Here is a 72,089-nt window from a genome sequence, read left to right as displayed (position 1 = left end):
AACCTCACTTGTCGCCACTAAAGGGCAAGTGGGAAGAGCCCGGGAAAGCACCAGAATTGGTGCATACAATTGATGTGCCATTTCTTGGGTGGCTGCGGGCTGTTATTTTTAGGTTGGGGGACAATATCCATGGCCCCTTACCAACGTGAGAATTCCAGCCTTCAGCTGTCTGCTTGAGTTTGGCTGGTTGTCAAAAATGGGGGGACCCCGCACCATTTATGTTAATTTTTTTATTTAAAAAATTGAAAAAACAGTGTGGGGACCCCTTTGTTCTTGACAACCAGCCATGGTAAAGCTGACAGATGAGGGTTGCAGCCTGCAGCTGTTAGTTTTGACTTGCTGGTTATCAAAAATAGAAGAGACCCCATGCCATTTTTTCACATATTCATTTATTTTTTTATTTATAGAGCAATCAACAGCTCATGAAAACTCCCATCAGCCAGCGCCTGCTCTTGCTGTTATCAGTGAAAGCAGGCGCTGGTTGATGGGAGTGGTACTCCCATCACCCGACCCCGTTACTGGAGGTAAAAATTTTTTATCACCAGTCACAGCTGCTGGCTCACACTGTCTTCGGACAGCATGGTAGCCACAGCGCTCTGACCAGTGGTAATAATCTTATCGCTGATCAGAGTTGCCAGTGTTTCTCATGCTGTCATGCAGAGTGGGAAACATTCAATGTTCAGGATGCCGAACCCGAACAGCGATACAAACTTCCTGGAGATGACTGTGTTCAGGGTCCGTGCCCGAACAGTAGATGTTCTGCAGGGGTTTGCCCATCTCTATAAGTGATACATCTTTAGATTCAAGGTCTCTTTCTCTACATTATGCTGCTCTTAGATGAGGTAGAAAAACCTGCTGACAGATTCCCTTTAAGTAATTTATCAAGGACAAGGTGGGGTCAAGAGCGATGCAAAAATACTTAGTTAAATTGATTTCCTTAAAGAAGCAATCCCACCAAAATAATTATTTGTTAGTCCCTTTACAATAGGGAAGTTCATACACTAACCATTGCCTGTCTTCTCTTGTTATATGCACAATTCCAGTCTTCTTTTCCATCACCTGACCACAATTCAGGCTACACAATATTTTCTGTATTTATTTGAAGTCACTCTCTGACTGAGAACCTCAGAGTGAGTCACATTCAGAAAGCAACTTCCTGTCCACATAGAAGATGCTTTACTGTATGAGCCGGCTGGTCTAAATTGTGGTCATGTGATGGAAGACAGGACTGGTACAGAGTGAATCACAGAAGACAGTGATCAATAAGTATATGAACAGATTTACTGTATACATCATACCAAATACAAAGGGACTAATTCATACAATTTTGAGTGAAAGTGCTACTTCAAGTAAAGGAAAGCTATAAGACGTCCAAATTTAGTCCTACATGCCCGCAATCTTCAGAGTGCCCATCATTAGGAAATTATAAAGAGAAAAAGAACAATTTCCTTTATTGTGAATCAGGAAATTGCAATAATATGCTACAATATTGCATCTGCTTTTCTATCAGATGAATTAATGAAACTCGAGCCGTTTAGAGCCAGAAACAAAGAGATTGTCTACTAACATGGTAAACATTACTATTAATATGCCTTTAATTTGCACCTCGGAAAGCAGAGTAGGTGAACATGTCCTAGGTAGATGTGGGTACATTATGCTTTTTATAAAGAAAGTAAGTTTCAAGCTGTGACTACAATTAGTGCACTTGTCAGATCTTCTTTTAAAACAAATACATATTAACAGGGAATCTAGGATTGTGCCCTCCTCTGGTGTGAAAATGAGACAATCAAAATCAAAATCTATTGTAATTACCTCAGTGATATCATAATTAGGAACAATTAAGTTATGCCATGCTGCTTTCTCCCTCTTGGCTACAATTAACAAAGTATATATCATTCTGCCGCATATTATAGCAGATAAGGGAGTTTGAAATCATAGTTTTGTTATAGTGTTTTCTTGCTATTAATCACTTTTGCTATGTATTTTTTCTGCAGTAAAGCATTTTTTAACTTGTTTGTGCTCGGTGGCTAGTCGAAATAATTTCTCAGCATGTCAAAAATTCCAGTCTTATCTATCCTAAATATTTAGTAAGAGAGTTCATATTTATTTCAGTTGTGTAGAAAAGTAATATACTCTGTATTTCAGTACATTATACCCAGGGCCAGTTCCAGGTTTATACTGGTCCTTGGACAATAGAGTACCATTAGACCCCCCTTCCCTTTAGATTATTCTTTCTCAAGTCCTAAGAGCTAAAATGTTGTTATTTTTCAGTTATCGTTGCATAAAGGCTTTAGGGTGGAGACTGGGAGAAGAGGCTTCCTGTGCAAGATCTGTATATGCAGTCCAATAGATCATCATAATGCGCTGCTTTAAAGGTGCAAGTGGAGCCCTTACCTCTTGGGCCACTTTGTCACTGCACAGATTGCACCAATTATATGCTCTCCCTCATATTTAGGCTGGTGTCACACTTAACGTATTTAAAATTGGTCAGATTCTATCAGCCGAGAGTCGCAGAAGTGTTCTCCGTATGGTCATCCGTGTGTAATCCGTTAGCAATGCAATGATGCGATCTATGTAACCGCATGACATCCGTATGCAATCCGTATGCAATGCGATTTTAACATGAGCTTTTACATACAGCAGTTCTCTGTCATTTACACATCATTTTAACCCCTTAATCCCATATGACGTACTATCCCGTCAAGGTGACCTGGGACTTAATTCCCAGTGACGGGATAGTACGTCATAGCCGATCGGCCGCGCTCACGGGGGGAGCGCGGCCGATCGTGGCCGGGTGTCAGCTGCCTATCGCAGCTGACATCCGGCACTATGTGCCAGGAGTGGTCACGGACCGCCCCCGGCACATTAACCCCCGGCACACCGCGATCAAACATGATCGCGGTGTACCGGAGGTACAGGGAAGCATCGCGCAGGCAGGGGGCTCCCTGCGTGCTTCCCTGAGACGATCGGTACAAGGGAATGTACTCACCTTGTACCGAGCATCTTCTCCCTGCAGGCCCCGGATCCAAAATGGCCGCGGGGATGCATCCGGGTCCTGCAGGGAGTACTTCCGGGTCCGGAGCAGGCTGCAGATGAAAGCTGCAGCCTGCAGCGATGTGAGTGAGAGCGCCGATCTGATAGAGTGCTATGCAAACTATCAGATCGGCGATCTGTGATGTCCCCCCCGGGACAAAGTAAAAAAGTTTAAAAAAAAATTTCCACATGTGTAAAAAAAAAAAAAAAAAAAATTCCTAAATAAAGAAGAAAAAATAAAAATATTATTCCCATAAATACATTTCTTTATCTAAAAAAACAAACAAAACAATAAAAGTACACATATTTAGTATCGCCGAGTCCGTAACGACCCAACCTATAAAAATGTCCCACTAGTTAACCCCTTCAGTGAACACCGTAAGAAAAAAAAAAACGAGGCAAAAAACAACGCTTTATTATCATACCGCCGAACAAAAAGTTAAATAACACGCGATCAAAAAGACGGATATAAATAACCATGGTACCGCTGAAAACGTCATCTTGTCCCACAAAAAACGAGCTGCCAGCATCATAAGCAAAAAAATAAAAAAGTTATAGTCCTCAGAATAAAGCGATGCCAAAATAATTATTTTTTCTATAAAATAGCTTTTATCGTATAAAAGCGCCAAAACATAAAAAAATGATATAAATGAGATATCGCTGTAATCGTACTGACTCGACGAATAAAACTGCTTTATCAATTTTACCAAACGTGGAACGGTATAAACGCCTCCCCAAAAAGAAATTCATGAATAGCTGTTTTTTGGTCATTCTGCCTCACAAAAATCGGAATAAAAAGTGATCAAAAACTGTCACATGTCCGAAAATGTTACCAATAAAAACGTCAACTCGTCCCCCAAAAAACAAGACCTCACATGACTCTGTGGACCAAAATACGGAAAAATTATAGGTCTCAAAATGTGGAGACGCAAAAACTTTTTTGCTATAAAAAGCGTCTTTTAGTGTGTGACAGCTGCCAATCATAAAAATCCGATATAAAAAACGCTATAAAAGTGAATCAAACCCCCCTTCATCACCCCCTTAGTTAGGGAAAAATAATAAAATTAAAAAAATGTATTTATTTCCATTTTCCCATTAGGGCAAGGGTTAGGGTTAGGGTTAGGGTTAGGGCTAGGGTTAGGGCTAGGGTTAGGGCTAGGGTTAAGGCTAGGGTTAGGGTTAGGGCTAGGGTTAGGGCTAGGGCTAGGGTTAGGGCTAGCGTTAGGGCTAGGGTTAGGGCTAGGGTTAGGGCTAGGGTTAGGGCTAGGGTTGGGGCTAGGGTTGGAGCGAAAGTTAGGGTGGGGCTAAAGTTAGGGATAGGGTTGGGGCTAAAGTTAGGGTTAGGGTTTGGATTACATTTACGGTTGGGATTAGGGTTGGGATTAGAATTAGGGGTGTGTCAGGGTTAGGGGTGTGGTTAGGGTTACAGTTGGGATTAGGGTTAGGGGTGTGTTTGGATTAGTTTCAGGTAGAATTGGGGAGTTTCCACTGTTCAGGCACATCAGGGGCTCTCCAAACGCGACATGGCGTCCGATCTCAATTCCAGACAATTCTGCATTGAAAAAGTAAAACAGTGCTGCTTCCCTTCCGAGCTCTCCCGTGCGCCCAAACAGGGGTTTACCCCAACATATGGGGCATCAGCGTACTCGAGACAAATTGACAACAACTTTTGGGGTCTAAGTTCTCTTGTTATCTCTGGGAAAATAAAAATTTGGGGGGCTAAAAATCATTTTTGTGGGAAAAAAAGGATTTTTTATTTTCATGGCACTACGTTGTAAACTGTAGTGAAACACTTAGGGGTTCAAAGCTCTCAAAACACATTTAGATAAGTTCCTCAGGAGGTCTAGTTTCCAATATGGGGTCACTTGTGGGGGGTTGTACTGTTTGGGTACATCAGGGGCTCTGCAAATGCAACGTGACGCCTGCAGACCAATCCATCTAAGTCTGCATTCCAAATGGCGCTCCTTCCCTTCCGAGCTCTGCCATGCGCCCAAACAGTAGTTCCCCCCCACATATGGGGTATCAGCGTACTCAGGACAAATTGGACAACAACTTTTGGAGTCCAGTTTATCCTGTTTCCCTTGTGAAAATACAACACTGGGGCTAAAATATCATTTTTCAGAAAAAAAAAATTTTTTATTTTCACGGCTCTGCGTTATAAACTGTAGTGAAACACTTGGGGGTTCAAAGCTCTCAAAACACATCAAGATAAGTTCCTTAGGGGGTCTAGTTTCCAAAATGGTGTCACTTGTGGGGGGTTTTAATGTTTAGGCACATCAGGGGCTCTCCAAACGCGACATGGTGTCCCATCTCAATTCCAGTCATTTTTGCATTGAAAAGTCAATTGGGGCTCCTTCCCTTCCGAGCTCTGCTATGCGCCCAAACAGTGGTTTACCCCCACATATGGGGTATCGTTGTACTCAGGACAAATTGAACAACTTTTGTGGTCTATTTTCTTCTCTTACCCTTGGGAAAATAAGAAATTGGGGGCGAAAGATCATTTTTGTGAAAAAATATGATTTTTTTATTTTTACGCCTCTGCATTATAAACTTCTGTGAAGCACTTGTTGGGTCAAAGTGCTCACCACACATCTAGATAAGTTCCTTAAGGGGTCTACTTTCCAAAATGTTGTCACTTGTGGGGGGTTTCAATGTTTAGGCACATCAGGGGCTCTCCAAACGCAACATGGCATCCCATCTCAATTCCAGTCAATTTTGCATTGAAAAGTCAAATGGCACTCCTTCCCTTCTGAGCTCTGCCTGCACCCAAACAATGGTTTACACCCACATATGGGGTATCAGCGTACTCAGGATAAATTGCACAACAATTTTTGTGGTCCAATTTCTTCTCTTACCCTTGGGAAAATAAAAAATTTGGGGCGAAAAGATCATTTTTGTGAAAAAATATGATTTTTTATTTTTACGGCTCTGCATTATAAACTTCTGTGAAGCACTTTGTGGGTCAAAGTGCTCACCACTAGTGTTGAGCGATACCGTCCGATACTTGAAAGTATCGGTATCGGAAAGTATCGGCCGATACCGGCAAAGTATCAGATCCAATCCGATACCGATACCCGATACCAATACAAGTCAATGGGACTCAGGTATCGGACGGTATTCCTGATGGTTCCCAGGGTCTGAAGGAGAGGAAACTCTCCTTCAGGCCCTGGGAACCATATTAATGTGTAAAAGAAAGAATTAAAATAAAAAATATCGCTATACTCACCTGTCCGACGCAGCCGGGACCTCAGCGAGGGAACCGGCAGCGTTGTTTGTTTAAAATTCGCGCTTTTACTTGGTTACGTGAGGTCCCGGCTTGTGATTGGTCAGGGCGGCCATGTTGCCGGGACGCGGACCAATCACAGCAAGCCGTGACGAAATTACGTCACGGCTTGCTGTGATTGGTCCGAGTCCCGGCAACATGGCCGCCATTAACCAATCACAAGCCGTGACGTCACGGGAGGCTGGACATGCGCGTATTTTGAAAAGCGCGCGTGTCCAGCCTCCAGTGACGTCCCGGCTTATGATTGGTCACGGCGCCATGTTGCCGGGACGCGGACCAATCACAGCAAGCCGTGACGAAATTACGTCACGGCTTGCTGTGATTGGTCCGCGTCCCGGCAACATGGCCGCCATTAACCAATCACAAGCCGTGACGTCACGGGAGGCTGGACACGCGCGCTTTTCAAAATACGCGCATGTCCAGCCTCCCGTGACGTCCCGGCTTGTGATTGGTTAATGGCGGCCATGTTGCCGGGACGTCACTGGAGGCTGGACACGCGCGCTTTTCAAAATACGCGCATGTCCAGCCTCCCGTGACGTCCCGGCTTGTGATTGGTTAATGGCGGCCATGTTGCCGGAACGTCACTGGAGGCTGGGACACGCGCGCTTTTCAAAATACGCGCATGTCCAGCCTCCCGTGACGTCCCGGCTTGTGATTGGTTAATGGCGGCCATGTTGCCGGGACGTCACTGGAGGCTGGACACGCGCGCTTTTCAAAATACGCGCATGTCCAGCCTCCCGTGACGTCACGGCTTGTGATTGGTTAATGGCGGCCATGTTGCCAGGACGCGGACCAATCACAGCAAGCCATGACGTAATTTCGTCACGGCTTGCTGTGATTGGTCCGCGTCCCGGCAACATGGCCGCCCTGACCAATCACAAGCCGGGACTTCACGTAACCAAGTAAAAGCGCGAAATTTAAACAAACAACGCTGCCGGTTCCCTCGCTGAGGTCCCGGCTGCGTCGGACAGGTGAGTATAGCGATATTTTTTATTTTAATTCTCTTTTTTACACATTATTACATTAATGTTGTTGCGATACCCGATACCCGATATCACAAAAATATCGGATCTCGGTATCGGAAATTCCGATACAGCAAGTATCGGCCGATACCCGATACTTGCAGTATCGGAATGCTCAACACTACTCACCACACATCTAGATAAGTTCCTTAAGGGGTCTACTTTCCAAAATGGTGTCACTTGTGGGGGGTTTCAATGTTTAGGCACATCAGGGGCTCTCGAAACGCAACATGGCGTCCCATCTCAATTCCAGTCAATTTTGCATTGAAAAGTCAAATGGCGCTCCTTCCCTTCCGAGCTCTGCCATGCACCCAAACAATGGTTTACACCCACATATGGGGTATCAGCGTACTTAGGACAAATTGCACAACAATTTTTGGGGTCCAATTTCTTCTCTTACCATTGGGAAAATAAAAAAATTGGGGGCAAAAGATCATTTTTGTGAAAAAATATGATTTTTTATTTTTACGGCTCTGCATTATAAACTTCTGTGAAGCACTTGGTGGGTCAAAGTGCTCACCACACATCTAGATAAGTTCCTTAAGGGGTCTACTTTCCAAAATGGTGTTACTTGTGGGGGGTTTCAATGTTTAGGCACATCAGGGGCTCTCCAAACGCAACATGGTGTCCCATCTCAATTCCAGTCAATTTTGCATTGAAAAGTCAAATGGCGCTACTTCGCTTCCGAGCTCTGTCATGTGCCCAAAAAGTTGTTTACCCCCACATATGGGGTATCGGCGTACTCAGGACAAATTGAACAACATCTTTTGGGGTCCATTTTCTCCTGTTACCCTTGGTAAAATAAAACAAATTGAAGCTGAAGTAAATTTTGTGTGAAAAAAAGTTAAATGTTCATTTTTATTTAAACATTCCAAAAATTCCTGTGAAACACCTGAAGGGTTAATAAACTTCTTGAATGTGGTTTTGAGCACCTTGAGGGGTGCAGCTTTTAGAATGGTGTCACACTTGGTTATTTTCTATCATATAGACCCCTCAAAATGACTTCAAATGAGATGTGGTCCCTAAAAAAAAATGGTGTTGTAAAAATGAGAAATTGCTGGTCAAATTTAACCCTTATAACTCCCTAACAAAAAAAATGTTGGTTCCAAAATTGTGCTGATGTAAAGTAGACATGTGGCAAATGTGACTTATTAAGTATTTTGCGTGACGTATCTCTGTGGTTTAAGGGCATAAAAATTCAAAGTTGGAAAATTGTGAAATTTTCAAAATTTTTGCCAAATTTCCATTTTTTTCCCAAATAAACACAAGTTATATCGAATAAATTTTACCACTAACATGAATTACAATATGTCACGAGAAAACAATGTCAGAATCGCCAAGATCCGTTGAAGCGTTCCAGAGTTATAACCTCATAAAGGGACAGTGGTCAGAATTGTAAAAATTGGCCCGGTCATTAACGTGCAAACCACCCTCGGGGCTTAAGGGGTTAAAAAGAAATATTCTTCAAAACACACACACACATATATATATACACTCACCGGCCACTTTATTAGGTACACCTGTCCAACTTCTTGTTAACACTTAATTTCTAATCAGCCAATCACATGGCGGCAACTCAGTGCATTTAGGCATGTAGACATGGTCAGGACAATCTCCTGCAGTTCAAACCGAGCATCAGTATGGGGACGAAAGGTGATTTGAGTGCCTTTGAACGTGGCATGGTTGTTGGTGCCAGAAGGGCTGGTCTGAGTATTTCAGAAACTGCTGATCTACTGGGATTTTCACACACAACCATCTCTAGGGTTTACAGAGAATGGTCCGAAAAAGAAAAAAAATCCAGTGAGCGGCAGTTCTGTGGGCGGAAATGCCTTGTTGATGCCAGAGGTCAGAGGAGAATGGGCAGACTGGTTCGAGCTGATAGAAAGGCAACAGTGACTCAAATCGCCACCCGTTACAACCAAGGTAGGCCTAAGAGCATCTCTGAACGCACAGTGCGTCGAACTTTGAGGCAGATGGGCTACAGCAGCAGAAGACCACACCGGGTACCACTCCTTTCAGCTAAGAACAGGAAACTGAGGCTACAATTTGTACAAGCTCATCGAAATTGGACAGTAGAAGATTGGAAAAACGTTGCTTGGTCTGATGAGTCTCGATTTCTGCTGCGACATTCGGATGGTAGGGTCAGAATTTGGCGTAAACAACATGAAAGCATGGATCCATCCTGCCTTGTATGGAGCATCTTTGGGATGTGCAGCCGACAAATCTGCGGCAACTGTGTGATGCCATCATGTCAATATGGACCAAAATCTCTGAGGAATGCTTCCAGCACCTTGTTGAATCTATGCCACGAAGAATTGAGGCAGTTCTGAAGGCAAAAGGGGGTCCAACCCGTTACTAGCATGGTGTACCTAATAAAGTGGCCGGTGAGTGTACATGCTACATACATACATACTACATACATGCTACATACATACTACATACATGCTACATACATACTACATACATACATACATACTACATACATGCTACATACATACTGCATACATACAACCATACATACTACCTACATGCTGCATACATACTACATGCATACATACTGCATACATTACATACAATACATACATATAGACATACAGTACATTAAACATAGATTACGTACTCACCATTACTTGTCATTTTGATCCCCGAAGCCAGTGTCATCTGTAAAAAATGTGAAAAAAACAAACAACCAATATACTCCCTGTCTGCAGATATCCACGAGTGTCCCACGACGATCTCGCATGGAGAGCAGCAGCAACAGCTGTTGCAACCGCTCTCCAGGGGCCCCAGGAACACAATGACGGGAGGAAGGTATCCTTCCACCACTGTATTCCTCCGCCGCAGAAGAATTGAGGCAGTTCTGAAGGCAAAAGGGGGTCCAACCCATTACTAGCATGGTGTACCTAATAAAGTGGCCAGTGAGTGTATATATATATTGCAAAAATTAAGAGACCACCACATCAAAACCCTGTCATGAGCAGCTCAATCTCCAGACCTGAACCCCATTGAAAACCTCTGGAATGTAATCAAGAGGATGATGGTTAGTAACAAGCCATCAAAAAAAAAGAACTTACATTTTTGCACCAAAAGCAGCGTGAGAGACTGGTGGAAAGCATGCCAAGATGCATGAAAGCTGTGATTAAAAATCATGGTTATTCCACAAAGTATTCATTTCTGAACTCTTCCTGTGTTAAAACATTAGTATTGTTGTTTCTAAATGATTATGAGCTTGTTTTCTTTGCATTATTTGAGGTCTGAAAGCACTGTATTTTTTTAATTTTGACAATTTCTCCTTTTCAGAAAAAAAGATACAAAATTTATTGCTTGGAAATTTGGAGATATGTTGTAGGAAGTTTATAGACTAAAAGAACAATTTATACTTTATGCAAGAATATACCTGTAAATTGAAAAATCTGAGAAACTGAAAACTTTGCAGTGGTCTCTTAATTTTTTCCAGAGCTGTATATATATATATGAATATATATTGTGATGCAGTGACCCATGTTACAGCCAGGGGGCACTGTATGTGCTCTGCAGGATACGCATGAAGGCATGAAGGCGTATCTGTAATGGTGATAATGAAACAGCGTCCAGCATGATTGTAAATGGCCGGTATGTGTTGCAGAGGGAGTCCGCTCTGTAAGCCTGTAGTATTGTTGTTCTGGGACCTGTAGTGCCACAAGTACTTGTATAGTTTGTAAGAAAAGTCTTGTAGGGTTAGTTAGACACCTCCCACCTATGGGAGTGGTTACAACTACATAATGTGACCAGAGTTTAGGTCACATGGCTCAGAGTGTATGGACGGAATGGTCAGAATGTGAGGTCCTGTGAATGGCCTGTATGTTGGAATGTCCTGGAGTGGACTGGATTCCTGGAAGCACCGGGTGTGGCTATGGACTGAGGGCCTGTGTGTTGGAAGTGCCTGGGACTGGACTTCCTGAATAGCGCACGGAGAGGCCGTATCTACAGAGCCTGTGATGTGTTGGGGAAGCTACAGTTCTGTTTGCGGGTCTGAACTATCTGAAATTACCTGGTCACAAGGATGGTGATCCCAGCTCGGAAGCTTCCCTGGGAACCAGGACTGACAGGAGTCAGTGTGTGGAGCAGGAGCTCCTGTAAGGTAACTCCAGATAAAGGGGGTTACGGGCAGAGAAGTATCTGCCATTGGAACAGAATGTCAGTGATATGATGTTCAGTTGATGTAAATAATGAACTGTTTGTAGTGCGTTTTATGATGTTTAAATAAACCAAATAGACTGTTTTTGTGGGAAACCGTGCCTGAGTGCTTTAATCCTGTTGCTAAGCAAGTGTCCCACAACCCACTCAGGGAACACTATCTCACAATATACAATACAGACCAAAAGTTTGGACACACCTTCTCATTTAAAGATTTTTCTTTATTTTCATGATTATGAAAATTGTACATTCACACTGAAGGCATCAAAACGATGAATTAACACATGTGGAATGATATACTTAACAAAAAAGTGTGAAACAACTGAAAATATGTCTTATATTCTAGGTTCTTCAAAGTAGCCACCTTTTGATTTGATGACTGCTTTGCACACTCTTGGCATTCTCTTGATGAGCTTCCAGAGGTAGTCACTGGGACAAACTTTTGGTCTGTACTGTATATATTTATATATATTAGGCATGCAGATAGATTAAAAGCCAGCAAATGATCTGCCGCATACGGTATAATCACAGAGTGACAGGTTAGAATAGAATAGATAGAATTTAAATATACACATAGAATACATATATATATATATATATATATATATATATATATATATATATATAGACATATATACATGTCAGTCACACACACATATATATGTATTTATTTTGCACAGAAATATGGATAGAAGAAAATCCGGTAATTCATCTGCCAGCTTCTGTAAAATCACTGCAAGAGCTGACAGGATAGAAAAGATGGATTACATACAGTAAATAAATGCAGGATAGGTAGATATATAGATGTCAGTGACCAATCCAGTTAGTAGTGTGTGTGCAAATTATGGGACATGTAATTAATAAAAGATTCTTTTTGAGGAAAAAAGGGAAAGAGGGAAGAGCAGAGGGAAAGCCAGCACCTGGGGCCTGATATTAGTAGTCTAGGAAGGGACCATGGTTATTGGCCACCCTGGCTAAAAACATCAGCTCCCAGCCACCCCAGAAACGGCGTGTCTCAAAGATGCGCCAATTCTGGCACTTAGCCTCACTCTTCCCACTTGCCCTGCAGCGGTGGCAAGAAGGGTAATAGTTGTGGGGTTGATGTTACCTTTGTATTGTAAGGTAACATCAAGCCCATGGCTTAGTAATGGAGAGGTGTAAATAAGACTGCTATCCATTACTAATCCTATAGTTGTTGCATGTTAAATACACAGCCAGAAAAAAGTATTTTAAAGGAAATAAAACACAACACCATTTTTCCATTTTATTATTACTCCTAATCCATGCAATGCCCTCGATCTCCTGTAGTAAAAAACAAACCAACAATATACCCATACCTGTCCATTGTTGTGCCCACGCAGCAATCCATGTCTGGGGAATATACAGTTTTCAACCTGGATGGTGCCAGGATGCGACCGTTCTGGCTGAAAGACACTGGTGAATGAGGAGATGCTGGGAGCGGAGCGGGGCGGTGACATTACTGAAGCTGCGCTCCCTCACAGTCTGACCTGCGCTGAACTCTGGAATGTGGGAAAATGCAAGTTCAATTGCGACTTGTGTGTGAATTATCAGCAATGTGGCTGTTTTATTTAAAGCAAACTCAGAGCTCTAAAATAGTCACATGAAACAAGCTGTACAAATGTTTTTGTTACCCAACTTTTCAGAGAATTGCTGTTGTGCGATACTGGACTGTCTTAATAGTACACTTTTGGGCTCAGTACGACTTTCTGATCTCCTTTTCCTTTTTTTTTTTTACTATATAAACCCCACCATCCTCACAGTAACACACCAGGCACAGACATACTGTGCTCCTTCGTCTTAAAGCAACATCACTCTTGCTTAAAGTCTACACTACAAATAAAGCTGCAGGAGTTAAAGGTCCACCCCTCCCAAAGTCATGTACTCTTTTGCTTAGTGCTCCAGTGGTTTCTTTATCACTGTAAAAACCTCTTCCTTTATATTTTCAGTGTTTATTATTTCTGTGCTGAGACATCACTTTGTTCATGCTGTACCGTTACATCAATGCATGCATTATTCTAGCATTATGGTTCTGTGCTTATTATCCTCTTTCATTGACCTTATTCTGACCCTTAGAACTCAAGCAGATGATCGTAGTCCAAGTGCGATCCCTTAAAACATCGGAATACACTCAGACCTATGTTATTCAATGTGGCAGTGCACATGTCCAATATTTTTATTATATTGAAGGAAAAAAATTGCAGCATTACAATTTACCCTGTAATTGAATGGTACTCGACTATTCATGTTTATGGGTCCGTGGAAAACATTGCACCTCACTCGGATGACATTCAGATTCCCGTAAATGAATTATTAGAGAGAGAGAACTTCAATGACGCTCGCTACTTGAGTCTAGCCCGTCCGAGCGACCGATCTGCTCGATTCGAATCCTGAGCACTAGAGCATTTCAGTGCACAATCAACACTAATCATGATCTATACAGAATATTGTGCACAAAGGTGTCACAAAATATGAGTAATAGATGCTGTCATTGTGATAGTAATGGAGAATTAGGCACACTAGTGTGCAAAACAAGATTTACAGTATGTCAAAGAAAAATCTTTATAAACTTGGACGTCACACCTAATGGCTATGGGCAGATGCATGTGACGGTGATGCATGATGCTGCCACCAAAATGTTTCACTGTTAAGATTGTATTGGGCAGGTGATGTTCAGTGAGTGGTTTTCTCCACACATACCGCATAAAAATATCACCTAAAAAGTCTATCTTCATCTCATCAGACCAGAGAATCTTATTTCTTATGGTCTGGGATTCCTTCATGTGTTTTTTAGCAAACTCTTTGCTGGCTTTCATATGTCTTGCACTGAGAAGATGCTTCTGGAGCGCCCCCACTGCCGCAGGGCCGAGGGGTACCCGGTACCGGGCCTCTGAGTCTCTGTTCTGGGGTTGTCACGGTGGCTAGACCCGGTCCGTGACCCTGCTGAGGGGCATCCAATGAAAGGTGTGAATGGTGATGATGTTGTGGTGGTGCGGTGCAGGTCACAGTAAATAACAAGGACACCAGGTTGCAGTCTCTTTACCTCTTTACTGAAGGCTGCAGGATCCTCAATCCGGAATACTGTTAACCGGGCTGCGTGAGTCCGGCCGGTCCGATGGCATCTCCAGAGTTCCCTTTGCAGGTGGAAATCTGTACCTACCTTCTAGCGCTTGTGTGTTGTGGTCCTCCCCTGCTGTGCTTACGGGATAGTCCCCACAACTGTTGTGTCTGTTTCTGAAGTTCCCTCACAACTCGATTATGATGTTCTGCTTCGTCCCCCAGATGATATGGCTAGGATGCACCCGTATGACGGGTAGGCTCGGAGGTCTTCCGGGACCCTAGAGTCGCCCCTCTCCAAATGTTGCCCCCTATGTCTTCTTAGGTGATTTGAGTGAGACAGCCCGCCTATAACTGACTGTCCTGCCGTAGGTTTGAAGTAAGGCCTGGAGCTCAATACTTCCTCGGCTTTCTGGCCACCAGCTGCGCGCCTCAGTAGGATGTTGCCTCGACTTACAGCACGACTCCTACTGGTGTTTCTCCTTGTGGCGTTGATCTTGTTTCTCACTCAGCACAATAAACCTCGCTTCTTGTCCCTTCTTGGGGTACCGCCGCAACGGAGTGCAGGCGCGGTCCCGTAACGTTCTTTCTGTTTGCTAGGCCTCTGTCAGGATCCCACCCCTGACAGGGACCCCCCTGAATCTTCCCCTGCAACACCCTCTGCCACAGGATGTTGCCTAGTTCCAACCCAGTCAGCTTTCTGACTATCTTCCTATCCAACCCCCAGTTTTACCAGATTGTGAGGAGTGGCCCAATACATAGCACCCTTAGCTCCCCCTGGAGGCCAGACTGTGAAGTGTATTGGTGTCTGTGATACCTGGTCAGGTGAACTCCTTCAGTGCCATCGGACGTACCATAGCCCCCCTTAGCGGCGGAGCATCAGTACTGCAACGACCAGGACTCTGGGGCGCTGCACTCCCCCCCGGTTAAATCCAGTACTCCTGGACTGGGAAGAAAACAACAATATATGTCAGCAAAAAGACATACAATTTTGAAATGCAATAACAATAAGCAAATTTGAACAGAGCTTCCCTTTATGGGAGGTGAGGACACTTGAACGTTACAAACATGGTTAAATACTTTAAATAACATACTATAAATAACTTTTCTTACCCAACCGGGTATTCTACTAAGTGCAATTTTTTGAACAATAATTTAACGTTGCCTTTAAGGACATACACGCTGAATCCACTAAAGACCTTCTTATACAATACTATAAGGCTAATCAACTTTTTCTTCACTTTCCATCCTTACATCTGCAGGACCGCTTGTCTATCTGCCCCAGGCCTACTGCCTCTCGCTCTGTTGCAGGACCGCCCCTTTCCGCCCGGGCCTACTGCCTTTCTGCTACTATACACAGTATAGAACTTATCAACCTTCCCTCAGTTCAGGATCACTGAGCCATCTCGGTATGGCTCTTAGGAGGACTCACCGACTAACCCCATATGGGTTCACTTCCTGTCCTCATTCTTCTAGCAACATCATTAAACATTTCTCACAATTAACTAGCTCACTACATATAACTTTTATATGTAAGCATTAATAGTACTTCCTTTTAAAGCATCATCATTCTTTAAGTGCTGTTGATGAACGTTCCCTTTAAGAGGGGACCAAGTCTCTATGAGGTAGTGCAACTTCTCAAGCTGCAAGTCCGTATGCAGCAAGGACTCCGATACTGCTTCCAGGAAAAGTTTCTTCGCAAAGAGTCATTTTCTTTGTAAAACCAGTAGAGGGCACCTTTAAGAGGGTGCAAACTATTTACAATAAGTTTGTAATCATGCAGTGTTCATGATCCAGCAGTTCTTTTCAACAATGATGAACAAGAAACAAAAACAAAAGCAAAAAGGCAAAAATAGGGATCCCGGGTAAACTAAGGGATCCCTTTAAGAGTTAACCCAAGTCGGGTTGTAGCAGCAAGAAGACGCATAGAAAGACGGACAGTTAACTATATACAATTTGCAAAGCACTTTAAAGCTTCATAGTAAATTGCAAGACATCAGCTGGTAGTGGCCATCTCCTGACCGTGGCAGCCCCGGTCCCTGGTCTCTGGCTGATGCAGTGTCAGTATCGGTGGTTGGTCTCTCGGGTGCAGTCAGGTCACCTGGTGTCTGGATTCGAAGGCTAACCCTAGCTGCGAGCTCAGTAGCCGCAACAAGGCATACGATGGCGATAGTAGCAAGATCTGTCAAGTCTGGTTCAATCATGGTCGAGGCAACAGGTGACGCCCCCTCAGGCCCACATCTTTGGACGTTCCGAGCGCACCATCCTTGTGCACTCCGGTGGTGGGTGTAGGTCACCTGATCCCCCCTTTGCAATAGTGAGTCACCATATCGGTTGCGGAAAGGAGTCTTCACATCATGACTAGTAACGAAGACGTCAGTCGGTAGTCCCAGTTTCTGTATGGAGCCCCAACCCTGCTTTGGGTGAAAGGCCAGCACAGTTCCCCGCTTTACTACGTCTTTCCTGCCGTGCGCAGCCTTTGGGTGTTTCACTTTTGGCGCGTCAGTTTGTTCTGTCTTTTTTCGGTTTTCCCAGTGCAAGATCAGGCATTGTTTATATTGTTCCCAAGTGAGCACAGCAAGGGTGAGGCCATCTTCCCAAGCTCCATCTGGCCCGATCCAGGGGGTGTCCCACTGGAGTATCACCCCATCTGAGCACACGTCTAGGGGTTCCCCCATCTTGGTCGGTAGTGGAGGCACCAGTTTCCCCATCGTGTCTGGAGTCAGCACCACCCGCTCCACTGAGAGGAAACGGTTATTGTCGGGGTGAGGGACGGTCGCGGGAGCGGGACCAGTCAGGGGAGCAGGATCGGTCGGGGGAGCAGGATCGGTCGGGGGAGTAGGGGCGCCTTCCATACTTGCGCCTGATGTGATTCCACCGATGTCGATCTTTTCCGTTAACAAGGACACTGGAGTCGGCTGCAGCCCGGACCGCGGCTCCTCCAAGGCGGTCTCCCGATGTGGCTCCGCTCGTCATGGCTCCGTGGTCGGGATAGGCGGGCTCGGATCCTCCGCCGGCGGCTCCAAGGAGTTCAGATCCTTCAGCTGCGGTGGATGCGGATCCGCCTCTGGTGGGTGAGGGCAAGCCGGGATCACTTCGCCGTCGCTCGGGCACTTGCTGATCATCATCGCTGTCCGGCATTCGGCGGCAACACATGCACCTGGCTCCGCCATTTCTCTAAGGTCGAGCTCCCTCTTCACCTCGTTCCCGCCGTTGCAAATCAGGGGGCAGTTCTCCTCTGCTGCTGGGCAGGTCGTCATCTCGCAGCAGAAGTTGGAGGGGGCGGTCGCTACTTTTGGCGCCGCTTTGGTAGTCTCCTCCCATGGCACGCCCTCCTTCTTCCTCTGTGCTCCCTGTGGCGCTGCAATGGCGGCAGCTTTTGGCAGGAACTTTTGGCGGCAAGTGGCAACACACAGCCTTTGCAATAAGTCACAGTCCAAGTACAATAAATCACAGTTCCAAGGCACACATGAACTGATTCTTCAGGCTTAAGTAGATCCTGTTCGTGACGCCAAGTTGGAGCGCCCCCACTGCTGCAGGGCCGAGGGGTACCCGGTACCGGGCCTCTGAGGCTCTGTTCTGGGGTTGTCACGGTGGCTAGACCCGGTCCGTGACCCTGCTGAGGGGCGTCCAATGAAAGGTGTGAATGGTGATGATGTTGTGGTGGTGCGGTGCAGGTCGCAGTAAATAACAAGGACACCAGTTTGCAGTCTCTTTACCTCTTTACTGAAGGATTCAGGATCCTCAATCCGGAATACGGTTAACCGGGCTGCGTGAGTCCGGCTGGTCCGATGGCACCTCCAGAGTTCCCTTTGCAGGTGGAAATCTGTGCCTACCTTCTAGCGCTTGTGTGTTGTGATCCTCCAACTGTTGTGTCTGTTTCTGAAGTTCCCTCACAACTCGATTATGATGATCTGCTTCGTCCCCCAGATGATATGGCTAGGACGCACCCATATGACGGGTAGGCTCGGAGGTCTTCTGGGACCCTAGAGTCGCCCCTCTCCAAATGTTGCCCCCTATGTCTTCTTAGGTGATTTGAGTGAGACAGCCCACCTATAACTGACTGTCCTGCCATAGGTTTGAAGTAAGGCCTGGAGCTCAATACTTCCTCGGCGTTCCGGCCACCGGCTGCGCGCCTCAGTAGGATGTTGCCTCGACTTACAGCACGACTCCTACTGGTGTTTCTTCTTGTTGCGTTGATCTCGTTTCTCACTCAGCACAATAAACCTCGCTTCTTGTCCTTTCTTGGGGTACCGCCGCAACGGAGTGCAGGCGCGGTCCAGTAACGTTCTTTCTGTTCGCTAGGCCTCTGTCAGGATCCCACCCCTGACAGGGACCACCCTGAATCTTCCCCTGCAACACCCTCTGCCACAGGATATTGACTGGTTCCAACCCAGTTAGCTTTCTGACTAACTTCCTATCCAGCCCCCAGTTTTACCAGATTGTGAGGAGTGGCCTAATACATAGCACCCTTAGCTCCCCCTGGAGGCCAGACTGTGAAGTGTATTGGTGTCTGTGATACCTGGTCAGGTGAACTCCTTCAGTGCCATCGGATGTACCATAGCCCCCCTTAGCGGCGGAGCATCAGTACTGCAACGACCAGGACTCTGGGGCGCTGCACTTCCGTCGGGCCACTCTGCCATAAAGTCCTGACTGGTGGAGGGCTGCAATGATGGTTAACTTTTGTGGAACTTTCCCCCTACTGCATCTCTGGAGCTTAGCCACAGTGATCTTGATGTTCTTCTTTACCTCTCACCAAGGCTCTTCTCCCACGATCGCTCAGTTTTTCTGGATGGCCAGATCTAGGAAGACTTCTGGTGGTCCTAAACTTCTTCCATTTAAGAATTATGGAAGCCACTGTGCTCATGATTCTCATTTGGGCTGACATGAACTGTGGTCTCTGAGGTCTTATATAGACAGTTGTGTGCCTTTCCATATCAAGTCCTATCATGTCAGCTGTTTTGTACAGCTGACATGTGCCCGCAATAGCGGCGGGTGGAACCGCGGTCTATTGAAGACCTCTATGGTTGTTGATGCCGGATTGCTGTGAGCGCCACCCTGTGGACGGCGCTCATAGCAATGCAGCAATTCTCCTATGTAACAGAGCCGATCAGGCTATGCCAGCTTCTAGCCTCCCATGGAGGCTATTGAAACAAGGCAAACGTAAAAAAAGTTTTAAAATATATGAAAAAATAAATAAATGAAAGTTAAACCCCTTTACCCCCAAGGGTGGTTTGCACGTTAATGACCGGGCCAATTTTTACAATTCTGACTACTGTCCCTTCATGGGGTAATAACTACAAAACGCTTCTTGGCGATTCTGAGTATGTTTTCTCATGACTAGTGTTGAGCGATACCGTCTGATACTTGAAAGTATCGGTATCGGATAGTATCGGCCGATACCCGAAAAGTATCGGATATCGCCGATACCGATACCCGATACCAATACAAGTCAATGGGACACCAAGTATCGGAAGGTATCCTGATGGTTCCCAGGGTCTGAAGGAGAGGAAACTCTCCTTCAGGCCCTGGGATCCATATTAATGTGTAAAATAAAGAATTAAAATAAAAAATATTGATATACTCACCTGTCCGGAGGCCCCTGCACCTTACCGCTGTTAACCGGCAGCCTGCTTTGCTTAAAATGAGCGCGTTAAGCACCTTCCATGACGTCACGGCTTCTGATTGGTCGCGTGCCGCTCATGTGACCGCCACGCGACCAATCACAAGCCGTGACGTCATTCTCAGGTCCTAAATTCCTAGAATGAGGAGTTTAGGGCCTGAGAATGACGTTGCGGCTTGTGATTGGTCGCGTGGCGGTCACATGAGCGGCACGCGACCAATCAGAAGCCGTGACGTCATGGAAGGTGCTGAACGCGCTCATTTTAAGCAAAGCAGGCTGCCGGTTACTACCAGGGCGCGTCAGAGGGTGAGTATATCCCTATTTTTTATTTTAATTCTTTATTTTTTACATGGATATGGATCCCAGGGCCTGAAGGAGAGTTTCCTCTCCTTCAGACCCTGGGAACCATACACTGGGAACTTCCGATTCCGATTCCCGATACCACAAAAGTATCGGATCTCGGTATCGGAATTCCGATACCGCAAGTATCGGCCGATACCCTATACTTGCGGTATCGGAATGCTCAACACTACTCATGACATATTGTACTTCATGTTAGTGGTAAAATTTCTTTGATATGACTTGCGTTTATTTATGTAAAAAATGGAAATTTGGGGAAAATTTCGCAATTTTCAAATTTTTAATTTTTATTTTGTTAAACCAGAGAGTTATGTGACACAAAATAGTTAATAAATAACATTTCCCACATATCTACTTTACATCAGCACAATTTTGGAAACAAATTTTTTTTTGCTAGGAAGTTATAACGGTTAAAATTTGACCAGCAGATTCTCATTTTTACAGCAAAATTTACAAATTCATTTTTTTAGGGACCACCTCACATTTGAAGTAATTTTGAGGGGTGTATATGGCAGAAAATACCCAAAAGTGACATCATTCTGAAATCAGCACCCCTCAAGGTACTCAAAACCACATTCAATAAGCTTATTAACCCTTCAGGTGTTTCACAGGAGCAGAAGGAACATGGAAGGAAAAAATGAACATTTTACTTTTTAGTCACAAAAATGATCTTTCAGCAATAATTTTTTATTTTCCCAAGGGTAAAAAGAGAAAATGGACCAGAAATGTTGTTGTTCAATTTGTCCTCAGTACGGTGATACCCCACATGTGGGGAGAACCACTTTTTGGGCACACGGCAGGGCTCAGAAGGAAAGGAGCGCCGTTTGACATTTTCAAGCTAAAATTGGCTGGAATTGAGATTGGACGCATGTCGCGTTTGGCGAGCCCCTGATGTGCCTAAACAGTGGAAACCCCCATAATTGACCCCATTTTGGAAACTAAACCCTTTAAGGAACTTATCTAGGTGTGTGTTGAGTACTTTGAACCCCCAAGTGCTTCACAGAAGTTTATAACGCCCGGACGTGAAAATAAGAAATCCTGTTTTTTCCACAAACATGATCATTTAGTCCCCAATTTTTTATTTTCCCAAGGGTAACAAGAGAAACTGGACCACAAAAGTTGTTGTCCAATTTGTCCTGAGTATGCTGATACCCCATATGTGGGAGAAAGCCACTGTTTGGGCACACTTCGGGGCTGGGAAGGGAAGTAGTGACGTTTTGGAATGCAGACTTTGATGGAATGGTCTGTGGGCATCATGTTCCATTTGGTGAGCCCCTGATGTGCCTAAACAGTAGAAACCCCCCACAAGTGACCCCATTTTGGAAACTTGACTCGCTAAGGAACTTATCTAGGTGTGTGGTGAGAATTTTGAACCCCCAAGAGCTTCACTAAAGTTTATAACGCCCGGGCGTGAAAAAATCCTATTTTGTTCCCACAAAAATGATCTTTTAGTCCCCAATTTTTTATTTTCCCAATAGTAACAGGATAAATTGGACCACAAAAGGTGTTGTCCAAATTGTGCTGAGTACGCTGGTACCCCATATGCAGGAAAAAATTGTTTTGGGAAGTCAGAAATCGGAAGGGAAGCAGTGACGTTTTGGAATGCAGACTTTGATGAAATGGTCTGCGGGCGTCATGTTCCGTTTGCAGAGCCCCTGATGTGCATAAACAGTAAAAAAAAACACAAGTTGCATCATTTTGGAACCTAGACCCCCAAGGAACTTACCTAAATGTGCCCCATCTTTGGGACTGATCTACTGGTTCCTGTAAAGTAAATTAGTAGTGCATGTAGGTCATACACAGGCCAGGTTTGTCAGGGAAGGTGTCGCATTGATAGATGGTGTCCTTACGTATTCCTCTTTTGTAGCACACTCGGCATCTTTTTTGCGGCTTACCTTTACTTCCTGTTGGCGGAACCACCCCCGTAAATGGCTGACCTGGTACGATATGAGCACCCTCAGTTCCAGAAGTACTGGGTTTTAGGACTGGCAGAACGCACCAAATAATATTTAGAGAGGATATGAGGTGCTTTTGCAGTCCGGGGTCCACCGTGCAGAAAGGACACTGGCTGCTCGGTAATGGCAGACTAGATGGCGGTATAATGTGAATACACACACGGGTTAGCTTCACCCGGTATGAAGGAAGCGAGCCCTGTTGCATCACAGGGCCGCAATACTGCACAGAGAGCGCAAGTAAAGTGTCACAGAACTCTGTCCCAAGACACAGGGAAAGAGTTCCTCTAGACCTCTTACGCTTACATAGTTACATAGTTACATAGTTATTGAGGTTGAAGGAAGACTTTAAGTCCATCTAGTTCAACCCATAGCCTAACCTAACATGCCCTAACATGTTGATCCAGAGGAAGGCAAAAAAAACCCATGTGGCAAGGAGTAACTCCACCATGGGGAAAAAAATTCCTTCCCGACTCCACATACGGCAATCAGACTAGTTCCCTGGATCAACGCCTTATCAAGGAATCTAGTGTATATACCCTGTAATATTATACTTTTCCAGAAAGGTATCCAGTCCCCTCTTAAATTTAAGTAATGAATCACTCATTACAACATCATACGGCAGAGAGTTCCATAGTCTCACTGCTCTTACAGTAAAGAATCCGCGTCTGTTATTATGCTTAAACCTTCTTTCCTCCAGACGTAGAGGATGCCCCCTTGTCCCTGTCTCAGGTCTATGATTAAAAAGATCATCAGAAAGGTCTTTGTACTGTCCCCTCATATATTTATACATTAAAATAAGATCACCCCTTAGTCTTCGTTTTTCCAAACTAAATAGCCCCAAGTGTAATAACCTATCTTGGTATTGCAGACCCCCCAGTCCTCTAATAACCTTGGTCGCTCTTCTCTGCACCCGCTCCAGTTCAGCTATGTCTTTCTTATACACCGGAGACCAGAACTGTGCACAGTATTCTAAGTGTGGTCGAACTAGTGACTTGTATAGAGGTAAAATTATGTTCTCCTCATGAGCATCTATGCCTCTTTTAATACATCCCATTATTTTATTTGCCTTTGTAGCAGCTGCCTGACACTGGCCACTGAATATGAGTCTGTCATCCACCCATACACCCAGGTCTTTTTCATTGATGGTTTTGCCCAGAGTTTTAGAATTAAGCACATAGTTATACATCTTATTACTTCTACCCAAGTGCATGACCTTACATTTATCCCCATTAAAACTCATTTGCCATTTATCAGCCCAAGCTTCTAGTTTACATAAATCATCCTGTAATATAAAATTGTCCTCCCCTGTATTGATTACCCTACAGAGTTTAGTGTCATCTGCAAATATTGAAATTCTACTCTGAATGCCCCCTACAAGGTCATTAATAAATATGTTAAAAAGAAGAGGGCCCAATACTGACCCCTGTGGTACCCCACTGCTAACCGCGACCCAGTCCGAGTGTGCTCCATTAATAACCACCCTTTGTTTCCTATCCCTGAGCCAGCTCTCAACCCACTTACACATATTTTCCCCTATCCCCATTACTCTCATTTTATGTATCAACCTTTTGTGTGGCACCGTATCAAAAGCTTTGGAAAAGTCCATATACACTACGTCCACTGGGTTCCCTTGGTCCAGTCCGGAACTTACCTCTTCATAGAAGCTGATCAAATTAGTCTGACATGAGCGGTCCCTAGTAAACCCGTGCTGATACTGGGTCATGAGGTTATTCCTCTTCAGATACTCCAGTATAGCATCCCTTAGAATGCCCTCCAGGATTTTACCCACAGTAGAGGTTAAGCTTACTGGCCTATAATTACCGAGTTCAGTTTTTGCCCCTTTTTTGAATATTGGCACCACATTTGCTATACGCCACTCCTGTGGTACAGACCCTGTTATTATGGACTCTTTAAAGATTAAAAATAATGGTCTATCAATGACTGTACTTAGTTCCTGCAGTACTCGGGGGTGTATCCCATCCGGGCCCGGAGATTTGTCAATTTTAGTTATTTTTAGACGCCGCTGTACTTCCTGCTGGGTTAAGCAGGTGACATTTAATGGGGAATTTTTGTTATCACTGATCATATTGTCTGCCATGGGATTTTCTTTTGTAAATACTGATGAAAAAAAGTCATTTAGCAGATTGGCTTTTTCCTCATCCTCATCCACCATTTCACCCAGACTATTTTTAAGGGGGCCAACACTGTCATTTTTTAGTTTCTTACTATTTATATAGTTAAAGAATATTTTGGGATTATTTTTACTCTCTCTGGCAATGAGTCTCTCTGTCTCAATCTTTGCTGCCTTGATTTGCTTTTTACAGAATTTATTTAATTTTCTGTATTTATTTAATGCCTCATCACTACCTACTTCCTTTAATTCTCTAAATGCTTTATTTTTGTTCCTTATTGCGCCCCTTACAGCTCTATTTAGCCATATTGGTTTCCTCCTATTTCTATTATGTTTATTCCCATACGGTATATACTGTGCACAGGTCCTATCCAGGATGCTAATAAACGTCTCCCATTTTCTTTGTGTATTTTTGTGTCTCAGGATATCGTCCCAGTTAATTGCACCAAGATCCTCTCTCATCCGTTGGAAATTTGCCCTCCTGAAGTTTAGTGTCCTTGTCACCCCCCTACTACCCATCTTATTAAAGGTTACATGAAAACTTATTATTTTATGATCACTATTCCCCAAGTGACCCCCAACCCTTATATTTGATATGCGGTCTGGCCTGTTGGTTAATATTAGGTCTAGCAGTGCCCCCCTCCTTGTTGGGTCCTGAACCAGCTGTGAAAGGTAAGTGTCTCTCATAGTTGTCAAAAACCGATTACCTTTGCTGGAACTGCAGGTTTCTGTTCCCCAATCTATTTCAGGGTAGTTGAAGTCCCCCATAATAATGACTTCTCCTTGAGTCGCAGCTTCATCTATTTGCTTTACGAGGATATTCTCCATTGCTTCCATTATTTTTGGAGATTTATAACAAACCCCTATCAGTAATTTATTATTTTTTCCCCCTCCCCTTATCTCCACCCACAGGGACTCGACATTTTCATTAAATTCACCTATATCACGCAGGATGGGTTTTAAGGAAGATTTTACATATAGACACACCCCTCCCCCTCGCTTATCTGTACGGTCATTTCTGAACAGGCTATAGCCCTGCAAGTTAACAGCCCAGTCATGGCTCTCATCCAGCCACGTCTCAGATATCCCCACCATGTCATAATTATGCTCCAACAACATTAGTTCTAATTCGTCCATTTTGTTGGCGAGGCTTCTGGCATTAGTATACATGCACTTGATGTTACTCTCTGTACCTCTATTCTTTCTTAAATTATTAACTGTTCTAACCCCACCCCCCATGCCACCGCCACCCCCAACTTCCTTATTTGTGCCCAGCTCTCTATCTGCACTATCTTCCCCTCCTATAAAATGAATACCCTCCCCCCCAATCCCTAGTTTAAACACTCCTCCAACCTTCTAACCATTTTCTCCCCCAGCACAGCTGCCCCTTCCCCATTGAGGTGCAGCCCGTCCCTAGCGTAGAGCCTGTAGCCCACTGAGAAGTCGGCCCAGTTCTGCAGGAACCCAAACCCCTCCTTCCTACACCAATTCTTGAGCCACTTATTAACCTCCCTAATCTCCCGTTGCCTCTCTGGCGTGGCACGTGGTACAGGCAGTATTTCGGAAAATACCACGTTGGAGGTCCTTGCTTTCAGCTTGCAGCCTAATTCCCTGAAATCATCTTTAAGGACCTTCCACCTACCTCTAACTTTGTCATTTGTGCCAATGTGCACCATGACTGCTGGGTCCTCACCAGCCCCTCCCAGTAATCTGTCCACCCAATCAGCGATGTGTCGGACTCGAGCGCCAGGTAGGCAGCACACCGTCCGACGATCCCTGTCTTTGTGACAGATTGCCCTATCTGTTCCCCTAATAATTGAGTCCCCCACTACCAGCACCTGTCTGGCCTGCCCTGCTCTCCTTTTTCCCTCCTTACTGGAGCAGTCACTCCTCTGGCTTTCAGAGGACATGCCTGGCTGCAGCAGTGCTACCCCTGTACTGGCACCCCCCTCATCTGCCAACTTAGCAAACTTATTGGGGTGTGCCAGATCAGGACTAGCCTCCCTGGCACTCTTCCCTCTACCCCGCCTTCTATCTGTCACCCAGCTAACTGCCACACTGTCCTGCAGCTCCATCCTACCATCCCCCTCCTCATCTATCCCATTGAGCGTCTGCTCTGTGAGCAGAAGACTCCTCTCCATATTGTCTATGGATCTCAGTGTTGCCAGCTGCACATTTAGATCCAAAATCTGGGCTTCCAAATGCACAATGTGCTCACATCTCGCACAGCAGTATGCACCCTCGACCAGCTGGTCAAGGACTGCATACATGTGGCAAGATGTGCACTGGATGGCATTAACAATAGTGGAGCACATTTCCTAATGGGGATTGCACCACACAGAAACTTTAATTAAAAATAAATACAAAGTATTAATTTAAAAAAAAAAAAAAAAAAAAAAAACAGAAGCAATTCCTCCCTTGGAAACTCCCTGATTCCAAAGTCACTGAATCACAAGTCACACACTTACCGCCGTTCACACTTACGCTCAGGTCACACTCAGCTCGCTCACACTCGCTGTGCTGAAGATTTATAGATTTTTTTTTTTTTTTGCTTGACACAGTTACTGTGGTGTCAGGGGTAGAACTGAACTAATAGTGATAATTTATCGCACAAGAGTGCATACAACGTGGCTCTGGCGGACGCCAATAACCACCCTAACCAGGGCCTAGAAAGCGCACTAAGTGCACGGCGCCGCACTGGTGGTTGCTGCTGAGACGCTGAATTGTGTGCTGGTGGTAGGTAGCTTCCACAATTCACGAGCAGGCAACAACACTAAGAGTTCCGCTAGACCTCTTACGCTTGACACAGGGGTAGAACTGAACAAATAGTAATAATTTATTGCACAAGAGTGCATACAACGCCGCTCTGGCGGACGCCACTAACCACCCTAACCAGGGCCCGGAAAGCGCACTAAGCGCACGGCATCGCACTGGTGGTTGCTGCTGAATGAGACGCTGAATTGTGTGCTAGCACTAGGTAGCTTCCACAATTCGCGAGCCGACAACAACACTAGGGATGGGAATGATTTGGAGCTTTCAGGCTAGCAGCCTGAACAGCTACTGCGGTAACATCCACAGCTGAGGTTGTGCGCTCGAGAGCCGCCAACCTGCCCTCCAGCTGCTAGATGTACCGCTGCAGTCGCTGTTTGTCCACCATTACTAGCCAGACCCTGGTGCTGGTGTAATGTTAGGACTGGCGGAATGCACCAAATAATATTTAGAGAGGATATGAGGTGCGTTCGCAGTCCGGGGTCCACCGTGCAGAAAGGACATCTGCTGCTCGGTAATGGAGGACTAGATGGCGGTATAATGTGAATACACATGCGGGTTAGCTTCACCCGGTATGAAGGATGCAAACCTTGCTGCGTCACAGGGCCGCGATACCGCACAGAGTGCGCAAGTAAAGGGTCACAGAACTCTGTCCCAAGCCACGGGGAAAGAGTTCCTCTCGACCTCTTACGCTTGACAACGTTACTGTTGCGTCAGGGGTAGAACTAACAGTACAACGCCACTCTGGCGGACGCCACTAACCACCCTAACCAGGGCCCGGAAAGCGCACTAAGTGCAGGCACCGCACTGGCGGTCTCTGCTGAGAGACGCTGAATTGTGTGCTGGATGTGCAGAGTAGCACTGTCTGGTGCTAGGCAGCTTCCACCATTCACGAGCAGGCAACAACACTAGGGATGGGAATGATTTGGAGCTTTCATCCATCGACAGGCATTCATCTACACACTCACAAGTAAAACAGTTTACACTAGCGCATGGCCGAGTGGAAATGCGAACCTTTTATAGCAATAGCGCTCCAGGACCTTCCTGGAATATATGTTTTTTGTCAAAAATAAAGATTTCCAAAATTAATCCTGTAGAATCAGAAGAATAAACCAGAATCAGACGATTGTTTCATCATCTTTGGAAAAAGTAGAAGAATAATTACCTTTACTTTGTTTTATGTAGATCTACACTAAATCTCCTTTTAAAAGCCTGTGACTAATCTGCTTGTCATCAGCAACAGGCAGCATTGGCATCATAAAAGACTTAGTCTTCATTGCTGAATTAACACGTCTTTTATGAAGAACCCTAGTGGTGTCTGGCTACATTGCCCATTGTAAGGTCTGCTCTAACAAGCTGACTTTATTAAAAAAGAAAAATATATATAATATTTTGTGATGACAAAAAATCGAAATAAAGACAAAAAATGCAAAAAATATGCTATCATTAAATACAATGTATACATTTAAATACACCTTATATTGCCTGTAGACAAAAAAGTTACTTTTTTTTACTTTATGTGGCTTTTGAATTTATCCCGACAACTTGCCACTTCTATTTGTAAAAATGTCCACAGATTAGAAGTCATAAGACAAGACTTGGTCACCAGTCTTTTCCTTTGTAATATATTGGTCTGGTGAGAAGGCTAAGCTAACAAAATCTTGTGTAGCTATTTCATCCAAAAGATAACTAAGATTTTATAGTAAAATTGAAAGAAGCAAAATAAAAATGAAAAAAAAAATCTGGTGAATTGGTTAATCCTGGACAAATATAACTGGGAAATTTGAAGTCAGATGACTGAAGAAGAGTGAGCGAAACGTGCACCGGAGCATGAGGTGGAGGCTTCTCAGCCCTCATATGCACATGCCCTACTGGATCTGTATTTTATCTTATCCCATGATTATATTACATTTTCCGCGCTTTATTTTTATTTGAGTTATTTAGGCTAGTTTCACATTTTCGTATGGGAGGGCTGCGGATGGCAACGTATTTTCTCCCTTCTTCCTCCCTGAAGCCCCCCTACGCTCCACCTACTTCTCCATGCATCCTGCTTTGCCCTGCATACCTATCTTTAACATTGGGTACACAGGGACATGCCTTGTATGCGGATGCATCCACATGCAACGATTTGAGGTGTGGCGACCGCACAGAAACGCAGGGAGGATAAAGGGAGGAAGTACGCTGCCATCCACAGCCCTCCCGTATGCAAATGTGAAACCAGCCTTACTCTTGCACCATTGCTACTTCACTGCCACATTCAGGCAATTCACTAAATTAATTTGACAATGCCATTCCTACCTGTTATATTAATATCTGCACTTTCACTTCACGAGTTTTATATGTTCATGTGATTATTCTACCTTATTTATATGTGAATTGTATGATCTTTGACATATATACACTCCAGGCTGAATTATCATCTTGTACCAGTAGAATAGCTACTGGGGGGGGCAGAGGGGGTGGTAGCCCCGGTCCCGGTGCTCAGAGGGGGCCCACCCGGAGCTATGGTACTGTAACTGTATTGGCGTGCACACCGCACAGATACAGTCACATTCTGCGTCAGAGCAGGGAATAGTCTGCCTATGGCGGCTGTCTTATGCTATAGAGTCTGCCTATAGGGGTGGATTATACAATATAGATTATACAATATAGAGTCTGCCTATGGGAGTGCATTATACAATATTGAGTAGGCCTATGGGGAGTGCATTATACTACATGGAGTCCTGTGGAGGGTGCATTATACTACATTGAGGACTATCTGGTGCATTATACAATATGGAGGCTATCTGGGTGGCATCATACAGTGTGGAGATTAAGGTGAGGGGGCCATCATACAGTTTTGGAGCCATGAAACAGTACAGGGGGAGACTCAAGACATTATTAAATGTAAAGTGGGCACTTATTGTTATAGGAGAACTCAGGTTACTGTTACTATAAAAGAGGCACACAGGGCAAAATTACTTTATGGGGACACAATGTGGGCACTACTTTCTAGGGCATTTTCACCCGGTATTACTATATTATAGAGGGTTGCTTTAGAATTTAGAGGGCACAGAGAAGCACACAACAGGTGCAGTAATAGGGACACATACGGCAGCAGCGGCTCAGCATTGGGATATCAGCAGGATGAGGAGTTTGTGCAGGTTGAGAATAGATAGCAATGTCTGAAAATATGAGGTGTGAAACGTGTCTTTTTTCTTTTCTCTGCAGCCGAGACGTGGCTGGAAGAAGTGGTCATGTCGGTCTGGGCCAGATGGAAAAGACGTGAAAAGTGACAACTCCATCAGAAAGAACGTCAGTGGTAAGTCATTATCTGTAACTGTGCTGTGATCACTTACAGTATATGCTCTGTAGGACTGGTACCCCTGACCATATGGCAGTAATATCCATGTTGGTTGTTATATAGAGATTATTTTCAGCAACAGTGCAGTTATCTGCTGAGGTTCTCCTCCACTATTAGGGTGCGTCACCCAGCTGTAATCAAAGTTACCTGGTTAGGGGCCGACTGAGAAGCTTCGCCACCCCCAAACCAAAACCCTAGCTACGCCTCTGTCTTGTACATAGGTTCTGTCCCTCCACCTCACTCATGTTTTAAATTTCCAGTTGTCTATTTTTGTTTTGTAACTTCTTTGTATCTGGTTACTGCATTTCTAAGAATTTTCTTTATTTATTTTCATGGCATTATTCTGGCCCTTACTGGGTTATTGTAGGCTGTTTTATAATAAAATATTCTGTAGCTATGTCATCTAAAAGATTAGTAAATTATGATAGTAAAAGTGAAAAAAAAACCATTTGTTTTTAAATCTGGTCATGCAATGGGTTAACCATGGGCAAACATAACCTGGAAATTTGAAGTGAAAGAGCCTGTGAAGATCTGAAAAATGTTGAAAGTTAAATATTAGCTCATAAATAAAAATAATTAATAGTAATAATAATAATAGTAATAATAATGCATTTCTCTTTTTGGCACCCTACCCAAAAAAGTTATTATTTAAAAGTTATATTTAATATTACAGGATAAATAGGCAGGAGCAAAGCATGATGTACATGTCTAGAAGAAAGCAAAACTTCTTCCTAGCAGTAATCCCTTCGTGGAAAGGATTCATTCTTCAATGGAAAACACCTGTAGTGTAAAGGATGCATCACTTTACTAGTGTTTACATTCCGGCTAAGTCATAAGTCAAGCAATGCTTGACTGCTTCTGTGCTTGTCTTGATAATTCTCATTTGTTCACAAGCTGACATTTCCGTAGAATTAAACCAAGTCAGGTTTTCTAGTGGAAATGAATATGTCTTGAAAGTTTAGACTTTGGTGGCAGTCGATCTATTCAGACTTTGTGAAGCAGTGAGGGAAGCATGTAGAGAAATAAGATTTTGTACATCTGGGTGGCCTTTTAACTATCAACACCTCAGTATATTCAAATCCACAACCCATAATGGTACCGATCATTAATCACTGAGAACACAACACCTTGCAGATGCCGAGCATGATGTCACCAGTGACAGCTCAGTAAAACTTCTCAAAGGAAATCTTTCAAATCCTGTTGAAGTTAAATTGACCTTTTTGTTTAATGAAACAAGTCTGTGCACTCTAAAATCTAACTTTAGGATGTGCCTAGACCTTAGATATGCTGATATGTCACCACTCATTTCTGGAATATGTTGTCAAACTAGAAGTTCAATGAGGTATTTAACTCTACAATACGAATAATGTTGGGACACATCCTCAAATAACCACCTGCTGTAAAGAAATCTAAAAATGTGAATTCAGCTTTTATACTGTTACCTAATTGAATCATCAGATAATGGAATGGAGGATATTTCAATGATCATGTTGCTGCCAGAGATGTTCCACACTACTCTGAAGATGATGCAAGTACAGTAGGTTTACTTCACGTTTCAGGCTCAAACCAAGCCCTTTTTCAAATATCTGTAGTTTAGAGCTGAGAGCTAGCCATACCATGTGGCTTTTCTTTCTGGTAACTTCCCTCTAGGATATCCATACTGGCTGTATAATTTAATTTTAAATGTATTCCTATCTCATCTATCTCAATTCATGCAGTAGCTAATATGGGAATGTCTCTCTTTTGTAGCTAAAGTTGGTTGAGACTGCAGAAAAACCTAAACGAGCCATGCTATGCTGTTTTTGTCATTCTAGTCTACTTCTAAGGCTATGTCATAAAACACTAATAGAAGAATACTGCATATCTAAGGTATAATGTAGTATTGAAATGTTAAAAATAACATGCACTGTATAGGACCAACTGCATTAGTATTGTCAGGACAGATTGCTAGGAAAACGTGAGAAAAACATGAGAAAAGGAAAAACAATCAGATATCCTGAGTAGTGATGAGCGAATTTGTTCTGAAAATGATCACCAAATTCTGCACGAATATGGCACATTCAGATTTGTGATCGGAAACACGAGCAAAATTTTATAAAATCTGAAAAAATCGGTAACATTCAGTAAAAGTGCAGGAAAATATTTCTGTTGCCAAAAAAGTATTTTTAGAACTTTTCCAATGACAATGGTGGTGTATCTTGAGCGTCTGGCACATGTTTGATGAGGGACGGCGTTTGCAGAGCTCAGAGGTGCGGCGTTCCTGTAAACAGTAACTTTTTTTTCCTAACTTTATTTGTGCACAATCAGGGCGCAGGAAACATCCACAATGTCCTGACACAATGGCATGTGTCATTAGCTGCTGAAATAACATGTCCCTCTCCATATAAAGAGTGGACATCTTGTTTTAGCACCATTTTGACACTGTAAGAGCGCAGAGAGGCTGCTACTGACACTGGCAATGTTAGCAGCATGATTTTAGCTAGTTAGTTAGGCGGTTGTATATCAGTCAGATAGTGTAGCTAGCTAGTGTCCAGTGTGGCTGTAAAATGTACCCTCCAGCATTTGTTTTCGCCATTACTGAGGTCCACAGACAAAGCCAGCAGGACACATGTCCTACAAGTGTGTTGTGCACTGCTTCTATAGTGCTCCAAGCACAAATACAGCATTCTAAATCTTAGTTTTTTACTACCTTACTACCTTTTTTACTGTGAACCAGTCACAGAAGAAGAAGTAGTCAGGCTCCTTGCATCTTCTCGCCCGACCACTTGCACCAGTGACCCCATTTCGTCACATCTCCTCCAGTCCCTTTCCCCTACTGTCAACACTCACCTAACAAAAATATTCAACCTATCCCTCTCTTCTGGTATCTTTCCCTCCTCATCTAAGCATGCCATCATACATCCATTACTTAAAAAACCATCCCTCGATCAAAACTGTGCCGCTAACTATAGACCTGTCTCTAATCTTCCCTTCATCTCTAATCCCCTGGAATGCCTGGTCCACTCCCGTCATATCTGCTATCTCTCAGATAAGTCTCTTCTCGACCCTCTACAATCTGTTTTCTGCTCTTTGGACTCGTAACAAAACTGCCCTTACTAAAGTCTCTAATGATCTACTAACAGCTAAATCTAATGGTCACTGCTCCCTGCTAATTCTCTTGGATCTGTCTGCAGCATTCAACACTGTGGATCATCAGCTCCTCCTCACTATGCTCCGCTCCATCAGCCTCAAGAACACTGTTCTCTCCTGGTTCTCCTCCTATCTCTCTGACAGCTCCTTCACTGTATCTTTTGCTGGCTCCTCCTCCTCTCCTCTTCCCTTTACTGTTGGGGTTCTTCAAGGATGGGTTCTAGGCCCCCTCCTCTTCTCTTTGTATACTGCCCCTATTGGTCAAACAATCAGTAGATGGATTTCCAGTACCATCTCTATGCTGATGACACCCAATTATATACTTCTCCTGATATCCACCATTACTCCCCAGCAACATGCCCGCTGTCTTGGGGTCATACTTGATTCCGAGCTTTCATTCACCCCCCACATCCAATCACTGACTCGCTCTTTTTATCTGCACCTCAAAAACATTTCTAGAATTTGACACTTTCTTACTTTTGACTCTGCAAAAACTCTCACTTTTTCTCTTATTCATTCTCTCCTGGACTATTGTAACTCTCTACTAATCGGCCTCCCTCTTACCAAACTCTCCCCTCTCCAATCTGTCTGGAATGCTGCAGCCAGAATCATATTCCTCACCAGTTGTTACACCGATGCCTCTACCTTGTGCCAGTCATTACACTGGTTACACATCCACTCCGGAATCCAGTACAAACTTATTACCCTCTCCCACAAAGCACTCCATGGCTCAGCACCACCCTACATCTCCTCCCTTATCTCAGTCTACCACCCTACCCATGCCCTCCATTCTGCTAATGACCTGAGGTTAGCATCCTCAATAATTAGAACATCCTCCCGTCTCCAAGACTTTTCATGTGCTGCGCCAATTCTTTGGAATGCACTACCCAGGTGCATACGATTAATCCCCAATTCCCACAATTTTAAGCATGCCTTAAAAACACACTTTCCCAGACTGGCCTACCATCTCAACACTTTAACCAATCCCTGTGTTGCCCATTCAAAATTTTTACGATAACCAGGTTCCTCACATCATGCTTTGACATGCTGCATGCATTTAATAGCCCTCTGTGTCTGTACTGTTACATACTTAGGCTGATAACCAGTTCATGCAGCTTTACAAGAACACCCGTTTCTTACACTGTGGCTGGTCCGAACAACAAAAGAAATTGTTACCATCCACTTTATGTGTCTCCCCTTTTCCTCGTAGATTGTAAGCTTGCGAGCAAGGCCCTCATTCCTCTCAGTATCTGTTTTGATCTATGTGTTTATTGTTATGCTGTAACTTCTATTGCATGTACAAGTCCACTCTAAAATGTAAAGTGCAGTGGAACATGTTGGCACTAATGAAATAAATGTATTATTATTATTATTACCTAAATGTGAAACAGCCTGCTGTATCCCTCCTTGTCATTTAGTGCTATGGTGATATGAACCTGTATGCAGACCTAGCACGCATTAAAAAATAATTATAATTTTTTCTGTTGCTGAATGTGATACAGCCTGCCTTATCCCAAGTCATCATTTTGTGGCAATGATATGAACTTGTCTGCAGACATAACGCGCGTTATGAAAAATTATAATTTTTTTCTGATGCTGAATGTGATACAGCCCACCGTAACTCTAGGTGGTCATTTTTTTGGTGGTGATATGAACCTATCTGCAGATCTAATGCGTATTTAAAAAAATATATAATTTTTTTCTGTTGCAAAACGTGATACAGCCACTGTATCCCATGTTGTCATATTGTGGAAGTGATATGAAGCTGTCTGCAGACCTCACGCACATTAAAATATTAATTTTTTTCTGTGGATAAATGTGATACAGTCCGCTATATCCAATCTTTTCATTTAGTGACTTTGTCATTGTTCTGTGTGCAGAGCTGGTGCACATTAAAATTATTTTTTTTTATTTTTATTACAAATGATACAGCAGCCGAGATCTGAGTTTGAAATTGTTTTAAACCTATCTTCTAGATTATGTGCATCTTTGGCATCCAATTTCTCACAGCCATCTTTTATGCTTAGCTTGAGATGTGCATCTGTTACACCTATCGGAACAAAAAGAAGAAAAGCACTACTGTAAGGCATGCACACTACACCAAAAGATAATAATAATGAAATAATAATAATAATTTAAAATATAATTATCTTTATTGGCACAAAAATGCAAAACTTGACATAAAACATAAATAAAAACATATGGGAACAACCACTCAAAACCCCCTGTAATAGATTGATTTCACAAAGTGCAATTCATATGTAACAACCTTATAGCAATGAGGCTGAATGGTTCATAATAAATATTGTACAATGCACCCTGGAATATACACTGCTCAAAAAAATAAAGGGAACACTAAAATATCACATCCTAGATATCACTGAATTAAATATTCCAGTTGTAAATCTTTATTCATTACATAGTGGAATGTGTTGAGAACAATAAAACCTAAATATGATCAACGCAAATCATAACTAATATCCCACGGAGGTCTGGAGTTGGAATGATGCTGAAAATCAAAGTAGAAAATAAAGTTACAGGCTGATCCAACTTCAGTGGAAATGCCTCAAGACAAGGAAATGATGCTCAGTAGTGTGTGTGGCCTCCACATGCCTGTATGACCTCCCTACAATGTCTGGGCATTCTCCTGATGAGGTGTTGGATGGCCTCTTGAGGGATCTCCTCCCAGACCTAGACTAAAGCATCCATCAACTCCTGGACAGTCTGTGGTGAAGCGTGACATTGGTGGATGGTGCGAGACATGATGTCCCAGATGTGTTGAATCGGATTCAAGTCTGGGGAATGGGCAGGCCAGTCCATAGCTTCCATGTCTTCATCTTGCAGGACCTGCTGACACACTCCAGCCACAAGAGGTCTGGCATTGTCCTACATTAGGAGGAACACAGGGCCAACCGCACCAGCATATGGTCTCACAAGGGGTCTGAGGATCTCATCTCAGTACCTAATGGCAGTCAGGCTACCTCTGGCGAGCACATGGAGGGTTGTGGGGCCCTTCAAAGAAATGCCGCCCCACACCATTACTAAACCACTACTAAAGAGGTCATGCTGAAGGATGTTGCAGGCAGCAGATCACTCTCCACAGCATCTCAGACTCTGTCACATCTGTCACATGTGCTCAGTGTGAACCTGCTTTCATTTGTGAAGAGCACAGGGCGCCAGTGGCGAATTTGCCAATCCTGGTGTTCTGTGGCAAATGCCAAGCATTCTGCATGGTGTTGGGCTGTAAGTATAACCCCCATCTGTGGACTTCGGGCACTCAGACCATCCTCATGGAGTCGCTTTCTAACCATTTGTGCAGACACATGCTAATTTGTGGAATGCTGGAGTTCATTTTGCAGGGTTCTGGCAGTGCTACTCCTGTTCCTCCTTGCACAAAGGCTGAGGTAGTTGTCCTGTTCCTGGATTTTTGCCCTCCTACAGCCCCCTCCGCGTCTCCTGGTTTACTGGCCTGTCTCCTGGTAGCGCCTCTAGACACTACACTGACAGACACAGCAAAACTTCTTGATACAACTCACTTTGATGTGCCATCCTGGATGATTTGCACAACCTGAGCCACTTGTGTGGGTTGTAGAGTCCGCCTCATGCTACCACAAGTGTGAAAGCACAACCAACATTCAAAAGTGACCAAAACATCAGTTAGAAAGTATTGGTACTGAGATGTGGAGTGTGGTCCCCACCTGCAGAAACACTCCTTTATTGAGTGTGTCTCGATAATTGCGAATAATTTCCATCTGTTGTCCATTCCATTTGCACAACAGCATGTGAAATTGATTGTCAAACAGTGTTGCTTCCTAAGTGAACAGTTTGATTTCACAGAAGTTTGATTTACTTGGAGTTATATTCTGTTGTTTAAGTGTTCCCTTTATTTTTTTCAGCAGTGTATAAAGATCAAAACATATATGTTAGGTAGTGTTGAGCATTCCGATACCGCAAGTCACGTGACCGCTCCGTGACCAATCACAGGCCGCGACGTCATCTAAGGACTTTCAAGCTCTCATTCTTATGAACGGAGGCTGGCGGTTACAACCAGGGCGCGTCAGAGGGTGAGTATATCAATATTTTTTATTTTTATTCTTTATTTTACTAATATGGATCCCAGGGCCTGAAGGGGAGTTTCCTCTCCTTCAGACCCTGGGAACCATCAGGATACCTTCCGATACTTGGTGTCACATTGACTTGTATTGGTATCGGGTATCGGTATCGGCGATATCCGATACTTTTCGGGTATCGGCCGATACTATCCGATACCGATACTTTCAAGTATCGGACGGTATCGCTCAACACTAATGTTAGGACAAATCCCTAGTATGACCCAAAAGAACCAAATCAGGGTCTAGACTCTCATTGTTGGAAATCCAGCAACAGTAACCCCTACAATGGGAGTGCCATAAGAGGACCCAAACCTGGGCCGTAATAAGTACGCTGTTGGTAACGAATAGATAAAGCAAGACTGATAATGGTAACCAATAGCCACCCAGCCAATAAGGGGATAGTGGCCAGCAAGATGGCCAAATGCATCAGAATATGCACTCACAGCAATATCCCCAGGAATGGATCAACCAGGCATGAACGTCCAATCAACTGGTGACATGAGTGGGGGATCCAAAAGTGACCCCACACGTATCGCCGCAATTAAAGAAAGATATTATTACAATAATGAATAACAAAAGTGTGAAATTACGTATGCATGTGTTTGTGGAAAGATATATTAACTGTTATTTAGAAAATCAAGATGTACACAAGGGCCCAACAGTTTATGCAAATAACATATATTTTATTATAATATTAAAGCCATATATTAGAAAATTTGAAAATGTTAAAACTGCAACAGCCCGGGCGAGACCACTAAAGGGATAAATCCAAAGATATGTATAGAGGCGCATGAACGACATAGTTCAGAATGACTGATGTATAATAAGAATGGAAGTGCCCACAAATCATCAAAAGGAACTTATCAGTTAGGCCTATCCCTAGTTCCTGTCCAACAGTAATGACTGTTGGAATGGAGGGAATGGAAAAAATGGGAACTAGTCCGATAAATAGTCCATGAATAGTATCTCCCAGAGTACACTGTAATATGCCCCAAACCTAAACCAGGGAACCTGTACAAAGCTATGATAAGGGGAAATGGAAAGGGGAAAGTCATGAATAGTGTCTAAAGGGTGGTAGATGGTGGGGACAACACCGACCACTCAATAGTTCCATGCAACACAGGACATCCTCCAGCGCTCCGCTGTAGAGTATGCACAACCCATTTGAAAATGTGTAAAAACTGTCTCTAAAGGTTAACAATGAAAAAAAAGGGGGGGAGGAACTACTGCGTCAAGGATTCATGTCCTAAAGTACGCCTACTGCTCGAAACAGAAGGCGAAGCGTCTCCCGAATGTAGAAGAATAGATGGAGAGCATATGTATCAGATGACATCAAGGTTAGTCCATGAAGCCTTAGAACAGCAACACTTCCTTGGGACCCGTAGGAATAATAAAATCAGGATTCAAAATCCAGCAGAACTAAGGTTAGAGAGTTTGTCACCCAGAACAGCCCCCCCTATACATTTTATCCAAGAATTTTTATAAATCCCATCACCAATGTGTTGGCATTTGTACCAGAGTGATGGGAGAGCAAATATGCTGCTAATAGGGTGGGGGCTTGCCACTCAGTTGGTCAAAAAAGGTAACATTTAAGACTCGGCCTCCAGTTTGAGTCACGTGCTGCAAAAGGTCCACTGTTGGACCAATAAGTACAAGGCGAGACCCCTCCCGAAAACAAGGGAGTAAAAGGAAGGCATATTAACCCAAGAAGCCCGTGAAGAGCAGCTCCTCATTAAGACCGTAGGTGTAGTACAACCAAGATTAAAAATGCAGCGGGTGTTAAGGCTAGCGGAACGCACCTAATGAAAGTATATATTTTATTAGGATAGATGCGTTCGCAGCCCGGGGTCCACCGTGCAGGAGAACCTGCTGCTAGCAAATAGCAGAACTAATGGCAGTGTTAGCTAACTCTGTTACTTCACAGAGCAGCCGTGAACTCAAAGTGCTGCGCCCTGTTAGACTCCACAGAGGCACAGGTTAACTGTCTAAACAAGAGCAGTCAGTGGTCTTGCACGCACACGAGACTCCTCGTCGGAGGTGCCAGCATTCTAGGGGCTTATTTTGGCCAGGTCCCTGAACACACAAGCATACGAACTCCTCGCCGGAGGTGCCAGCATTCTAGGGGCTTATTTCAGCCGGGTCCCTGAACACACTCATACAAGACCACACTGGCGCAAAGTACATAAATGAAAGCAATACTAGTGCATGGCCATGCGAGCCTTATATAGCTGCAGCAAGTAAAAGACCTTCCCAGAAGGACCAATGAGAGGCTGCCATACCTGAGCATGTGACCCTAAATCTCCACTGAGAGATCTTGCCCTGGGCATGCTCAGTGTGTGCCAAGCAGGACTTAGTGCTAGCACCTACAGGACCTTCCTGAACGGACCAATGGACTTAGCTGCAGTATCTGACCATGTGACCCTCGATCTCCACTGAGAGATCTTACTTAGGGCATGCTCAGAACGAGAAGAGCAGGACTTAGTCCCAGAAGCGTCTGCTCGCCGCTGCCCAGCACTGACTTCAATGGCAGAAGCAGGAAAAGCAGCAGTAGCTCTTTGTACAGAGTGGGACTGAGCAAGACGCTGGGATCGACGTCTCCGCTGAGCAGGCTGCACTGTGGCAGGAGAAGAATGGGAGACTGCAGCGGAGATGGACCGAGATTCCCCCTGTGCAGAGACGGGAACTTGACCCCTAACAGCAGGACTCAGATTGTAATAGTTGTCTCCTAGGACAACCCCCTCTGGTAGAGCCAGAAATTTTCTCCAATACCACCACCCATGTGTTGGCAATCTTACCAGAGTGATGGGTACGACAACACCAAAAGAACACCTTCACACTTAGACCAAAAAATGTAAATTTTATTGAAACACACATATAAAAACATAAAAACAGGGCAGTAACCACCAGTGCAGCAGCAACGGTGGGACACACACAGGAACAACCTCAATATACAGTAATGATATATACAGCAGTAACATGAAGATAGTATAAGAGTAAGATCTAGCTTAATACTTGCATAAATACAGATAAGGTGCAGAGAAATGCATGTGGAGTATATGAAAGAACAAAATAAATAATAAGGTAAATTAAAAAATGTAAGTGTCTCTACAAACCTCCACAGTGCACCCCTGAAAACAAGTGAAATAAGCTAAACAACCTAACACAAAATATGTGAATACTGCATAAGTATAGAATATAAGTATAATTACCAGGAGGAAGAACCCGGGGACCCACCACACCCGACGCGTGTTTCGCACTGAAATGCTTCATCCAGGGGTGGTTGGGTACTGGCCAGATAGGGGTTATATATCAGTCATGACCAATGGCAGAAAAAAGGTAATCAGAAGGAAGTACCGGCACCTGTGATAAACCACTGTGATAGAATAAAGCACCACCAAGATGTAGCAACCATTGCTACAACAGTAGGCGTGAAGAAGCCAGGGTAATATGTCCAAATAGAAAATAAATAAATAAACCAACGGCTTACCGAGATCAAAATGCAGGCGCATAGCTAATAGGCAGCCGTATAGACTAATACGTGTATACCATAACAACCAGTGCACCAATGGCACAAGCGCAGATACAAGGCGAGAGGTGAATAAGCGCCTTACTAAATACACAGGGCAGGCGCAAAACAACGACCGTTGACACAACAGAAGCACAAGTAAGCCGGGAACACAATCCGGAAGTAAAACCGTGCTTGTACTTAGTTCATGGCGCAAGCGCACAGTAAGACAGCAACTGTTGCTACAGCAGTAGGCACAACGAAGCCAGGACAATATGTCCAGATAGAAAATAACTAAACCAACGGCTTACGAAGATCGGGGCACAGGCGTATGGCTAATGAGCAACAGTATGAGCAAATTAATGTATAACATAGCGGCCAATGCACAAACTGCGCATGCGCTGATGCAAAATGTAAATAAATGATAAAAAAGACAAGAAAGACATTATTACCAAAGGGTGGATAATGGCCCAACTCCATACACAGAACAGGCGCAAAACAAAGCAACAACCGTTGCTACAAAAAGCCATAATAGTAACAATAAACCAGTAGTGCAAAATGCAGGCATATAGCTAACAGGCAACGATTGTTACAACATTGATAGATGGCATATACTACAAGCAGGTAAATAAATGCCAAAATGGGCAAAACCTCCCGCGTTCATGCGCAAGTGCAAAATGTAAGGAAATAGAGTGTAACAAAAACACTGAAAACCACAAAGAAGACAGATAAAGTAGGCTAGCTACCTAAGAAAACATAATACAACATAGCAGCCAAGCAAAGTATACAACATAGCGGCCTAAGCATAATCCACGCGAGCGCAGATGCGGCCTGTAGGAGAAGCAGCACCAGATCAGGTGATGGCCGATTCACATATAAAAAGCAGGCACAAAGATTAGGCAACAACAATTGCTGCAGCAAACCAAAGACAATATACTGTAATGCAATAAACCGGTACTAGAAAATGCAGGCGCGTAGCTAACCGGCAACAGTTATTGCAAAGTAAAATAATAGCAACAAAACACAAGTCGGTAAGTATAAGTCATAATAGTCAAAATGAACCATGCATGAGCTGAAATGAGCTGTGTACAAATATAATAAAATGTGGCGGATGCAATCTGTAAAGGAACAGGTAACAAAATTAGCTACCTGAAAAAAATCAAAATGTGTTAAGATGACAACAAAAATGCACGAAGGCATATTAACCCAAGAATCCCGTGAAGAGCAGCTCCTCATTGAGACTGTAGGCACAGTACAACCAAGATTAAAAATGCAGCGGGACTCAGATTGTAATAATTGTCTCCTAGGACAACCCCCTCTGGTAGAGCCAGAAATTTTCTCCAATCCCACCACCCATGTGTTGGCAATCTTACGAGAGTGATGGGTAGGTAAATGTGCTGCTACAGGTATCAGGGGTTTGCCCTTCAGTTGGTTAGAGGAGGCCAAATTAATAGTGGAAAAATGTTTCTGAATTCTCTGTCGTAGCTCTTGAGACGTCTGACCTGCATACACCTGTTGACAGGGACAGATTAAAGCATAAATGACATCTGGAGCAAGAGCAGGCCTTTTGTTGAAAACATCACGGGAATCAGAGATCAGGGCCATTGCCATGTAAAACAACAGAGGGGACACGAGAACCATCACAGGAAGAGCATCACACATCGGGTAGTGATTTTTTATCTTCAGTCGAAAGCGATCTTGACATCGGACCAGAAGAGGGTGCAAGCGGCAACAATGCGTTCATGACAACCACCAGAAACTGGGGGCGCAGACCATCACCCTACAATCAGCACAGGAACTTTCACAAGTAGACTCTCCATTGACTGTGATGGGGCAACCTTCTGGGACACATGTACAGAGTGAGACACTACACATCATAAACATTTCTGACCATTAGGTGACACCGATGGAGACTTTGGTACGTCAGAGGAGTTTAACTTTCTCACCAGTACAACCAATTGATAAATTTACTTTGATAAAAGATATTTATCTTTTTTGTAGAAATTTGATTCTTCAGGTTTTGCACAACAAGCCACAGATGATGGATAACCTGGACCAAACAAACTGGCGAGTATTTGAAGATTTGATAGATTTGTTACAGGAGAACACCACAGAGACAGGTAAGAGTCATTTCCCTCACAAATAATTCCACCACACCTCTCCCTTTTCATTGGTACCAGCCATAAGGGTATTTTTCAAATTGCTCAAGAAGGATATTTTTCTCCTGTCCCCCCCATTGTCAACAATTGGACAATCTTAATGCTTTTGAAAAAAGAGTGATTAGTAGCCTCGAAAATAATAACACCCTTCTTATTAAGGAGGCCAACAAGGGAGGTAATGTAGTATTGTGGCCACATGAATTGTATTAGGAGGAGGCATATCGCCAATTGGGGAATAATAGATTTTATCTAAAACTTCCCTCTGACCCGACGTGGCCATTTTCTGTCAAACTCAGGAAACAATTGGAAAGAGCCATGGACCTGGGAATTATCAGCGACCAGGAAATGAGGTTCATATGGGTGAAACATCCGTCATAAGGCACTGGAATTGACCAAACGATTCAAGAAAAGGAATTGCCAGAGAAAATGTATCTCAGCGGCCTATCAACGGGCCAAGGTTTATATGCAAGAATCTTTGCTATCAACCCATGTCAAACCACATGACCATAAACCACGCTTCAATACAAGATTCAATACTCATTGGTCTCAGGTGAGAGACATCCTCCAGAGACATTGGGGTATCCTGACTACGGACCTTCAGACTTCTAACATCATAAGCGAATGGCCTTTGCTTACGGCCAGAAGAGCTCCGATTCTCAGAGATCTGCTGACTGGAAGTCATTATACCAGACAGACTACTAAACACCATCGAGGTATGGTCCTGGAGTGGTCTTTTGCTTGCGGGGACTGTAACATCTGTCCCCACAAGCAGCCCACCAGAGATACATTCATTAACCCTAAGATGGGACAAGACACACCCTTAAAGGGAACCTGTCACCTGAATTTGGCGGGACAGGTTTGTGGTCATATGGGCGGAGTTTTCGGGTGTTTGATTCACCCTTTCCTTACCCGCTGGCTGCATGCTGGCCGCAATATTGGATTGAAATTCATGCTGTGTCCTCTGTAGTACACGCCTGCGCAAGGCGCACCCGAAAACCCCGCCCATATGACCGCAAATCTGTCCCGCCAAATTCAGGTGACAGGTTCCCTTTAAAACTTACATTAATTGCAAAACCAGATGTGTCATTTATGCTTTAATCTGTCACTGTCAACAGATGTATGTAGGTCAGACATCTCAAGAGCTACTACTGAGAATTCAGAAACATTTTTCCACTATAAATTTAGCCTCTTTTGACCAACTGAAGGGCAAGCCCCTGACTTCAGTAGCAGCACATTTCCTTACCCATCACTGTGGTTAGATTGCCAGCACATGGTCAGTGGGATTAGAGAAAATTTCTGGCTCTACCAGAGGGTGTTGCCCTAGGAGACAATTATTACAATCTGTGTCCCGCTGGATTTTTAATCTTGGTTCTAGTACACCTACAGGTCTCAATGAGGAGCTGCTGTTTACAGGCTTCTTGGGTTAATATGCCTTCCTTTTACTCCCTTGTTTTCGGGAGGGGTCTCGCCTTGTACTTATTGGTCCAACAGTGGACCATTTGCAATGTGACTCAAACTGGAGCCTAGGCCTTAATTTGGCCTTTTTTGACCAACTGAGGGGCAAGCCCCCACCCTATTAGCAGCATATTTGCTCTCCCTTTACTCTAATACAATTGCCAACACATTGGTGATGGGATTTATGAAAATTCTTGGATAAAATATATAGGCGAGCTGTTCTGGTTGATAAACTCTAGAACCTTAGTCCTGCTGGATTTTGAATCCTGATTTTATTATTCCTACAGGTCCCAAGGAAGTGTTGCTGTTTTACGGCTTCTTAGTCTAACCTTGATGTCATCTGATACATATGCTCTTCATCTATTCCTCTACATTCGGGAGACACTTCGCCTTCTATTTCGAGTCGAGCAATGAACTTACTTTAGGACACGACTCTTGCCGCATTCATGGTTCCTTCCCCCTTTTTTTCATTGGTTGTTAACCCTTAGAGACAATTTTTACAAATGTTCAAATGGGTTGTGTATGCTCTACAGTGGAGCGTTGGAGGATGCCCTGTGTCGCATGGAACTATTGAGTGGTCGGATATGCCAATTTGTGACTCTTGCGTGTTAGTGTTGTCCCCAACATCTACACCCTTTAGACACTTTTCATGACTTTCCCCTTTCCCCTTATCATAGCTTTGTCCAGGTTCCCTGGTTTAGGTTTGGGACATGTTCCAGTGTAGTCTGGGAGATACTATTCACAATTATTCAGGTACTATGGGGATGGGTTATTTATCGGTCTAGGACCCATTATTTCCAGTCCCTTCATTCCAACAGCCATTACTGTTGGACAGGAACTAGGGATAGGCATAATTGATTTGTTCCTTTTGATGGTTTGCGGGTGTTTCCATTCTTATGATACATCAGTCATTCTGAACTGTGCCTTTCATGCGCCACTATACATATCTTCGAATTTATCCCTTTAGTGGTCTCGCCCGGGCTGTTGCAGTTTTAACATTTTCAAATTTTCTAATAAATGGCTTTAATATTATAATAAAATATACATTATTTGCATAAACCGTTGGGCCCATGTGGACATTTTGATTTTCTAAATAACATATGCATACAAAATCTTACACTTTCGTTATTAATTATTGTATTATTATTATTTTTCTTTATTATTCATTTTGCATTTTTATTTTTTATTTTCCATTTCTCAATTCTCATGTTTCATCTTTCATTATTACTTTTTATTTTTTTTATTATTTCTTTTTCATTTTCATTTTTCAATTTTGCATTGCTAATTTTTCATTTTTTTTTTCTTTCTTTTTCATTTTCTAAAAAATAATTTTATTTTTATTTTTCTTGGTTTTCATTCTGTTCATTTTCCAGCATTACCTGCTTTACACCTGATATCTTTATATAATTCATGTTATTGTCTTCTTCTCATTTTCACATAAGATACACTTATAAGCATATTTTCCACACATATACTATATGATGTTCTTTAATTTTGTGGTTCTCCTTAGTCCTTTAATTCTTTGATTTACTGCTCTCTTACTCCTCTTTTCTTCCCCCCCCCCTTTTGTCTCACAGGAGCTGCACAAGCACTTTATTGTTTGTTCATTCACTATGTGCGTTCCTGCGTGCACAGAATGCGTTCCACTTTGTGCATGCGCTATTCTGGCAGAAACGTCTGGCCTCTCCCGATTCTCCATGCATCCGGGCGCTCATTTCTGCCCTCACGGGCTGATCGCTGGTGTGCTATTTATCACAGACTATCAAAGGTATTTATACCCTCCTGGCCACAACTGTGGTACTTCACCTGACGAAGCTGTACTGGTTACAGCAATCGATGCGCATGGGGTCACTTTTGGGTTCCCCACTCATATCCCCAACTGCTTGGACGTTCCTGCCTGGTTGAGCCATTCCTGCGGATATTGCTGTGAATGCCTTGTCTTACACATTTGGCCATCTTGCTGGCCACTTTCCCCTTATTGGCTGGGTGGCTATTGGTTACTATTATCAGCCTTGCTTTATCTATTTGTTACCACAGTATACTTATTACAGCCGAGGTTTGGGTCCTCTTATGGCACCCCCATTTTAGGGGTTCCTCTTGCTGGATTTCCAGCATTGAGGGTTTGGACCCTGATTTGGTCCTTTTGGGTCATACTAGGGATTTGTCCTAACTTATATATGTTTTGATCTATATATATTCCAGGGTGCATTGTACAATGTTTATTATGAACCATTCTGCCTCATTGCTATAAGGTTGTTATATATGAATTGCACTTTGTGAATTCAATCTATTTCAGGGTATTTTGAGTCATTGTTCTCACATGTTTTTACTTATGTTTTATGTCACGTTTTCCTGTTGTGTGCTAATAAAGATCATTATAGTTAAATTTATTATTATTATTATTGTTATTATTATTATCTTTTGGTATAGTGTGCATGCCTTACAGTAGTGCTTTTCTTCTTTTGGTTTCATTATCATTTTTACTACTGTTTTTTGCACCTCCCCAGATCATCCATTGTTACAATAGTGCGCCTGGGTCCATTATCATATATCTGTTACACCTATCTCCTGATAAGCATCAAACGCTATCTTGTAATTGGTGTTAGAAAAATGAGTAATCGTTGTAGGTTGGATTATGGATCTCGTACCTCCCATAGCCACTCTTTTATTTATCCTGTTGTTCGGTCCCATTCGCGCCATTGTCATGACCCTTTTCCTGATCAGTTCATGTAACGACACCTCGGCCATATTTCTGCGGCAAACCTTCACCTTACCAGCAGCAATTGTAGGAAAGAGGGCGTTCCAAGGTCACGGACAATCTTTTAGATTATACAGGCCTCATCCACACTAAAAATATTTTTTTTATGTTAATAACATGATACACAAGGGGGGATCTCAGTTTGAAATTGTTTTAGGGATCTATTCTATGTTATACAGACCTCATCGACAGGCCCCCTCAAATTATTCTGTTACTAATGTAATACAGTTGGGGACCTCTCACCCCCAAAATGTTTTGAACATGTAGTCAATGTTATACATGCCTCATCCAAACAAAAAAAAACCTAAAAAATCTGCCACTAATGTCAAATCTCACTTTGAAGTTTTTTTGGAGCAGATCTTCTTTGTCATACAGGTCTCATCCACACTGAAACAATTCTTTCTTCTTTGAGTAACGTGATTCATCACACCATATTTCACCATATAATTTTGTGTCGCTGAAATTCAGCTGTGTGCAGAGGTTGTGCAGAGTAAAAAAAATGTGTTTTAGTTTCTAATACTAATAGTGTGCTCAAAGCACACTATCTGAGCAATATGACTGGGAAAAGCAAGGTCATGGTGGAAGGGGGATTAGGCTTGGTGTTCAAGGTATATGTGGGGTAGGTGTTAATCTTTCTGAAAGCACTAGTGAACCACTAACGTGACGTTCTATCTAAATACAACTGACAACTTTTGCTACTGGATGATGTAGTTTTAAGTGTGCTGTATTGTTCTTGTATAATTGCAGTCTTTGATATCTTTAGTGGGGCTTATGTGCCTGCTGTTGCTGCTGCTTCATCTATATCCACTACGCAAGTGTGAATTGCACCACCTCCATACTGCATTATGTCAGGCTATGAAAAACGCCATACTGCATCAGGTCTTGGCGCCTCTGCCAGAGGCACTGCAACATGTGCAGAGTTTAATTCCATGGTCATATCACATATCAACTGGTTAACCGGTAGTCCAAAAATTCTCTATACCAACTGAAGTGGAATGGTGGATGTCTGCATGACAGTAGCTTCTGCAGCAGCACATCCTGGCTAGGGCAGTGGTGGAGTAAATGCTGTACCATCATGTTGAGGATGCGAGCCATGCAAGGCACGTGTGCAAGGTTGGCCCGGCATAGGGCCATCACCAGGTTTGCTTGCCTGGCTCCAGGTTGAGTGTAGACAGCCATTGCTCAAACTTGGCATGGATAGCTGTCTACAACTGTTGATCTGTATGACTGAAATCTCCAATGAATATTAATGTAAACACTGACTGATTACAGTGAGCCCTGGCTGCACAGTATGGATGTGGGGGAGGGAATCTCTCTGCAGTGTTGCAACGTGTGCTTAATTAAGGCAAAAGTTGAGGATGCAAGTGGAGGCCTTAGAGGAGGAGGAGGAAGCAGAAGCACTGAAGGAACTGTTACATACAGAGGTTTGTTCCACAAGCCCTGGGGATTCCAAGACTTGGTGCTTAGTAACATCGTGGTATCTACTGCTTTAGTTCTCCATCCCCTTTTGTGTACTAGTTTAGTTCTCCAACCCTGTTGTCTATTAGTTTAGTTCTCCAACCCCTGTTGTCTATTAGTTTAGTTCTCCATGTTCTGCTGTTAATTTGTTTAGTTCTGCAATCATAGCTGTTTAGCAGTTTAGTTCTCCAACCCCTGTTGTCTATTAGTTTAGTTATCCATCATATGGTGTGTAGTGGTTTAGTTCTGCAACCCTAGCTGTTTAGTAGTTTAGTTCTCCAACCCCTGTTGTCTAGTATTTTAGTTATCCATCTTATGGTGTGTATGGTTTATTTCTGTATTCCCAAGAGCCCTGCAAGCATTGGGGTTTGCAAGACTTGTAGAGTAGCCCCTTCCCCGACTGCCCCCACTGCCATCAGAGTCATCCAGTCCCCAGTCATCAAGATGTAACTCCCCTCTCAATGCTTGTATGTCCAGATGTCATTGTTGAAATGCACCCTGGCAGACATAGAATTTTTCAGGGAACGTGTGATGACTGCACATCTTTCTTAGAGAAGTAATGGTGACTGGGAAACTGATATTAGAGGTACTGAGATGACCATCAGCTTTTGGAAACCATCTGTATCCATAAGGCAGAAAGGCTGCATTTCCGTGGCCAACAGATTGGAGTGGTCATGCAATAATCACAGAGATCACAGGCCATGAGTCATACAAAAACAAGCGCTGTGATCTTTGTAGCAAATAGCTTTCTGCTGGCCCCTATCATCCAGACAATGACACGACTGAGCAACAAATCATCCGAGAATACCGCCGGCAGTTCACAATAATTAGGTTTCAGAAAAGTAATAGTGAGTGTACAGCTTATCCACATCCAGATTATAACAAATGAAATATGTGTATATCCCACCATATGATCACTGCTAAGTCCACGATAACCTTACACTCCTCGCTGCCAAGAACAATCCTGTTTTTAACACAATACATGAATACAGGCCCCCTGAGGAAGCGGAGAAAGTTTGACGCGAAACACGCGTTGGGGTAAGGTGACCGGGATCCAAACGGGACACTTCTACTTATGGGTAATTATCCCTTTATTTAATCACACAGTTTTTATACACTGGCACAGAGAGATATGATCACAAACTTATTATTAATAATGTGAAGTTTCCATATATAAGGCGCACTCAATGGTTGGGAGTAATTTATGGACATGATGTACACTGCATATCCCCTTGACTCTGTTGTATTAATATATGTCCCGGTTTGATTTCTTTGGGTCATAGCTTTGTATCCATGGATCTAGTCACTACAAAAAAATCCATATATTGTACCTTTTTGCAAATATTGTGAACTTTCTTTTTTATGTAATTTAGTGATTAGTTTTTTCCAATAAATATTGTTTATTTATTCTTTTTGGCAACATTTGGACTCATATTTTTATCCTCTGATTATATTATTATTGAGTTGCCCTCTGATATATATGGTTATCTATGTCTGGTACTCCTTTTTGTTATGAATACAGGCCTATTGCACACCATTCTTTTGAGGATCACACCATCAGGGTGTTCACCCCTCTCCCTCAGAGTAGTAGTCATATACCGGCCCCCAGGCTCATGCACCCGCTTCCTTGACCACTTTTATGCATTGCTGCCACACTTCATGTCCTCAGAATTGACAACTATTATCCTGGGAGTTGTGTTGAGCATTCCGATACTGCAAGTATCGGGTATCGGCCGATACTTGCTGTATCGGAATTCCGATACCGAGTTCCGATATTTTTGTGATATCGGAAATCGGAATCGGAAGTTCCCAGTGTATGGTTCCAGGGTCTGGAGGAGAGGAGACTCTCCTTCAGGCCCTGGGATCCATATTCATGTAAAAAATAAAGAAATAAAATAAAAAATATGGATATACTCACCCGTCCGGCGGCCCCTGGACCTTACCGATGTAACCGGCAGCCTCCGTTCCTAAGAATGAGGAGTTTAGGACGTGCGATGACGTCGCGGCTTGTGATTGGTCGCGTGAGCGGTCACATGAGCGGTCACGCGACCAATCACAAGCCGCGACGTCATCGAAGGTCCTAAACTCCTCATTCTTAGAAACGGAGGCTGCCGGTTACATTGGTAAGGTCCAGGGCTCGTCTGAGGGTGAGTATATCCATATTTTTTATTTTAATTCTTTATTTTTTACATGAATATGGATCCCAGGGCCTGAAGGAGAGTTTCCTCTCCTTCAGACCCTGGGAACCATCCAGGATACCTTCCAATACTTGTGTCCCATTGACTTGCATTGGTATCGGGTATCGGTATCGGCGATCTGCTGGGTTGGCTTTAGTGGAAGAGGTGTCGGTCCCCGCTATACTAGTTCTACTCCATTGCAATTGATGCCACTTTTTGGGGGTCTGCCACTAATTTTTGTAAATGTGTAGACTCCTGGTTGGGTCTTTTTCATGTGAATTGCCTGTAGCATTAGGCCTCCAAAGCGTCAGGCCTCCACTTCCTTGGAGTCAACTTCCTGTGTTACTATACTTAGATTTTTCTGACAATGGTAATCTACAAAATGTATATGATATTTGTGCCAACTGAGTGTGGCTGAGTATGAAAGCAGATTGAGCTGTTGCATGTGTTATCAGGGCTCCCAGCTCAGGAGGCATACACCAATCCCTCATCCACCTCGTCTTAGGCCGGTTTCACATTTGCGGTTGTGTCTGCAGCGTTTCTTCCACAATTATACGCATGCATTGTGTATTCCTATATTTAACATGGGGGACGCATGTGTATGCGATCAGTTGCCTTTTGCTGCGTTTGACGATGCATGCATTGTTACGTTGTCTGCGGTTTTGCACGGTAAACGCAACATGTAATAATTTTAGAGGCGTCAATTTGCCACCTAGAAAAGTATGCGATTGTTAGCGGAAGGAATGCGGCAAAAAAATGCAATACGGTCTATGTGAACGCATGCGGCTGCAAGCACATGCGTTTGCTTGCGTTTGTGAACACATGCGTTGCACCACAGGAAAACATGTCTAGACACTGATTAGCCACCCCCCACATACAAAGTGATAAAGGGAGGTAGTGGACATTTGCAAGTCACTACTCAGCAGACAGAGAAGCTTTCCAGACGCAGCAGAGCAGACACAGGAAGGAATCTACACTCTGAAATGTGAGTATATCCTAGCCAATGTCTTTATTTTCTATTTTCTGTCTCTATATGTCCTAATTTCTGCCCTTTCTTTCTTTCTGCATGCATCAGAATGTCATCTTCTTCTGAGGAGGAGCAAAGGCCTGGGCGTGCACAAGCCGAACATGTCAGTGAAGTGAATACTCACCTCCTCAGATTGGTAAGTATTCACTGTCACATCTACACATATGACAATTATTTTTCCTTTTTTTTAGAGCACTTCTTCCACTGTGGCAGAGGTTGAGCAGGAGAAGCTGCTTCACGGTCGGGTGGCAAGGTGGTAGCATGTACGTAAATGTGGCTGAGTGTTTATTGCATCCTCACTTTGCTATTCTTGAATCTTCATGTCTTTACTTTCCTCTTTCTTTACATTTTTCTTCTGGACTCCTTTTTTTTCTTGACTTTCAATATTCATGCCATTTCTCTGCCTCTGTTTTCTTTCATGACCTCCTTATCTCCCTGGTCCATGAGCGAGTCCTGTTGTGGGACACCCGGGTTCCGCAGCACTCGGACAATATGACGATCCGGCGGCTATGGAATGAGGTGGCCAAAGCGATGTGGGATGACTGGGACAATGCCCCGACTCGGGTCCAAAATGCATTTTGTAAGTATTGCAATGCAGTGTGATGCAGCAGAGACCTTGGCCTTTTGTGTGAGCACAACCAAAAGTCCATTGACTAACCATTATTTTTTGTTTTTTTCAAGAGTGCTCAAAGTCAGAACACATTGCCATTCGATGAAGGACCGCTTCAACAAGGACATTCGTCAAGAGAGCCGTGTTCTTAGTGGTTCTGGAGCAAGGATCCAAAAATATAAATACCACCGCATTCTGGCATTTTTGAGACTGGTCCTTGCCCAGAGAACGTAAGTATTTTTTCGGTGTATTGTGGTTGTGTTGTATTGCCATAATCTGTATGTTTCTATTCCACAGAAGTTGGCGTTTTGTAAATGTTTGGTATTAATTTTTTTTCTTTTTTCACAGCAAATGGAGCAGCACTATTGACCCTGGTTCTGGAGCGGTCCTTCATCAGACAGCCACGGACCCGTCCCAGCCATCCAGCAGTGCTGCAGCAAGTGGGCCTGCCACACTAACTGGAGACCAGGAAGCTGGTCCATCAGGTGTTCTCCTCTCCCAGTCCTCTGCCTCTGCCTTTTTTGGGGGCTCTTCCTGGCAGCGGCAGAGGGCCTCGGCAAGTCACTCATGCCAGAGTTTTTGCACTTGAGCTCGGTTTTTCACGATGGACTCAAGGGGATGGGTGACCAATTGGATACTGCCATTAGCCATATGAATACATATATCCAGGAGGTGACCAAAAGCCTTGACCAAGTAAAAGTCGACCTCCAGAGGCCAGCACATCATTTTTTAAATCAAATTGAACAGGGCATATCAGAACACCTTACTCCTGATCTCCAGCTTAGTGTCATACAGGCCTGCAATGCTGCTTACTTGCAGGCTATGCAGCAGAGTCAGTATTTTCAGCAGACAGTGGCAGCATATCCACCTGTGCCTATACTGTCACGCTTGACCTCAATGCCGACCTCTGCTGCATACCACTGCACAGCCACCTCCATTCCAAGCACTGCCGAACACCACTACAGCACCACCACCATGCCGAGTGCTGATGGACAGCCCACCGCCTCCCCCATGAGAACTGCTGCTCCTGCTTGGACCTCCTCCACTTCCACCACCATGCAGTAGCAGCAACAGCAGCAGCCAGACCCTGGCATGGCCTTCCCCACCACCACAACCATGCAGCAGCAGTGGCAAACAGACCCTGGAATGGCCTTTCCCACCACAACCATGCAGCAGCAGCGGCACACAAACCTTGGCATGGACTTCCCCACCATCACAACCATGCAGCAGCAGCACACGGACACTGGCATGGCCTTCTCCACCACCACAACCATGCAGCGGCACACGGACCCTGACAGGTCGCCCACCATGGCCAGGCCGGTAGAAATGAGCCCATCGAGGCTCCCTGTACTGCAGCGCCGATCCCAAAAAGGAAAAGGCAAAAAGAAACAGAAGACTATTTATATCCCTCCCCCCTCACCTCCCAAAGTGTCTGTAATGTCTGGTTTGTCTCACCCTTGCAGTGTGTCTCTGCCCTCTCATTTGTCGAGCCCCATCTCCGAACTGCCAGACCCTAGTAATTGAATTGCCCCTTCTCCTGCCACCCCGGTGTCATCCACAGTGATTCAAGCTTCACAGCTACATACCCCCCCATTTCCGGCACTCTACCCCAAGCAGGCGCAGTTAATTTTTTTTTTGGTGTAAAAATAAATAATGTTTTCGGCCCCTAAAATTTTTTGGTTAATTATGTATTTTGCAGCGGGCAACACACACCATGCGCCAAATAAAATACTGTGCCGCACACTTTATTTTTTTGCTACCTCATAGCTCCAGTAGCTAGCAAGTACAACGCTGCAGCTTTGTGTGTGTTTGGTATAGAGATATGAGGTGGCCAAAAAAATTTATACTTGCATTTTCTCCATTATCTCTTCCTTCTGCTTACTCTGTGACTAGTGTTGCAGACTGAAGAGAAAATGTCGGCAATACACAGCAGAACTATACTCAACAGGTCATGTGTCCAAAAACTCATTAGTTAGGACACCTGACCTGGTGAGTAGAGAATTGCCTTGTATAACCTCCATTTTCTCTTCTGTGTACGTAATCTATTTCACACAAAGTGAAGGGACGATGGAGGTCATACAAGGCATATCTATTCTCACCTGGGCATGTGTCAGAAATAGTGAATTCATGAGGCTGTTATATGTGCATCATGAATTCATTATTTCTGACACCTGACTTGATGAGTATAGATCTGTTTTATATTAAATAGCCATTGTCTCTTCAGTCTGCGTCCAATAGATACTGCAGAACAGAATCAGGACGCAATGACGTCAACATCCTTACCACTAACAACCTAAGTGGTTTGTAGAGGAAATACATAGGAGACATGGTCAACAAAACACGTAGTTTATTAACAACAAATATTAGTAACATTTAAAACATAACTGGTACAGACCCAAACCCAACAGGACATTTTACACAATATTTTCCTGCCATGCCACGCGTCCAATATCAGAATCAAAAAAGGCAGCAATTTGGTCCCGCATGTGGCCAACTTCAGCAGTTGACCACAGCGGGTGATGCTGGTAATCTGGCAATGGGTTTGCAAGTTGTTCATCCAGTTCAATGTTTGGTCGCTCCTTAGCTATTATGTAATTGTGGAGAACCACATAGGCTTTGACCACCTCATCGACGGTCTCCATTTTTAGATTAATGGCTGTTGCAAGAATGCGTCATTTTGAGACTAGAATCCCAAAGGTACACTCTACTGTTCTTCGGGCCTTGGTCAGTCTGTAGTTAAAGATCCTTTTAGTGTGGTTCAAGTCCCGAATGGAATATGGGTTCAGTAGGTTTTCACACATCTGAAAGGCTGTTGCAAGAATGCGTCATTTTGAGACTAGAATCCCAAAGGTACACTCTACTGTTCTTCGGGCCTTGGTCAGTCTGTAGTTAAAGATCCTTTTAGTGTGGTTCAAGTCCCGAATGGAATATGGGTTCAGTAGGTTTTCACACATCTGAAAGGCCTCATCCCCAACCATAACAAATGGCATCGATGGGCCTTCAGTGTTGGGGAGAGGTCGTGGCCGTGGAAAATTAAAAATTTTGCCATACACATATCCGATTTCTTGAAAGTCTGGGAATCGTTGCCACGGCCGAAAGCTCCAATGTCCAAGGCGAGGAAGTGAAAGTCCGCATCTGCTATTGCCATGAGCACAACAGAAAAATATTTTTTGTGGTTGAAGTGCTCCGATCCTGTTCTGGCTGGTTTGATAACGCATATGTGCTTTACATCCACCGCACCCAAACAGTTGGGGAAATCACAAACACTCCAGAATTTCTCTGCAATTCCCATCCACATGTCCTCGGTGGGTAGGGGTATAAATTCATCCCAGAGAACTTTCCACAAAGCCCGGCAGGTGTCCGCAACTATTCCGGACAGGGTGGAAATTCCAAGCCGGTATTGGGAGTGGAGGAATGATAAGCTCTCTCCGGTTGCCAGAAATCTGTAATAAAATAAATAAAAATAAATTATAATCAAATCTATTTATGGTGTTGTTCTGCTAAAGACATAAAGGAAAATACAAAGAATACATGTCAGACCAGCAATAATTATGACTGGCATTTGTTTAGAATTGTTACGCACCTTAATGTAACCAGCAGACGTTCCTCTGCTGGAATCGCTCTACGGAGCTGGGTGTCCTGTCTCTGTATTGCTCCTTGGACACGACCAAACAAATCACAAAAAGAGTCTTGCGACATCTGGGTATATTTCCGGAATTTGTCCGGGTTGGCATTAAGCTCGCCTTATAGCGTGTGATAGGCTCCATGGCTCTCACAGAGTTCAATAATGGGGTGCCGCCAAAAACGCCTACACCGTGTCCTTCTCCATTTTTCGTGATTTCTGTGTTGCTCCCAAGCAAATGCACAGGCAAGAAACAGCTTGATGCTTAAATCCAGGTTGAAATAAAAGCTCTCCATGCAAAGATCCATCATGACACAGGATACAGTAGCATACTGTTAAGATTTCAGCAGTCCTAGGGTCTATATATAGATATCCCATAATACACGCCCTCTGTAGCCCCATTGGCAGTGTCTGGTTATCTAGATTTTTCTCCTGTAAAATTTTCCACCATGCTCACAAAAAACGCAAAAGCATGAACAAACGCATGGAAAAGTGTGGAAATCTGTGTTTTATAAACCGCATGCGTTCCTGCATGCATCTAAAAAACGCTGCGTTTGTACGTGTTTCTATGCATTTTTTCCTGCACTTGCGGTTGCGGATTAAACGCTGCGGATTTGAACGCAAATGTGAAACTAGCCTTACTGTGACGTTAAATTGAAAGCTGTAAATGATGTCTCAGACCCTGATACCTCATACCTGGCTGATTGCTGCAGTGAATTGAGACCACTTTCCTGGTGTCTGACCCCCATTTCACATGTTTTAGCAGCATTTGAGGCCATTATAAGGTGTTGTGCATGCCTTTGTTTTTGCCTCCCAATGACATGAATGGATTTCGGCTATGTTTCGTGAAAATTCAACAAATTAATTGCGGAATATTGCAAATTCGGCGATCGTAATCAGAACCAAACATTGAACTATTCGCTCATCTCTAACAATGAGTAGTAGTAAAAATGCAAAGGATCAGTATAAAACAGAGGGGAGGAAATAATGAGTGCACACATGCAAAATGTGTGCATGTCTAACACAGGAGCTAGTCAAAGACTCCAATGTATTTAGATATAGGCATTTATAGTTTTGCTCAAGAATATTACTCAAGAAACAATTGCACAACTACATATGGCCAATAAGATGATCTGTAAACCAAAATCTAGATATAATAGTAAGTACAAGTACACTGTGTGCAGAATTATTAGGCAAGTTGTATTTTAGAAGATTATTTTTTATATATATATCAACAACTATGTTCTCAATCAACCCAAAAGACTCATAAATAGTGTTGAGCGATACCGTCCGATACTTGAAAGTATCGGTATCGGAAAGTATCGGCCGATACCGGCAAAATATCGGATCCAATCCGATACCGATACCCGATACCAATACAAGTCAATGGGACTCAAGTATCGGACGGTATTCCTGATGGTTCCCAGGGTCTGAAGGAGAGGAAACTCTCCTTCAGGCCCTGGGAACCATATAAATGTGTAAAAGAAAGAATTAAAATAAAAAATATCGCTATACTCACCTGTCCGACGCAGCCGGGACCTCACCGAGGGAACCGGCAGCGTTGTTTGTTTAAAATTCGCGCTATTACTTGGTTACGTGAATTCCCGGCTTGTGATTGGTCAGGTCGGCCATGTTGCCGGGACGCGGACCAATCACAGCAAGCCGTGACGAAATTACGTCACGGCTTGCTGTGATTGGTCCGCGTCCCGGCAATATGGCCGCCCTGACCAATCACAAGCCGTGACGTCACGGGAGGCTGGACACGCGCTCACTTTAAAATTGGCGCGTGTCCAGCCTCCCGTGACGTCACGGCTTGTGATTGGTTGCGCCGCGGTCAACCAATCACAAGCCGGGAGGCTGGACGCGCTCATTTTAAAATGGGCGCGTGTCCAGCCTCCCGTGACGTCACGGCTTGTGATTGGTTGCGCCGCGGTCAACCAATCACAAGCCGGGAGGCTGGACGCGCTCATTTTAAAATGGGCGCGTGTCCAGCCTCCCGTGACGTCACGGCTTGTGATTGGTCAGGGCGGCCATATTGCCGGGACGCGGACCAATCACAGCAAGCCGTGACGTAATTTCGTCACGGCTTGCTGTGATTGGTCCGCGTCCCGGCAACGTGGCCGACCTGACCAATCACAAGCCGGGAATTCACGTAACCAAGTAATAGCGCGAATTTTAAACAAACAACGCTGCCGGTTCCCTCGCTGAAGTCCCGGCTGCGTCGGAGAGGTGAGTATAGCGATATTTTTTATTTTAATTCTCTCTTTTACACATTTTAACATTAATGTTGTTGCGATACCCGATACCCGATACCACAAGAGTATCGGAATCCCGGTATCGGAATTCCGATACAGCAAGTATCGGCCGATACCCGATACTTGCAGCATCGGAATGCTCAACACTACTCATAAATATCAAAGCTTAATATTTTTGGAAGTTGTTTTTTTTTAGATTTGGCTATCTTAGGAGGATATCTGTTTGTGCAGGTAACTATTACTGTGCAGAATTATTAGGCAACATCATAAAAACAAAATATATTCCCATCTCACTTGTTTATTTTCATCAGGTAAACCAATATACAGTAACTGCACAAAATTTAGAAATAAACATTTCTGACATGCAAAAACAAAACCCCAAAAAATGAGTGCCCAATATAGCCATCTTTCTTTATGGTGATACTCCGCAGCCTTCCATCCATAGATTCTGTCAGTTTCTTGATCTGATTATGATGAACATTGCATGCAGCAGCCACCACATCCTCCCAGACAGTGTTCCGAGAGGTGGACTGTTTTCCCTCCCTGTAGATCTCACATTTTATGAGGGACCACAGGTTCTCTATGGGGTTCAGATCAGGTGAACAAGGGGGCCATGTCATTATTTTTTCTTCTTTGAGACCTTTACTAGCCTGCCACGCTGTGGAGTAGTTGGAGGCATGTGATGGACCATTGTCCTGCATGAGAATCATGTTTTTATTGAACGATACTGACTTCTTCCTGTACCACTGCTTGAAGAAGTTGTCTTCCAGAAACTGGCAGTAGGTCTGGGAGTTGAGCTTCACTCCATCCTCAACCTGAAAAGGTCCCACAAGTTCATCTTTGATGATACCAGCCCATACCAGTACCCCACCTCCACATTGCTGGCATCTGAGTTGGAGTGGAGCTCTCTGCCTTTTGCTGATCCAGCCTCTGGCCCATCCATCTGGCCCATCAAGAGTCACTCTCATTTCATCAGTCCATAAAACCTTTGAAAAGTCAGTCTTAAGATATTTCTTGGCCCAGTCTTGACGTTTTATCCTGTTTCTTGTTCAAAGGTGGTCATTTTTCAGCCTTCCTTACCTTGGCCATGTCCCTGAGTATCACACACCTTGTGCTTTTTGTTACTCCAGTAATGTTGCAGCTCTGAAATATATCAAAACTTGGTGGCAAATGGCATCTTGGCAGCTTAACGCTTGATTTTCCTCAATTCATAGGTAGTTATTTTGCTCCTTTTTTGCCCAACACGCCTCTTGCGACCCTGTTGGCTATTTGCCATGAAACGCTTGTTGTTCGGTGATCACGCTTCAAAAGTTTGGCAATTTCAAAGACTGCTGCATTCCTCTGCAAGACATCTCACAATTTTGGACTTTTCAGAGCCCGTCAAATCTCTCTTCTGACCCATTTTTTCAAAGGAAAGGAAAGGAAGTTGCCTAATAATTATGTACACCATATATAGTGTTTTGATGTCATTAGCCAACACCCCTCCTCATTACAGAGATGCACATCACCTGATTTACTTAATTGGTAGTTGGCTCTCAAGCCTGAACAGCTTGAAGTAGGAAAACATGTATAAAAAGTATCATGTGATCAAAATACAACTTGCCTAATTATTCTGGACATAGTTTATGTGTTCCATATAATTACCTTGAGAACTAATGGCCGAGTGAGGAGAAGATCCTTGTAGGACATGCGCCCAACCCTACACGTGTTTAAGCAAAGCCTTCATCCCTTCTGTCCCCTCTGGCATTAGTACTTGAAGTACTTATATGTAACATATAATAACTGACAACCTGTTTGGATTTATGAAAGATAAGTTGTGTCTAACCAACATGTGGGTTTTCTATGAGAAGGTAAGTGCAAAACAGGATGTTATTACTACAACTGATATGATTTGCCTGGAATTTGCCAAGGAATTTGATACTGTCAAACAACAGCCTTATACTGAAACTAAAGAAGCAGGGACTAGGTGAAACTGTATGTAGATAATAAATTAGCAAAATTACAAGAAACAAAGAGTTGTCATAAATTGTACATTCTCAAAACGGGATATAGTCAGCTGTGGGGAATGCAGGGATCTGTGGTAGGCTTGTCGATGGGGTTGAAAGGAAAGTGTCAGTCTTTGCTGATGACAGCAAACTATTTAGGATATTAAAGTTGATCTTGACAGTACAATGCTATAAAATGATCTGAATAAGATGTCTGAATGGGCAAACACTTGGTAAATACGATTTAATGTAGATAAATATAGAGTAATGCCCCTAGGATGGAGTAATCTAATTGCTGCATATACATTAAATGGGAGTGTGCTTGGGACTACATAACAGGAGAAGGAGACTTGATCATCTTGCTTACAAGTAACCAGCAGTGCTAAATGTCAAGCAGCAGCAGCAAAAGCAAACAAGACTTTAGGGTGTATAAAAAGAGAGATAATATCATGGGATCCCAATGTATTGCTACCCCTTTATAAATCACTGCTGAGGCCACATCAAGAATATAGGATCCAGTTTTGGGCTCCACATTTTAAAAAGGATATTCAGAAGTTCAAATCAGTTCAAAGGTGGGCAGCTAGATTATTACAAATGATGGAAGGCCTCTCATATGATGAGAGGTTGGAAAAGTTGGGCTTTTTCAGCTTTGAAAAAAATTGTCTCAGAGGAGTTCTCATTTATATGTGTAAATACATGTGTGATCAGTACAAAGGACATGACTTATTCCTTCCAAATACCATAATAAGAATCAGAGGACACTCAATACAGGTGAAAGAAAGGCAATTCTGATAGTTAAATAGGAAAGGGTTCCTTACAGTTAGAGCAGTCAAACTGTGGAGTTCCCTACTACAAGGAGTTATAATGGCAGACAATATAACAGCATTTAAAAAAGGGATGGATGATTTCCTCAGTACAAATAGCATTGTAGATTATAGATAATTTAGTGAGAAAATGTATAATTGGTGGAAAAAGATTGAGCTTGGTGGACCTATGGCTTTTTTCAACCTACACTGGGGGAAATAAGTATTTGATCCCTTGCTGATTTTGTAAGTTTGCCCACTGACAAAGACATGAACAGTCAATAATTTTAACCCCTTTCTGCCATCGGACGTACTATCCCATACATGTGACCTGGAACTTAATTCCCATGGGATGGGATAGTAAGTCATACAAGATCAGCCGCCCTCACTGGGAGCACGGGCAATCACGACCGAGTATCAGCTGATTATCACAGCTGACACCCGGCACTAGGAGCAGTCACGGACCACCCCGCCACGTTAACCCCCGGAACACTGTGATCAAGCAAGATTGCAGCATTCCAGTGGCAAAGATAAGCATCGCGCAGGGAAGGGGCTCCCTGCGTACTTCCATGAGACCCTCAGAACAATGCGATGTGATTGCGTTGTTCTGAGGGCCTCTTGCCTGCAGGTCTCCGGATCCATGATGGCTACGGGGTCCATCCGGGTCCTGCAGGTAAGTGGCTATTTAGTGCCTGCTGATTGCAGGAGCCAGCAAGCCTCCTGCACTGCCTGATAGATCGATGATCTGACACAGTGCTCTGCAAAGTGTCAGATCAGCAATCTGCCTTTATACAGTGATGTTCCACCTTGGGACAATGTAAAAAAGTAAAAAAAAAAAAACAACTAACATATAAAGATATTTAAAAAAAAATTCTAAATAAAGAAAAAAAAATGTTTTTCCCCCCCAAATTTTTTTTATGTAAATAACAAAAAAAATAAATAAAAGTACATATATTTAACTAGATGGTAGCCCGATTCTAATGCTTCGGGTATTCTAGAATATGTATGTAGTTTATTTATGAAGATTTTAGAATAATACACTGAATACACAGGATTCGGCCGGCCGTGACCAATTAGCGAAGCGTGGTTCAAATCCCGCGCCAATTCGTGGCCGGACTGCGCCTATCACTGATTGTTCGAGGCCGGCCACGTAGTAAATAGCACAGCCACATAGTATATTGCACAGCCATGTAGTATATAGCACAGCCACGGAGTATATAGCACAGCCACATAGTATATAGCACAGCCACATAGTATATAACACAGACCACGGTATATATAGCACAGCCCACAGAGCGTATAACAGCCCACATAGCATATAACACAGCCACGTAGTTTATAACAGCCACGTAGCATATAACACAGCTCACATAGTATATAACAGCCCACGCATGCAGTATATAACACAGCCCACGTAGTGTATAACACAGCCCACGTAGTGTATAACACAGCCCACGTAGTGTATAACACAGGCCACGTAGTGTATAACACAGGTCACATAGTATATAACAGCCCACATAGTGTATAACGCAGCCCACGTAGTATATAGCACAGCCACATAGTATATAACAGCCCACGTAGTGTATAACACAGCCACGTAGTATATAGCACAGCCCACGTAGTATATAGCACAGCCACGTAGTATATTGCACAGCCCACGTAGTATATAGCAATGTGGGCATCATATCCCTGTTAAAAAAAATAATTAAAATAAAAAATAGTTATATACTCACCTTCCGTTGGCCCTCAAATCCAGGCGAAGCGTTTACCAATGCTCCTCGCACGCTCTGGGTCTCAAGAGTGCATTGTGGTCTCACGAGATGATGACGTAGCGGTCCTGAAAGATGAGAAAAAGAGGTTAGATTATACTCACCCAGGGGCGGTCCCGCTGCGGTCCGGTCCAATGGGCATCGCGGTCCGGTCTGGAGCCTTCTTACGATGACGTCTTCTTATTTTCTTCATGCTGCGGCTCCGGTGCAGGCATACTTTGTCTGCCCTGTTGAGGGCAGAGCAAAGTACTGCAGTGCGCAGGTGCTGGGAAAGGTCAAAGGGGCCTGGCGCCTGCAAACTGCAGTACTTTGCTCTGCCCTCAACAGGGCAGACAAAGTATGCCGGAGCCGGAGCCGCAGCATGAAGACAAGAAGAGGACGTCATCCTATGAAGATGGGAGGCCCCAGACCGGACCGTGAGGCCCATTTGCTCTGACCGCCCACCCAGGTGAGAATAATCTAACCTCCTTTTCTCATCTTTTAGGATACATCGGGGGCTTATCTACAGCATTACAGAATGCTTTAGATAAGCCCCTGATGCCGGTGGGCTTAGCTCACCTTCGATTTTGGGGGTAATAGGTTCCCTTTAACTCCTTTCTGACCTCGGACGGGATAGTACATCCGAGGTCAGATCCCCTGCTTTGATGTAGGCTCCGGTGGTGAGCCCACATCAAAGCCGTGACATGTCAGCTGTTTTGAACAGCTGACATGTGCACGCAATAGCGGCGAGTGGAATCGCGATCCACCTGCAGCTATTAACTAGTTAAATGCCACTGTCAAACGCTGACAGCGGCATTTAACTACCGCTTCCAGCCGCACTCATTGCCGACCCTCTTCACATGATCGGGGGTCAGCGATGCGTCAGCATAGCAACCAGAGGTCTCCTTGAGACCTTTATGGTTGCTGATGCCAGCTTGCTGTCAGCGCCACCCTGTGGTCGGCGCCCATAGCAAGCCTGTAATTAAGCTACATAGGAGTGATCTGATGATCGCTGCTATGTAGCAGAGCCGATCAGGCTATGCCAGCTTCTAGACTCCCATGGAGGCTATTGAAGCATGGCAAAAGTAAAAAACAGTGTTTAAAAAATTATGAAATAAATAAAAAATATAAAAGTTTAAATCACCCCCCTTTCGCCCCATTCAAAATAAAACAATAAAAATAAAATCAAACATACACATATTTGGTATCTCCGTGTTCAGAATCACCTGATCTATCAATAAAAAAGGATTAACCTGATCACTAAACGGCGTAGCGAGAAAAAAATTAGAAACGCCAAAATTACTTTTTTTTGGTCGCCGCAACATTGAATTAAAATGCAATAACGGGTGATCAAAAGAACGTATCTGCATCAAAATGGTATCACTAAAAACATCAGCTCAGCTCGCAAAAAATAAGCCCACACACAAAACCAGATCATCAAAAATGGAGATGCTACGGGTATCGGAAAATGGCACTTTTTTTTTTCTTAGCAAAGTTTGGAATTTATTTTCACCATTTAGATAAAAAATAACCTAGACATGTTTGGTGTCTATGAACTCGAAATGACCTGGAGAATCATAATGGTAGGTCAGTTTTAGCATTTAGTGAACCTAGAAAAGAAGCCAAACAAAAAACACAAATGCTATTGCAACTTATTTGCAATTTCACCGCACTTGGAATTTTGTTTCCCATTTTCTAGTACACGTCATGGTAAAATCAATGACTTTGTTCAAAAGTACAATTTGTCCTGCAAAAAATAAGCCCTGACATGGCCATATTGATGGAAAAATAAAAAAGTTATTGGTCTGGGAAGGAGGGGAGCAAAAAACGAACACCTAAAAATGGAAAATCCCAAGGTCATGAAGGGGTTAACAGGCAAACCACTCTTGGGGGTTAAGTGCAGTTTAACTTTAACATTGAGAGATAGAATATCAAAATAAAATCCAGAAAATCACATTGTATAAATTATATAAATTTATTTGCATTTTGCAGTGAGAAATAAGTATTTGATCCCTCTGGCATGCAAGACTTAATACTTGGTGGCAATACCCTTGGCAAGCACAGCAGTCAGACATTTTTTGTAGTTGATGATGAGTTTGCTCACATGTCAGGAGGAATTTTGATCCACTTCTTTTCAGATCATCTCTAAATCATTAAGATTCTGAGGCTGTCGCTTGGCAGCTCAAAGCTTCAACTCCATCCATAAGATTTCTGTGAGGTTAAGGTCTGGAGACTGGCTAGGCCACTCCATGACCTTATTGTGCTTGTTTTTCAGCCACTCCTTTGCAGCCTCGGTTGTATGTTTTGGGTCATTGTCTTGCTGTGAGACCCAGCCACGACCCATTTTTAATGTCCTGGAGGAGGGAAGGAGGTTGCTGCTCAGGACTTTATGGTACATGGCTGCATCCATTCTTCCATTGATGCTGTGAACTAGTCCTTTGCTTAAGATGGGCCTGCACATGTGCCTTCTTGAGCGGGGGACCTCGTGGGCACTGCAGGATTTTAAACCTATATGACATAATGTGATAGCAATGGTTTTCTTGGTAACTGTTGTCACAGCTGCCTTGAGATCATTATGGGAAAATACTTTTCCCTTGAGAAAGCCACCCTTTTAGGTGGCGATACGCGTGGGGTCCTCCTCCCTCTTACCAACATGCTGGCAACAGGTCTCACTCTTGCTTCTATTTGTCCATGAGGTTTCGTTTTTCCAACTGGTGTTCATTTTTCTGACTGTTTTTTTACTGCTTTTATTTTGTCAGTCAGATTGTTCATATGTCCTTTCTGTTTTAGTCCATTTGAGCTTTCATTTTTGCATGTTTACTTTTTAATTTTCTGCTGCATGTGCTTGTCTGTTGTGAACAGAACATCAATCTTATTCACAGATCTGTGTTATCACTCATTGTGTTCTCCCTGTTTTCATTTGTCCATCAGGGTTAAGACCTTCATTTACAGATCTTTGTTCTAATATGTTTATTGTGCCCTGTTGTTTTCATCAGCCAAGTATGGTACCTGCAGCTACATGCCTTTTGTGTTATCTCATACTCAGTTGCTATATTTTCATTAACATGTTTAACTGCATATAGGTCATTGGAGGTTTGGTGTTCATCTATTGTTTTGCATTTGTTAAACTACTTTATTTATCACATGGATTTCGGACCTCCTTGTACCATGCTCACCAGTTGGAATTCACTTTACCAAAATATGGATGTATAATATTATGACAATTGGTCATTTAAGTGTCTATATTTTATTGTGATTTTTACCTGTTACTAGCACAGTGGAGGAGGTTACTTCTTCTGGTCCCCACATGGACCCCTGGTGGTTTTGTTCACCCGGCCGTTTTTTGGCCTTTTTAACTGTTTTTAACTTACCCTTAACTTATCCTTAATGCTGCCGTCACACTAGCAGTATTTGGTCAGTATTTTAGATCAGTATTTTTAAGCCAAAACCAGGTGTGGAACAAATAGAGGAAAAGTGTAACAGAAACATATGCACCACTTCTGCATTTATCACCCACTCCTGGTTTTGGCTTACAAATACTGATGTAAAATACTGACCAAATACTGCTAGTGTGATGGCAGCCTAACTTATCCTTATTCTTAACTTATTTTATAACTTAGCAGCAAACAAGGCAAATGCAATTTTGGGATGTATCAACAGAAGCATACAGTCTAGATCATGCAAAGTCATTATCCCCTTCTACTCCTCTTTGGTTAGACCTCATCTGGAATACTGTATCCAGTTTTGGGCAACACATTTTAAAAAAGACATCAACAAACTGGAGCAAGTTCAGAGAAGAGCGACCAGAATGGTGACCGGTCTTCAAACCATGTCCTATTGGGAACAGTTACAGGATTTGGGAATGTTTAGCTTGTAAAAAAGAAGATTGAGAGGATACTTAATAGCTGTCTACAAATATCTCAAGGGCTGTCAAATTGTAGAAAGATCATCTTTATTCTCATTTTCACATGGAAAAACTAGAAGCAATGGGATTAAACTGAATGGGAGGAGACATAGATTAGATAATAGAACAAACTTTTGGACAGTTAGGGTGATCAATGAGTGGAACAGACTGCCACGAGAGGTGGTGAGTTCTCCATCCATGGAAGTCTTCAAACAGAGGCCGGACAGACATCTGTCTGGGATAATTTAGTGAATCCTGCTTTGAACAGGGGGTTGGACCAGATGACCTAGGAGGTCCCTTCCAACTTTACCATTCTATGATTCTATGATCCTTGTCTTGTTTGTGGTCTTTTTTTCTATAATAAAGATTGTTATTTTTTTGCATTAGCTTTTTGAGTTATTATTTCAAGGGTGATCATGACCAGTGTGCACATTGCTTTTTTCTCCTCGCTTACTGTTGCTCATTTAATGTGTGGTCATTGATCCCCTTTATATATTTTGTAGTGTCCTCAAGTTTCTCTTCTCCCAATCTCCGGTGAGAGCTGAATAAACTTGGCTTGACATGCACTGTCTGAGGACACAACCACCATCCTGGGCTGCACTGCACACCATCTTGCAGTGATCATCTCGAGGTTTGTGGTCAGAATGCTGTGTCAACACTGAAGTTTCCCTGCTGGAGTCCCGTACAACAGTGAGTGCTCACCTGGGTCCTAAAGCAGCCATTAGTCAGCCTGTATAACTGGCGCCTTAGGAAACACAGGGCAGCTGCAGAGGTGCAGGATGTCTGCGACAACATAAGTACCCTGGCCCAATGTGGTGGGGATATAATGACAAGCAGAAAAAGGTTGAGGAAAGAAGATTTGGTGACATAAGCAAGAATCCAAGATGGCACCAACACTTTCTGCAAGAGGAAACAAAAAGATGTCAATGAGAGGCATTGCTGCTAGATTAAAGAAGTATGCTCGCAGATCACATACTGAAGCTCTCTTGCGCCAGATGTCAGCTGGGATAACTGAATATCCAGGATCTCCTCATTTGTTAGTCTGTAAGTACCATGATCTGTGTTAAAAATGTGATAATATTTCTAAAATTTTTGCTTCTATAAATTGATTTATAATAAGTTTGTCCCATTTTTAAAACATATTTCAATCATTTGGTGCATGAAAGTTTTAAGTCCGGTCAGCCCAATTCCATAAAACGCAATCATACAGACTAGAATTTCTTCCCTAGTAGGTTCTCCAACTTTTAAACAATACAAAAGTAAAGATCTTTTTGCAATTAATAGTAGAGCTACAGCTATCAGTGGAGGGCTTCCGTAATCTGAAGCTGAATAAAACAATATATGTTGTGGATCCAATTCTAGATGACATCTTGAAAAAGTTGGCATCTTGATAACCTGCAAACAGTAGAATAGTGACAGATCGAAGTAATACAAGACTGCATGGTCAGTATACACAGTTATTTGTAGTCTGTAGCAATGGAGATACAAAGGTCTGCATGTAAGCTGTAGAACACTAAGTAGTTTTATTTTTTATTTGTTTATAATACTTTGCAAAGTTGATTTTTCTATGCATTGACAAAGTAAAAAGTTTTAAAATAGAAGATATCATGTAAGACATAAGAGATTATTCATGTCTCCAATGACTACTACGCCTTGAAATTGCTAATTATTTATTCATTATTCAGATGACTGTGATGGCTCATTTGTAGAGCATTGATATTTCTAAAGTTAAGTTTTGGCTAATTGTTAAGCAAAATTAAACAGTTTTCCATTGAAACTCACCAGTCTTTTATTTTGCAGAATGAAGGTTTTTCTATGTATCACATAGACAACAAATTGAAGATTTCATATTAATCATAGAAGATGCAAATCTGGAACTAACCATAAAAAGAAGAAAAGTTTCTACAACTGCAGAAGAAGATAAGAAAAGCAAAGATAAATACAATATACACATCTTTTGGGTTTTTTTCTTTTAATTAATGGGAAACTGGCATTAGAAAAATTGCATGATTGCAGCCAGGTATGTTGTACTCTGAATCACTGCAGCATTTCAAAGTAAAGTACCGTACATCAGGGCAGGGAGAAATTGGCCTGGAACCACATCAGACTAGTCAGATCTCATCCTATAATCGCAGGCTGGCTAATAAAAATATATTCACTTTGAGACACCCCAGCATTTCAGAGTAAAACATATCTGGTAGCATTCATGCAGTCAGGCTCTGATTCTTGAGATTCAGGATGCATGAATAGAATGACAGGTATTTTGAGATTTAAAAAAATTGCAATTGGGTTTTATAAAAAAATGTGCACTTTTTGGCATTTACAAGCTCAACTTTGATTTGGACCATGATCCAAAATTAGCACAGAGGAGATTAGAAAAAAGAAAGACAAAAAAGTCAGAATGGTCAGAATGCGCTGTAAGATTCTTAGATAACCGATTCTGCAGCCAGCAATTACAGTGCAACACATTAAGGAGTACAAATGAACAGACAGCATACATGTTTAAATGAAACCCAATTGCAAACATGATTTTTAGCCCACAAGAAATGTATCTAGGTAATAAATGTCCCTGAAGATGTCCATAACCTTTAAGCTCGAGAAAATGATACCTTACAGGGCCTAATTGGTGAGTTAACGCTTTTGGGATTAAAGAAGATGATCCTTATGAATATTATATGATGCACAGTGAATCTACCTAGATCAGGGGTCTTCATCCTGTGGCTCAGGAGCCATATGTAGCTCATGGGCTCATGATATTTGGCTCGTGGCTGATTGCCAGCTTGGTGCATTAGCACAAGGTTTAGAAATCATCCATGAAAATCATGTCTCCAGATGATGAATCTTGTAAGTAGACCCACACAGAAGAGCAGATCTGGATGCTTGTATGTGGGTGGGCAGGATAAATATGGTAAGCTGTAGATAGAATGATACTACCAGTTAAAAAACCTGTATTCTTGATGTAAGAATATTCAATGGAGGTCAAGAGGACACTTCAGGATGTAATTATCCTGCATGTAAGGACAGTGGCACAAGATCATGATGTGCTGTTTGTGATGAGGATTTGGCAGTCTGTATAACTTGTTCTTGGCATCACTAATGTTCATGCGGGGTGGTCGTTACAGAAGACCAGGTTATACAGAGACTAGAAGGAGACCTTCCTAGGTAACCATGACTGAGCCAGGGAAGGTGAGTATAGTTTTATTTTATTTTTGAAAAAGTTAATGCTGCTGATGTGCTGGTAGCTCACAGTAGAATTGACAACAAATAAGCCGGTTTGTTGGGAATTTTTGCTTCACTACTAAACTGATCTGCAACAAATCAGCCAATGATGTTTTTTTTTTCTGCAGCATGTGGATTAGATTTCATAAAAGCCCATATAATTTGTTATAGCAGTCTCAAATCCGGACAGAGAATCTGCAGCATATATGCTACATATGGACAAACTTAAACAGTGTAGATCACTTTAATACAGGTGCTTCTTCCAAAATTAGAATATCATCAAAAAGTTAATTTATTTTAGTTCTACAATGCAAAAAGTGAACCTCATATATTATATAGAGTCATTACAAAGTGATCTATTTCAAGAGTGTATTTCTGTTAATGTTGATGATTATGGCTTACAGCCAACTAAAACCCAAAAGTCATTATCTCATTAAATTAGAATAATTAACAAAAAACACCTGCAAAGGCTTCCTAAGCATTTAAAAAGGTCCCTTAGCCTGTTTCAGTAGGGTACACAATCATGGGGAAGACTGCTGACTTGACAGATATCCAGAAGGCACACTCCACAAGGAGGGTAAGCCACAAAAGCTCATTGCTAAAGAAGCTGGCTGTTCATAGAGTGCTGTATCCGAGCACATATTTTTATTTAATTTACAACTCAATGTGAACTACTGTATTTCATGATGTTCTATGATGAACCTAAAATCTCCATTGGAAAAACTTAATTTTTTTACTAATGTGAATGCAATCACGCAGCTCCTTTGACAAAGTAAAGCACGTAATATTTATAGCTAAAACTCTAAGAAAGTATAAGAAACACTCTAATGGTCAAATATCCATATACAAAAATGTATACACATAAGTGTACACAACTAAGAAAGACATGAATTATAAAGGGAGGGAAAAGAAGAATAACATGTGAATAAAATATAAATTTTATTAATTCTATTAAAATGTATTACTTTCATATTAAGAAAAAAAAAAAAATGTTTGCGAGTGTTTGCCAGCTTTTTCTAAGGGTAAAACTCTAGCAAAACAAGCATCCTTTTTTGTTTTCTTTATATCATCATAATATATTTTAAGACAATTACTAAAAGGTGTATTTTATTCGCAAACTAATCCTCTTTTCCCTCCCTTTATAACCTAGAAGTCTTTCAAAACTCCTCTAAGCCATTGCTGCCCTCAACTGCAATTTTAACTAAATTCCACATGAGCTGCTTCTAGCTATAGTCAATGTTTAAAATGGAGATGGAGGAGAAAAAGATATAGAAGTCATTTATCCTCTTTTTTCTAGAATGTGGAATTAAAGACACATGAGCACATAGGAAAGTAATCCAAACTGCAATGACCCTTCGGACTGTCTAGGAAGATTGGTTGCTGTGAAGTGCGA

Source organism: Ranitomeya variabilis, chromosome 5 (genome assembly GCF_051348905.1).
Source record: "Ranitomeya variabilis isolate aRanVar5 chromosome 5, aRanVar5.hap1, whole genome shotgun sequence".
NCBI classification, from domain to species: domain Eukaryota; kingdom Metazoa; phylum Chordata; class Amphibia; order Anura; family Dendrobatidae; genus Ranitomeya; species Ranitomeya variabilis.
This window is presented reverse-complemented; position numbering follows the sequence as displayed.